This window comes from Beta vulgaris, chromosome 6 (genome assembly GCF_026745355.1).
Source record: "Beta vulgaris subsp. vulgaris cultivar EL10 chromosome 6, EL10.2, whole genome shotgun sequence".
Classification (NCBI taxonomy): domain Eukaryota; kingdom Viridiplantae; phylum Streptophyta; class Magnoliopsida; order Caryophyllales; family Amaranthaceae; genus Beta; species Beta vulgaris.
In genome coordinates this window covers 67,959,829-68,031,917 of record NC_079207.1, presented here as the reverse complement: position 1 = coordinate 68,031,917, position 72,089 = coordinate 67,959,829, and the positions used below count along the sequence as shown (strand labels likewise).

The window sequence follows — 72,089 nt, the reverse complement described above, 5'->3', positions numbered from 1 at the left end:
TGATAAATTATGTTGGGTGCACAATGAAAATCAGAATGAATTGAGCAATCCTTTGATGAAGGAAAAAAAAAGGAAATTAAGAATATACTCAAACTGTGAGAAACAAGTACCTTGGCTTCTAGGAATTTATATCTGATGAACAATGATTGTTTTCCTGCATCGTTCTCATTTGTTTTGCCTACCGACAATGCGTAATGAGCCTACAGAATAATTTTGTTTGGCGACATTCATGGTTAGTTGATCAATTTAATACGAAGTGGTTGTTTGGCTGAACATAAGAACTATGCAGTTCCATTTCCTAGGAACTAGGAAGTGAGAATCTTTGGTAGATCATTAAGAAGTAAATCCCTTTTTTTTATGTCAGCTAAACATGCAATAAGTTTTCTGTATTTCTAGGTTAAAGCAAACACATATATATCACGATATATGCATGCAACTAGATTCTTGATCTCTACCTGAGTGAAGAAGGTGAGCTGCTCACATGCTAACCTCCTCTTTACTGATAATGTGGCTTTCTGGTTTTCAATAGCCAAACCCAACTGCAATTCTGTTCCCTGGAATCACTTCTAAGGATTAGTATTTTCTTAACGGCGTTGTACACTTAGACTATAACAAACAATAAGATCATTTTTGCAAATTCATTGCTAATTGCAAGCCATAAAGCAAGTTGTTTAAAGCAATACCTCAATTTTATATGCGAGAATTACCTAGCAAAAATTAGCCCTAAATCCATATATTTTTTGGCAAGTTTGGAATCAATTCTAAAAAGATGCCATATATGGTATACCAACATCTTGACAAATTTGTTATTTACAAGATTATAATTTTAGTTGATAGTATTATTAATATTTGTAAGATTTCGAGAGGCAGAAGTGAAGGAATTTTCTTTTTTTCCATTCAACATTATCTGAAGTTTGCAGAAGATAAAGTACCTGGCCAAGTGCTTGAAGAGAAAGAGCCTCTAAAGCACGTTCATGCATGTCTTTGTGCAACTTGTTCCTGGTGGGATGATCTTATGTATAATAAAAACTGCTAGTATGAAAGATTATCTTAGCAGTTTGTAAAGTAATATGTAAATGCATCACATACTTTATCTCTGGGCCTAACCGAGGTAGAATGCTCTTCACACAAAACTCTATATACCCTGATGCTTTTAATAACAAATCAACTGCATCTCTCTGGCAATCTGTCATAATTTACAACCATGATCAAGCTAAAGTAACTATTATTTGCTCAAAAGCTCAACATTTGACTCAGCTATCACAAGAGAGGTGTACCTGTAGAAACTATCCTATCAGAAGAACCAGTGTACTGCTGAGGAACAAGCAACATGTTGGCTTCAACCAATGTCAAAACCGCCAGCATGTAAACCACAGATAACACTTCATACCATGAATTCGATACACAAATCTCCTGCTCGACAAAATAAATGATTCCATATCACTAAATCACAAATGAAATCACCAAATAAACCAACACTATGAAAAGAAATTACTATCAGAATTTAGTAATAATTAACACTTAACATAATCCTAGTTACGCCTCTTCTTCTTTAATCATTTTCAAACTCTGAGGTCGTTTGGTTTACCTCAAATTCCACTGGAATTTGGATTTCCTAGAAAGTACAAAATAGTGTAGTTGTTTGGTATCCAGGAAATAGAGAATTAATGGGAAATAGAATTTCAAAGAAATTCCTATGAAGTGTAGAAAATAAATCACCAAACCCCCCCCCCCCCCCGGTGGAGCTTGGATTGGCGTCTCATAGTGAGATGTCAAAATGACATCTCACAAATTTTTGATACTAAAGTTATGTAGAATCGGTACCAAAATAGAGTCATTGTGATACCAATACCAAAAGTGTAAGTTTGGTACCAAAATTTTTGTGAGATGTCATATTGGTATCTCACTATGAGTTACCAACACTTTCTCCCTTGGTGATTAGAAATTCCTGTGTCAATTACAAATTTTTGTGCTCAACCAAAACACTTAAAGCCACTTCCTAGGAAATAGACAAGGGAATTTACTTCCCATGAAATAAGACTTCCCATAGGAATTAAGTTCCAATGGTAACCAAACAGAATCCTCCGTATAGTTCCTTAAAATTGAGAAGATCTTCGCAAAATAATCCAGCGTGGCTTATAATTTCTTAAATAGGTTTTTATAAAGGTGGGGATGGTCAAAAAAAGGAGTGAAAGATAGAGAAAAGTTAAATTCGTATCAAGAAAAAAAGAAGAAATTCTGTTACATGTTTAACAAGTTATAAAGTCATAAAGAACTGCTTTGGAAAACACACTCAGATTTGGGACTATTCCAAGTTAAAGTTAATCAAAAGTTGGACTCTTTTTTAAATAGGGGCATGATTGAGTGTGTTAATGTCAAATTTTCTTCAGTTTTGTGTTATGTTCTTACTTGTCTTCCATCATCCATAGTTCTCCATTTGAATTGCACTGCTTCTACTGCACCATATTCTGTAACAAAGAACAATAGGAATTCAATATAACAGTATAAAACATACCAACAAAAGTATTAACATAACATAGATCATATCAGCAAAAACCTTTTTTAGTGAGTCCAATCAAGACAGGCAAATACTCCTCAAGAGCCTGCTTAATCTCCGGTATCGCCGATACATCTACATAACAAACATGATACAAAGGTGTTTATATCACTAATGTATAGTTCCAAATTCTAATCAAAATGAAGAACCTACACTATGATACTATCAGAAGTATAACACACCAGTGTCTTCAGAGAGTAAAATAACCCGATTTCGAAGCATAATAAGGCGATCAATAATATCCTTTGAAATCAACCCTTTAAGCCCTTTCTGAAGTTCAGATTGCACAGGAATTTGCATAGTTGGTACAAAAACAACCAACTCTGGAATTCCCATCTTTTTCTTTCTTCCCCCAGTTTGAAGCATTGATGAAGTGCACCCCATCAAATTACTCCTTTTTCAAAAGGGGGCACCTGTATTAAAACACATAACATCCCACATTTAATTTACTTAATCTGATAAAAGTATAATCCAAAAACATCACAATCATATCATATACTAATGTTTTTATGAAACTTTCTAAATTCTAAACTTCACTAATGGGATGAGATTAGTTAAACAAAGCAATAAATTAATTATCAAGAAATTCTCCATAACAGATGGCAGAATAACACACAACATGTAGACGTATGCAAGATTTTCATAATCTAGTCAAACAAACATGACCCAGATAGATAAAAATTATTACTTTAAAAAACAAAAAGTACCCATTTAACAAAATGGCAAGATTAAAATTACCCAGATAGATGAAAGTTACTACTTTAATAAACAAAAAGTTCCCAATTTTAACAAAATGGCAAGAAAAAAAAATTACCCAGATAGTTAAAATTATTACTTAAAAAACAAAAAGTGCCCATTTAACAAAATGGCAAAATTAAAATTACCCAGATAGATGAAAGTTATTACTTTAATAAACAAAAAGTTCCCATTTAACAAAATGGCAAGAAAAAAATTACCCAGATAATTAAAAATTATTACTTTAGCAAACAAAAAGTACCCATTTAACAAAATGACGAGAAGAAACTTACAGGGTTTTAAGTTAAGCCAAAGGAGGAAGAAAGCAAAGAGTATGAGAAGATTCTAGGACAGTTATTTGATGGTATTGACTCCATGGAAGAGAGAGAATCATAAAAATAGTGTGGAAAAGAGGGGCTCAGTGATCGAGACAGATTTCACATGGCAAATGCGTAGGAAATCGAAGAATTAGATCAAGAAAACTTCAGTGAATGATTGATTTTTAGAGGGTTTTTGATTATTTTTAGGATCCAAATAAACTGGCAATTTTCAATTGCAAGCTGTTAAAAGAAAATGTTGAGTTGCACATGATAATTATTGGTTCATTTGCATAAATATAGGATTTTACTAATAAAAGGTACATATTTACATGAGAAATTGTGTTTTTTGTCACTTTATTTTAGTATTGAATATTGATGCTTGACTAATTAATTAACATCTAGCCACCCCCATTAAGTAGAACTCTGTAGAAGTAACATTTTAAGAATGGATTTTAGTTGATCTATGTCCCAAGTGTGTGATGAAGCTTGGTCAGAGACCATTTTCTTTACAAAAAATCACTTTCATTATTGCTCCTATTGTCAAGGGCAACTAGGCCGACTTTTGGAGTATTTATCATATCATTGATTTTTGTCAATCAATTTAACAAATTCCACACCGACCTCCCTCTATTGGAGGTAATGTAAATATTGGACACACCTAAGACCCTGTTTTTTTATTCCGATATATTGAATGGAGAGAAAATAACTTCAGATAAGAGAGAAATTGAACATAAGAGAGAAATTAAATTGAATTGAACTAAAAATATATTCGAAAGAAGAACATGGCCTAAATTTCATCTTAAATTCATCATTGACCCTTATTTTAATCTCTCTTTCTAGTAATACCTAGCATATGCCCTAATAAGAGCGGATATGTGGTTATGACTTTGGTGGATAGTGGACGGTGTGAAAGTCAAAAGTTATATTTGTCATGACTAGTGAATAGGTGGTGGATTTGATAGCTTATTTGTCCCATATACGCCTGTACCTGCATCTATCCACCCCTACATGCACATGCCCAACCTTAAAATATAATTTTTTTTCCAAGTCTAACTATGATATGTATAAATATCAGCTGAAAATTAATAAACTCAATTCCAAAGATCCAATTGGTAAGTACTTTTATGTTGTCATATTTTATTTTGTTATATTTAGAGCATTTGGCATATGGATTTGAGGCGGGTGGTGGACGGGTATAGGTGGATAGGGGATATCTAATTGAATGGTAAGATTGATGTGAATTTAGATTTGTACTAGCATACGCGAATATGAATGTTAGATTTGTCTCTGACATAGATAGTGGTCTAGTGAGTAGGTGGTGAATAAATTCTATACTCACCAATCACATGTAGTGATTGGAGAGTACAAAATTTTAGGTGGGTATGAAATAGGCGAGGGGTGTATACATTCGATCCGCTTGATTCGCATCCCTATTCGATTTAATGGTCAAGTCGTGTCGAATGATCATTTACAAAGGTCATTTGCTTTCACTCTGTTTTCTACTCATTGAACCTTTTTCCGTTTGTCTTTAAATTAATTTATCCAAGTTATTTTTATCTTGCACAGGGTGCTTCTAAAATCTCCAACATCTCAACTTTTACCTTCCCTAACTGGAGTATAATTTTGTTCAACTTCATCCAATCCGATCATTGCATTCAAAGTAATGAAATTATTTCTTTTTTGAGACAAGAAAGTAATGGAATTATCTTAAGTTTGCTTTCCAGGATACTTTAACTATTGGTAGAGTGGGGTTTCACATGATATTTGCTGGACTTAAATAGTTAAATGTCATTTAATTTGTATGGTTAGATTTTACTACGAATGATTATGCTTATCATGAGTTCATAACTTGCTATTTGTATCATAGAATTTAGTACTCCCTCCGTCCCAAAATATAGTTCTTATTTTCATTTTCGGTGTCCCAAAATATAGTTCCCATTTCTATATTTAGTTTCACATTTTTCCATAATTTGTCTAGAAAAACCGTGTCCAATCATTTATTTGTTTCTTGAATTTTGTTTTTTCCTTTGTTTATTCAAGCAAAATGTTACAATTAATGCTCTTTCACCAATTATTCTTCATTCTCTCTCCTGAAATCATTTTTTCCCATACAACATTTATATAAATAAACAAAAAATATTTACTATCCTCTTAGATTCTACTTGCATAAATTACCGTGAAAAAAGAGAAATGGGAACTATATATTGGGACGGAGGAAGTAATTGCTAAGACATGGTCAATTGGTCATAGATCACACCCAGAAATATATACTTAGGCTATGTTCAGTTCACCTTATTTTTGCTTATTTCAGATCTAATAAGATCAGATCAAATCAGAAAAAATAAGTTCAGATCAGATCATGCTTATATTTAAAAACTCATTATTATTAAAAAATATCTTTCATTACATATTAGTAAAAATTATAATAATTGAATATTAATAAAGTACTCATTGAGACGAATCAAATAAGACCCCACATGACTATATTTTTTCTTATTTATTGAGAAAAATCTAAAAGATTCTCTCTAATTGTGAATAGTGTCAAGATTCTAAGTGAGAAAGAAAAAAAAATACAAAGGGAGTATTATTATTTACTAATACATTTGTTCAAAAGAATTATTATTGTTGTTGTCGTTGTACTTATTAATTATTAATATTGGTAATTATTATTAATCTTGTTGTTACTATTATAAATGTCATTGTTATCCTTATATTAAGTTATTTTGTTGTTATTAAATAATAGAAAATTAAAAGTCACGTGTTAAGAACATAAGATTGACGCAAAAATAAGAAAATATAAAATATGATATCTCAAATTCATGACAACGAAACTACTAAGTTCGGATTTCATTTCAAAATAAGCTAAGTGTGAGATACAAATTATTAATTTAGATTCGGTATACCTCTTCCTACTGAATTCCAAATCTCTCTAGCTATTTGAAGTTGCAAGATATTTATTTCTTTTTTGCTCAAGTCATAGTTGTTTGTATATCTTATTTTATTTTATATGGAAAAAAAGAGTTGAGTTTGCCGACTTCTCAAGTGTGAAACATTCTTTTTAAGGGAAAGTGTGAAACATTGTATAAGTGCTCTTATAAATTAATGATTTGAGTTATATAATTATTTTTAGTAATAATAATATTATGATTATAATTATTATTGTTGTTCTTATAATAATGATAATAATAATTATTATTATTATTAATAATAAAAGTTGTGTAAAAGTTGTAATAGAAATAAAATGATAATAATAGTAATACTATAAAGAAGATCTTATAATGTATTGCATAATAATGATTTACAAAGTAATAATATAATAGTATATTATTTATAAAAGATAAGATCTTGTAAATCAGATCAGTTTAGATCGTCAGATCGGTTCAGATAAGATCAGAAGATCAGATCAGATCAGATCAGAAAAAATAAGTTCAGATCAGATCTGATCAGAAAAAATAAGTTCAGATCAGATCAGATAAGTTCAGATCAGAAAATTTCAGGTGAACTAAACATGGCCTTAATTAGCGTGTTAGAATCCTTTGATCCCTTAGGTCAACCCAAATTCAAACGTTTTGGGTCTTAAACAAGTATCAACCAAAGTCTATATATTTAACTCAAAATGATCCAAAATTTGAAATCACCAAACTTAAATTTAATTATCTGACCCATATATTGACAAGTTTATTCAACAATTAGTGTGTGTAGAGTTCTTCAATATAAGCATAATTGATATGAATAATCTCAATTTTTACACGTTTTCTCAAAATAATCTCAACTTCTCAAGTATGGATTATTACAAAATAATTTTAATTTTTTAGGGGACTTTCTCAAAATAAGCCAAACTATCTTTTTTTTTCATACACTAATTCATTTTAGGTCTATAATATGTTGAAGATCAATAGTTCAGAATATTTTGAGAAAGTATCATCTAAAATTGGGATTATTCTAAAATAATTTAAGATTGAGATCATTTTGAGAAAACTGGTGAAAGTTAAATTATTTATGTCAATTTTTCCTTCAATCTCTCTTATATAAGCCAAGGGAGGAGGTTTGGTGTCCTCTTTTGAAGTGACTAAAATACCCTTAATGATCTAATTAATGGAATGAAAAAAATTACAAAAGCAAATCATTAAAAAATTCTCATTCCAACTTGCCATTTAAAACAGGTTTAAAATGGTATATGCATCAAATACTTCAATCAAAAATTAAATGGACAAAATATTTATACCTTATAAAAAAAAATGGCATACATAACGTGCACATGAAAAGTCTGAACATTCACTACCTTTGATACTCTTTAATTCTTTAATTCAGTTAAACCAACTCATTATTTTTGTTCTTTCTGTTCAATATTCATTCACAAAAAATTAGTGTTAACAATCACTCACAACCTTTTTATTTTTTTACATTAGCGAATTAATATATCTAAATTCATCTAACTGTTGAATTTTTCACATTTAAGTTTAATCATAAATAAAGTACAAATGAAGTATCTAATAGAATAACAAATTTTGAAATTAACGCACGCATCGCGTGCATATGAAGGCTAGTATATGATATATCAACCTTCCAAACTCCAATAAATCATCTATATATCACACTTTTCCATATTTATTCTTTTCTAATTTCCGCTATATCCTACAAAAGAGAGGACCTTTATCACACTTTTCCTATATTCTATATCAATTTTCAAGATAATTTCCGCTATATCCTACCAAAGAGAATATATCCTTCTCTATATTTCAAGATCTGCACATCCTTGACCATGAACTTCACCATTTCAAAAACGATCCTTCAAATATATCAGCAGTAGAATATTAGATATCATAGAGAACCAATGAGATTTTGTTGATCCCAATAAGATGCAAAGAATGCTTGTTAGTTCCCAGCCTAGACTCGCATACAAAGAAATGTATAAGTATTATTTCACGTGACCTCAATAATCTAAAAAGAAAAAAGCATGAAGACTACAAGTTTCGACCATGTATGTAACTTCTTCTTTGGACATTAATAATGTAACCTTTTATCTAAATGTGAGACTGTGATTCCCTTTAGGTAGGTAAGAGGAATGATCTCAAGTTGGAATCTTTTATCTTTGAATCGGATTGGATTAAATCCTAATGCAAACCATACACCGAACTTTTACCCCTAATAGTGCTTCTATGTTTTTATCTAAATGTGATTTTTTTTTTGTTTATGTATGTTTTTACTTAATATATATAATTGATGTATTTAAGATATTTTAAATTGTCATAAATGATTTTCAGAATTTTATTTAGACTTGTCAATCGGACCAATCGGATCGGATTCGGACCGGATCAATTCAGATCGGACCGTTTTCGGATTAAGTTATATTCGGACCGGGTTCCGACCGGACCGAGCCATTTCGGATCGGACCAAAATTCGGATTATGTTTCGGATCATCATCGGATTGTGATGCTTTTCGGATCAGACGGTTGTGGATCGGATGGTGGATTGTCTCACCTTTATTATGTATGGAGTTGTTACTCCTTTGGTCTCATGGTTTCTTTGACTATGAGCTTTTGTTATGTATATATGGAACTCCCACTCTTTGTGCTTTCTAAAGGTATAGATAACTAATTTGCATAGTCAGAACTTGTGCTAAAGAGTACTTGTGATAATCGTTTTTTTGAAACGAGTCAATTTCGGGTACTTCGAATCAAAGGCTAATGGAAGCCAATAATTTCTTATTGCTTTGAGATCGAGTTACCTTTGAATCAGATTGATTTCGGATCGGGCAAGATCATATCGGATCATTCGGATTTCGGATGAGTTTCAGATCAAGATTATTTCGGACCCGATTCAGACTGGACTATTTCGGATTCGGACCAAGGTTCGGACCCAGATCGGACCACGGATCAGATATTTCGGATCAAGACTAACTTTGTCAGGTCTGATTTTATTCCATGTATTTATCCTAAAAATATACTTTAGTAAAAGAAAATTGGTTAAATATACAAATAAGTGTGTAATCTCACATTTGTGTGAAGTTATAGGAATTAATCACCACAAGTGAAACTCGAAGGGCTTAATCTCATTTTTTATCAAACCTAAGGGGCCTAATCACCACTTTGCCAGTAAAGTTATATGTTCTACTTTCAGATAGAGTGTTATAAACGACGTTATACGGAAAGGAAAAAAAAACTAAGAATATTCCTCAATCATCAATTTCTACAGTTTTAGTTTGCAATTTTTTTCATAAGACCATAAGATGATTATTGTTATCCTATATGTTTTTAAAAAAGTGTCCAATTCATCAACAAGTTGAAAGGATAAGAATTACTCCTTACTTATACTAATGTCTAAAAACATTTGGTCCTACTAAAACCTCACATTTGTTCGAAGATAAATTTCCACTACAAGTTTACAAACAAATCACATCAAAGGACTCACTTGCATCCCTTTAGTAAATCGGTTATCAATTTCATTATTATCCCCTTGTGTAGAAGAATGGAGGAGAGATAAGGAGTAAAAATCCCATTAATACTAATTAGCATAGCCCAAGTTACCTTAAACTATTATTATTCTTCCTACTTGCAATGTAATCTAATATTAAAGAAGGTAAACAGGTAAATTAATGAAAATAACTTAAATATCGGTAAGAGGAATGAGTTGGGAACGCGGTGCTATATATACAAATATATTAAAGATGTTCCTATTAAGGAACGATGTCATATGACAATCTTCTCAAGCTTCTAAACTCATGTTTATGATCTCATTTAAGAATCGAACACATGGCGTACCTTTAGAATGAAATGTAAGATTTTAACCACCAATCCACTACAATTCAAATGTTTAATGTTTCAAAATAAAACATAATAAAATCTTGTGAAAGTATTGGGTCAGACCGTCTGACCAATGCTTACTGTCAGACGGGCTGAGCCCAAAACTCAAACTTTTTTTAAAAGCGATAGAGGATGAGGAGAAGCTTTTCCCTATCGTAGTTTCCGCCACGGAAGCACCATAACCATCTCTCGGAGGATTGAAGCAAAGTGACAGATAGTCTTCATGGTTACACACAAACCTGCTCCTACCAAAGTGCTTTACTAGTTTCTCACATCCCTGCAAATATTAATTCAAATTCAGTTTTACAATAAAGTTTGCTGAGATTGTAACTCTAAACAAGTTGCAAGTGTCAATTTATCACAATAATTAAGCATATACGATTCCCACTTAAAAAACAAAGCCAATACATAAGGGAGTTAACAAACTTGTATATATGTTCGAACGAGTCCAATTGCAGCAGAACCTTGCTTCACTGCTTCCATGGCGTATTCTACCTAAAACGATATCGTACTGGTTTCTGAACATCTTCCACAACTTTGATTTTTTTTTCCAGTTAATGCTTATAATGTTTCAGTTGATGTCTTTCACTTGTTTTTTACAGTTTCAGTTAATTGATGTATTATTTCAGCTCATTGGTCTATTCTTTCAGTTGGTTGATTTATCCTTTCATTTGATGTTGTTTTTCTTTCATTTAGACATTTCTACCTTTCATTTGGTATTTTTGATTTTGTTTTTCTTTGATTTTTTGATGTTTTCAATTGATTATTGTATTCTTTGAGTTGAAACCAACTGAAAAAAATTGAAACCAACTGAAAAAAAATTGAAACCAACTGAACAAAAATTGAAACCAACTGAACAAAAATTTGAAACCAACTGAAAAAAAATTGAAACCAACTGAAAGTCGTCCGACCAAATATTATGGTCAGACACGTCTGACCCAATACCTTCTCTAAAATCTTATATAATTATATGTACTATAAAAACATAGACAAGTTTTTTCGACCTATAATACTTTTCTTAAGGTATAACATTATCTTTCCCAATTCCAATTAAATTGTTAATTCCTCAATTACTTAAAAGTTTTTTTTTAAGAAAAAACAAACTCATCATGTAATTACATTCATTTTCCAATTATGCACTAAATTAAAAATTACAAAAAATTAATAAAATCAATTATAATATTTATTAATAATAATATATTTAATAATTATAACTACTCGAATAAAATACTAATTGCAAAGAAAAGGAGAGGGAAGAACTATAAGTTTTTTGCTTCATCTTTTAATGTGGGATAAAATATATTCACACTTGCTCTTAACAATTTTTTTGAGGGGACACTTAACACTTTTTTTAAACAATCCAAAAGAGCGCCTATCTATATATATATTTAAAGTAGAATCCTTGAGGCCACGTGTCGTTCTGTTAGCGATTTCAATCCCACGTGGCATGACGTGGCATGCTCCTTTGATCAGTATTTTTTTGAAGCTCATTTAGACTGTCCACGTGTCACACGGTTCAAAGATTGTGAAATTGACGTCAATTAAGGATTTTAATTGATACGTAATCTACATAATTAAGGAAACGTTTATTCCCATAATCATGTTTAAATTTGTTTAAATTTGGCCGAAAAATTTTGGAGATTCACTCCATATGGAAATAAGCAATTACAATCTTCAATCATGTACAAGTTGATCACCTAAATCAAAATCATTCCTAATTTGAATGACGTAATTTTAGGGATTGATTCAATCAAGCTTTAATATGGAAATTCGTGATTTAATGGTATTTTATTAAAATTTTCTTTAGAAAATCGTGTTTAGGAAGACAACCTTTAGTTTTGCACTATAAATACCCTAATCATATTTGCATTGCACTACAACATCAAAATTCAAAAATCCCAAACACGTTTTCATACATTATTTGAGGAAAAAAAATTATGTTCAGCTTCATTCACGGTTTGCAACAACATCCAATTTTCTGTAGAAGGTGAATTCGTCACAACATCAAATGGGAATATCAATTCGTTATTCATGGCTTGCGTGAATGAAATAGTGTATCATATCTCACGTGGTTGTTTAACATTTTTGCATGGGATTGCATTAAAGTAGTTTGCAACAATGTTTAACATTAGAGTTTTTCGTAACACTGTTTAACATTATTTGTCATCTTTATTTTTGTCGTGATTGTAATAAAATTTGTCATTAGTTTCATTAGTTTCCTTTGTATCATTCTTTTTTTTTGTATATAATATATTATGGTCATATAAAAAAAATTTAAGAAGTACTACTACGTATAAAACTCAAAAGTTAGGAGATACACAATGTAGAACTTTCCGGAAAAATTGGTTCATACTATTAATTATAGATTTTTTTCACGTCTTTTTTCGAAATTTTTGGACACAAGTGCCTCAAGTTGATGATGTTGACCAATACAATTAAGTGACATAAATTGTTTGGTATAGATTTTGCATTGTAGTTCAATTCCATATGCTGTCACGAATGGTCCTCAACACTAAAATCCATTACAATTGCGGTCCTTAGACCTTAACTACCATTAACAAGCCATTAATGATTTAATTCATATTCTCTAGACTCCAATTTGTAAGGCATGGAACGCAACAAATATACATACCAACACAATCAGATTATTAGGGCTCCGCGAAGCAAGATCAGGACCGCAAACACCATTTACTAATCATATATAGTTTATATCTCACTAATCTTTATTTATAGAAACTATAACTGTATGAGTTAGTCATGGACTTTATTTAATCATGATATAATATATTTTGCAAATATATTACATATAGTGATTTCCTTCCGTAAGTAGATTTTAGGTAGGACGCCAATAATATTTGCTTTGAAAAAAATCCGTTATTTGTGGTTATAACTACAAAAAACGGAATATTTACACATTATAATTTCCGTGATTTCTGCCAATAATATGAATCAGTTATGTGTGGTTAAAACATATATAAGTAAAGTTGTTTATAATATATAATATATTATGATAGTATAGATTAAGGAAATTATATTTACCCGAATCAAATCTTATGAAAATTGAATGATTGTACATTAAATCGTTTCACTTGAATTCGAGCTTATGTTGTTTTATATAAATTCGGCATATATAACACGTGTTGTGTATAAATTAGTTATTTGTACATCTTAAATCACTTGAAATTTTATAAAGGAAAACATTTAAAGATAATTCTTAATATGGAGCTTGAAACTCGAAAAATATGTCTATTAGAACACCTTCCTAAAGAAATTGTTATTGACATTATTTCACGCGTTGGAGCTTTTTCTATTGCCGATTTGTTTAGGTGCAAAATAAGGTACGATACATGTTCAACAAAATATTCATATGTTCTAAAGTTTTTTGTATAAAGCAATAAGGTTTTGCTTAGGTGTCATAAGCAAGTTAATTTGCTGACTTGGCAGGCTTTTATTAAACAATTCCTTTTTCTCTCTCCATTACAAAATTAGCTTCAACATCCCTTAAAAAAATTGTCTTCCACAATTGCACTAATTATGCATGGTAGCTTTTGGAAATCATTTGAATTAATTTGAAAGACATTACAAGGTAAACTTACGAATTCCCCTAAAAAAAAAGGTAAACTTACAAATGAATTGATTATCCTTCAATCGCGACAATGATTTGCTTAAGCTTGCATATAATATTAGTCACTAATTAAGGAAACAATTGAACAATCAATCTCTAGAATCACGGCTACTATATCATGTAGAATAATTACTATATGCATTGTTTGCAATTCATATATTTGGCAGTGATTGACAAAAAATGTAAGCGGATGAAATCAATTATGATTTAGGTGCTAAATGAGGTAATTATACAACTATCACTTCTTTATAAATCCTACAAGCGTATGTGCTCATCAGAGGATAGAGAATTGGGGATTGGAGGTCTCCACAAACTTTCAATTAACCAATTAGGAATTTAGTAAGAGTGCATAATTTATCCATGCATGAAATTTAGACTGACTATCAATTTGAAAATTGTCATCTCATTGTTGCAAGTTAATTTTGTTAAATATAATTTTCTATTTAATTTTGTTATACGTACTACAAAGTTATTGTTTTTCCTTAATTTCAATTACGTTTTAATTTGTACCAATGTCAAAGTTTCTAACTAGATGTCCCAAATCTTGACCATAATTTCCCAAGGGGTAAGCGAATCTTAAAATACTCACTTCATTTTCAAAAGTTCTTCCTACACTGACCAATTTCATCTCACAAAAAGATTTTAAATAGGAACAATAATAGCAAACGAAGGGAGTATAAGTTAAGATTTTATATTAAACAATTAAATATAGAATATTCATTTTTAATATATTGCAATATAATGCTACCAACTTATAACTATATGCAATCGGATTTATGTAACTCAAGTTTACCTTCTATTTTTGAAATAAAATCATGTAACTGTCTTTATATCTTTACAAGATTAGCTACAATTTATGCCAATGTGAATGCTTCTGATTTGATGCATGGAATAGTGATCTTATAATTTAAAAAAACATTTGAAAGTAAAATATATATATATATATATATATATATATATATATATATATTATATATTATATATATATATATATAAATATATATATATAATATAATATATTATAAATATTAATAATATATATATAATAATATAATATAATATATATATATATATATGAATACATTGTTAATTATTTAAGATAAGTCCAACTTTTTTTTAAGGATAGGCTTTTATTCAAGTGAGCAATTATCATAGAATATACTTAGTTTATCTTAATTCGTTAATTTTTGAAGCATTGAAGTATAAGTATTATGTTAAATAAAAAAAAAGTTCCTCCATGCATTTTGCACTGGTAAGTCATATAACTTCATGCCATAATATATAAAGAATAAATGGGGAAAAAAATTAGGAAATTAATTTTGTCGGCAAAAAAATTGCAGTTGAAGTGACATGTGATTTTGTTGGTGTAAATTTTAGTAGTAAAATACAGATTGTGATATTCCCGTGCATTAATGATTTAACACAAGATATCATCAAACACGAAAAATAACCTTCAGAATTAATTAAGTATTACTTGATATTGTATTATTAAAACTCAAACATATTGGCAACTTCAAAATCATGGCTAAGTGGGCAGTGCTAGATGTGTGCATTTATGGTTTAAGACGGCAAAGAGAGATAGAGAGTAAGACTGCAGGAAGCAGATGCATGGCTTAGTGTCGATTGTGGTGCTAATTGTGATTCTATTTGAGCCTATAAGGAAAGTAGTAGATGTAGCAAACACTTTTTCAATTTGAATTTTTTAAAATTTTAATGATGGATTACTTAATCCACCATGACATTAACTACATCAGCCACTGAACACACGTATCATAAGTCAATTTTACAATAATCTCAATACATGATTCCAAAATTTCAAATAAGAAGTTAATATTCACACCATGATTTTAGGAGATACTTCCTAAAAATCTTCAATGTACAAAACAATAAAATTCTCATGCAATTGCACGAGTCCAAAGCTATCACATATATACAATAATGAAAAGAATTGACAAAATTAATACAATTAAATGGCGTATGATTTGATGTACATAAATTAAGGCATATAGTTTTGGTAACAAAACTATCCATTTCCATAATTGTGTATTTCAATTATAGTGCTATATTATTACCTAAAATTTAGGACAAAATTTGTGACAATACTATCACTATATACAATAATGTATGCACATTTATCAACTATCACGATCCTAATTTAGGATTGATTAATCTTCTGCTACAAGTTAACATGCTATATATATATGGGGTTGAGAGACAGAGAAAGTTTAAAGACATTTTGGTGATTCAAGTTTACATAGTATCGTGTTATGTATTCCTATAAAATTTATATAAATGTCATTCATTCTTCTAAAGATAATTCTATCAAAGGAACAACGACCCGACGATTTTTTTTTTTTTTTTTGGAAATTAATTGAGATAGATGACTACAGATTTCTTAATAAATGTGGAGATCTCCCGATTCATCAATTATAATACCTCTATCGCATAATCTCTTCACACTTCCTTAATATGGATGCCTGAAATTATTTATCACATACTCCCTCCATTTACAAATAATTGTTACACTTCACTTTGGTGGAGAACCAAGACAATTCTGAAAAAAGCATGAAAGAAGTACAACAAAAGCATATCTAATTTTTGGAACAATATAAAAGAACCATTAAAATATTGGAGACAGAAAATGATGTAGGTGAGAAAGATTCAATAAACGATAAAAGCACACGAATAATAATGCTATAAGACAATAAATTAAAACCAAGTATATATAACAAAACTATTATAAGACTTTTATCACATGTTATTAAAGAATCTTATTTATGTGCAATCACTCCCTTATTTGTAGTTACTGCCAAAATTTTCTATATAGATAACGTCTGCCAAAATAGCCAACGATACAGAACATCGGTGGTGCAAGACAATAAGAGAGAACTGAATGCACAAGTTAAAATCATAATATAATTTTTGTAAGAGATAACTTTTAGGTTGTTATGTATAATTAATAATCAAGTTTTTAAATTTGATATTTTTGCATGTGTTTTTTCAGATATTTCTAATTTCTTTATGAGTATTTGCGTTTACTCATATTGTAACAGTTATTAAATAACGATCATTTTAAAATTTGGGATAAGCGTAATGTGAGTCAACTCTATTGCAAGTAAATCTATTGAATTCTTTTCTATTGATTTGGGACAAAAATAGATGCAAGTAAGTGTATATAACCAGTTAAGCAAAAGGTATATAACTATATGAGAATCTTGACAAGAAAATTACATAGTGGTATTTCAAGTTCAACAAGTACATGCCAATCATAAAATTTTGACGAAGGTTCTTATTAATCTTAATGTAAGATCTATAGCTTTGTTTTGTTAATTTATTTATTTTATATAGTTGTTGTTAAATCGTTTCAATCATATATATTAAGGATAAACATATTAGTCTATATAGTGTAATTGTTTGCCATAATGTAGAAGGCATAATCAAATTCTAATAGGAAGTAACAACAAAAGCGATTTTTTTGGTGTGATTTTTAGTAGAATAATTTAAATTGTGATATAAATAATATCTACAACTTTATAGAATATAACACCAACTACAAAAAGACACTAGATGTAATTAAGTATACAGTAAAATACTATAAATACTCAAGCATATCGGAATATTAAAGTTTTGTATGCAACCTACACTGGAGTATAGCAATATGTTCAAAAGAATATATTTTTTCAACAAAGTAATAACAAACTTTAAAAATAATTTTGGTTAAAATACCACTCCCTCTATTTTCTTTTGTAATCGAAAAAGCCAATATAACTTTAAAAATGGGAAAGCTTTTATTATTTTAAATAAAATGATATGAACTAAAATAAAGAATATAAGAATTTGAGTTAATCTGACAGGCAACCAATAACACAAAAGTTTGAGAGGTAAAAGATGAAGTATTTATCATTAGTGTGAACAAATTTGTTGGAGTTTAAAATCAATGGAGATTTAAGTCATAAAATCAATGGAGAACGCACCCTAAATTTTAAAATCTTTATGATATGGTGAATCATATGATACATTATCAATCACGAAAATCATGAAAAATATCATGAAAGATGACCATAAATTTTTGGGGTGAGAGTTCATGTTGCAGAGAGAAAACACTTGGAAAGTGTATTATGTATATTATACATATACCTATTTTCATGGGTAAAAATATAATTATGTCTTACAATTATAAATCCAGAAAATATTATATGTTAATTAATCTTCAAAAAAAAGAAATGAATATATTAAATGTTCATATAATAAAATTGGGTTAAATCGTATTGAGCATTGAATAAAATGTTTGTGTGGGGTGTTGAGGGGGTGGGATGTTAATCTACTCTGACTAAAATTTCGGATCTAAGTTGCATAATTTGTAAAAGAGGGAGAGCTTATAACTTGCCTATGAAAGATTGTCGTTAAATTTGTTTGGTGAAAGTTAACATTATGATAGCGAAAAAATGTTGGAATGTAAGTATGCATATTTTTTGTAGGTAAAGGTATAGTTATATGTAATACAATTATTATTATTTTTTTCTTATTTTTTGTAGGTAAAGTCCATAGACAACTTATTTTCACTTTCATTATAATTGATCACATTTATAAATATAATAGATTATTGTGTTAAATTTCCTTTATCTACTCATAATTTTGAAAATCGTGATTGTTGGTTGAAATGGATGTTAATAATGACTATCAAAATTTATTAAATTTGTACACAACATTAAATAAAGTATGTATTTAATTTTTTTTTGAATTATATATCTCTATATCTAAAACAAAATCCTTGAAGCCACATGGTATGAAGTTAGAGAATTTTTCAATGAAGCTAAAAAATTGAGTCATCAAACAAAATGGTAGATATCACTTGGTGAAGGAACACAAAAGATTATGAAGATAATTTTAGTCAAAAAAACAAAAAAGATCAAAGGAAAGTTCAGTTGATAACATCATAACATTATGGTTCAGATTTAAGGAATTCTTTAGATCTCAATGGAAGAAAATAGAATAACTATTTGATAACTTAAATAAAGTTGTAGATGATTAGGAGATTTCATTTATGCAATTATGATATATTAAAGAAGGAAGAAAGTTAGAAAACTCTTTATATCTCAATAAATAATGTTAAGATTATAACATAATTAAAATTAGTTTCATCATAAGTGGAGTATAATCACCTAGAACTAATGCATAACCAAGATCGAACTAGATCTATTCTATCACATGAAATTTTCAAATGTAAAGAAATGGGTTGGTTATTTTATTGAAACACTTATCGAATCGTATTAATCATACTATAAGTTTAAATATTGACAAATCCAAACTTGGCGTGTTAAATTTATTTAACACCTATATATTCATATCATGATTTTTATAGTGGAACTAAAAATGTCTATAATACCCCTTTGTTCTAGAGATAACGATAGGTGATGTCAAGTATAAATTGAAGTCAATATTTTTGTTCAATTTGAAGTTTATTGTATGATTAGTGGGGTGGCTATGGGAATAAAATTAAAGGGATGAGGGTGGTTTCTTATTTAAGGTGGTTTACATTAGTAGGGCAAAACAATATGAAAAATAGTATATGCTAAATTCTAATTTTACTAAGTTGCATAATAGAGGTGTGGTTTGTGTGCATTTTGGTCGAGTAGGACCACTTTCTATTAGTAATTATGATAGTTATGGTAATCATAATTCTTTATGTTATTCTCTTATAATTCTTTAAAGAAAAACCATAATTTTGTTTTAGTAAAATTAATGACTTTAAATAACATGGATTATACAAATAATGACATCAACGTGATGTATTTATCTCATGCCGTTTGAGTTTTTTTATTGCACGGGCTATCTCATCCCGTGCATTTTTATTAAACGTAAATTATGAATTATTTAATTTTCTAACAAACATATTATTTTCTACCAATGGGTAGCGTATTTCTTACTTCTACTAAATTTGGTTAATTGTGGTACATGGATAATCGAACATTCATATTCGAGGTCATAGACATGTTCAAGCTAAGGGGCTCCAAATAAAAGGAGACTACACTACTAAAATGAGAATAAAAAAAGATGAAAAACAACCAATCAGGCGGTGGTAAGGACACGGGGTGGTCAGGAGCCAGCAACAAGAAAATCAATCACGTTACTTTTTTAGCTGGGGAAAGGGAAATGATCCTATATCAACTATATATAGTAGAAAACATAATTTGGTATTTTCTAGAGAATCATTTAAAGGGGGTCTGAGTATGTCAAGGAAAGGGGAGTAGTATGGTATTTATACCCCGTATGACACTCATTCTGTCAAATGGAAAAAATTTCCCTTGAATTGTGTTTTGCAATGATTATAAATAAAAGTCAAATATATCCCTATCACATATGGGTTTGTATCCCCAAGTTCGGTTTTCAGCCATAGCCAATTTTATGTGGTCATTTTTAAAGTCACGGGTAGAAAGTGTATAATAATACTGATTAGTGAGAAAGAACATGATATGTCTAATATTACAGCTAATGACATATATAATTAAGTCTTCTACAACCTAAGATTGTCATGTATTTGCAAAACAACTTATAATTAACATAAAGGAGCATTTTTGTCTTTCTGTGTAAAGTGCATCATTGATGCTTTGTTTTTGGTTAAATATGTATAGGATTATTCTGTATTTCAATACATCGTTCAAAGTTTATTAATTTAATATGGTATAGAGGTTAAACTCATTTGAGTTTCGAGCAATACATAAGCTTATATTAAATCGAGTAGACGTAGAGAATCTTTTATATGCTTTTACTGTAGTTGGTATATAAATACGCTTATTAAACAAAAAAGTTCCCGTGCATTTTTGCACGGGTCCAAAAGCTAGTTTTGTGAATATAGTATTGTTGTTGATTGCAATTTGCATGGCATCAAAGATGGCGACTTGTGTTAATTTAGATGAAGAATTTCTATATTCTTTTTTAGGCCATGCTTAACTAATTTTTCTTATTTCCCACTTTCTCTTACTACTATTCCTCTCTTTACTCAGTTATAACTACTTAAAATTTGGGCCCTGTTAAAAATTAAATAGACAAAAACTTTGCTCAATATATAAGTAAATACATTATCATGTGGAATCTTATTTGATTCGTCTAAATAATTATTTTATAGTATTAATTTTTTATAACTTTTAACTAATACATAAATACTTATATTAATAGTAAAAAATGTATATTAATAAATGTTCAAGTCAAAGTAAAAACATTAGAAAAAAACAAGTGATGGAATGGAATGTATTATATCATACTATATGATATAACCACTTTCCGTAATCTACCTTCAAGAGTTGAAGAAAGCAGAAATGAAAGATATTTGTGGGTGCAAGTGAAGAAAAAAATCTATTAGAAACATCGAAAGCAAACTGATATCGAATTCGAAGCTCATCACTCATCAGTGTTAAGTGAATATATGTCTAATAACATCCTTAATGTTGTGCCTTTTAATATCCTTAACATGCAAGTCTTACGCAAGTTCAAGGGACCACCATGTGATTTTGGGCAACTGGTAATCTTGTCTTTGGATTACGTGTCTACGTGCAATTAATTGGGCTGTGGGGATAGATGAAGCAGTGGACCACCAGTGGCTAATAGTTGTGTGAAGTAGGGATGGTAATGGGGCAGCTCTAGGTCGGGTCTACCTGGATCCATACTCAGACCCGCTCAGATGCGTTGGAACTAGATTTTTCAAACCCAGATTCGCTGGGTCTAGCGGATCCAGGGGTTCTTATTGGGTCTTAAATGGGTCCTTCTTAGTTCTAAGTTTTCATCACATTTTTGAATATATGTAATTAAAAAATTTCGCCCTAATCTCTATTATATAAGAGAAGGAGGAGCAATGGTGTCCTCTTTTGAAATGCCTTTTTTGCCCCCCTTCCCTTTCTAAATTACAAAAGAAATGTCAAAATCAAAATCGACACTCAAAGAAAACTAACGCAAATTAATTTATAACATCATTTACTTACAAATTACTTAAAAGAATAAACTTTACAAATCACTCATACAATTGAGAAAATCACGTTATGAAAATCACACAAATCACTCAAATAATCAAGAAATTTTATTAAAACTTAAAATTAACATACAAACCAAAACTAATAACCTAGAACATGAATGCATACAAAAACATTTACAAAAATTTACTTACAAATCACTATCATCAAGAACCATTCACAATTAATGGTGGACCATGATAAAAAAAAAAGAGAACGTATTGTGTCGGACTCGTCCGACCATAATCTTTGGTCGGACGACTTTCAGATGGTTTCAATTTTTTTCAGTTAGTCTTAATTTTTTTCAGTTAGTCTTAATTTTTTTTCAGTTAGTCTTCATTTTTTTTCGATTAGTCTTAATTTATTTTCAGTTAATCTTCATTTTTTTCAGTTAGTCTAAATGAAAGTAAGTTACCTCTAAATGAAAGTAACTTAGGTCTAAATGAAAGTAACTTAGGTCTAAATGAAAGTAACTTAGGTCTAACTGAAAGTAATTTAGGTCTAAATGAAAGTAACTTAGGTCTAATTGAAAGTAACTTAGGTCTAACTGAAAGTAACTTAGGTCTAAATGAAAGTAACTTACCTGTTAATATTTCTAAAAAAAGGCTTTATGAAGAAAACTTCGCTGTAAAAATTTGATCAAGTCAAAGAATCGACCAGAATTCGAGTATGCCTTTATTCGATTAAACCCGAAATAATGATAATTGAATCTAACCTAAAATAAAACCAACAAATGAGTTGACTTGATTGAGAGCTTCGTTTTTTCTCTCTCCTCTGCACTCTTTGTTGTTTGTTGATCTCATCTCTTTCTTTTTCTTCGGAGAAGTCCGGGCATGATTGATGACTTGATGAATCAAAACCATCTACAGAAGTGGGAATTGATGGTGGAAATTGTTTGTGTTTTCCTCACTCAAAGCCACATTTTTTGATCGCATCTCTTCCTTTTTCTTCTGAGAAGACCGACCATTTGCACTCTTTGAAGTATGGCATGAAGATGTTGGTGTTTTTCCCGTTCAAAGCCACGTTTTTTTTCATTTGGGTCAGCCCGTCTGACAGTAAGTATTTGGTCAGACGGTCTGACCCAATACTTTCACTAAAAAAAATAGAGGTGTATTTGTAGTGAAATAAGAATTTAGAGGTTAGACAAGGAAAAAAAAATTATTACTTCTTTACAGTGTTTCCTATATATAATAAAACTTTTACATATATTTGGACCTATCTTTTTCTATTATATAATAGCGATTAATTATCAAGGTAAAAAGGTTTATTTAAAACATCATTTAAGAATTAAAGTACAACATATCTCTATTATATAAGGGAAGGGGGGAACTATGGTGTCCCTGAATGAAGAGACTACGTTACCCCCTTCCCATTCTAAATTACAAATTTACTTACAAATCAAAGGTGGCTTCAAACAAAAATACCAAAAATATAATTATAACAATCACTCACAAACTACAACCTATGAAAAAATTGACTTGAAATCAAAGTGTCCACTTTCTTTACAATTTATGAAGTACTATACTTAATTCAAAAATCAACTAAAATATTATAATATTAGAAATCAAAAATACATTCAATAAAATGTCTGTTTTGTTAATAGAATTTAACTTTGAAAAGTTAAAAAAAAAAAAAAGAATGGTGAGAGACTTAAGTGACAGAAACTAAACCAATCAAATTTTGCAACCAAAAACAATTATACTTCGTATGTCTAATGTTCAAATTTTGACTCTCTTGCCGAAAAAAATCGAGTTTCTGTTTTGAAAAAAAAATTCAAGCACGCATCGCGTGCAAAAAATTCTAGTATATATAGGTTCTTGTATCCATAGTTAAAGCATTCTCTAAATAAAATATTAAGAATTAACTCATAAAATATTAAAATGTTACAACTTACAAAGTTACATGTCTTAGTGGAGTTACAACACTAACAAGTTCACAAAATCGCAACTCATAAAATTTTAGAGTTTAGGTAAAAAAAAATCTATAATATGTAAATGGGTCCCGGGGGGGGGTCTGGGTCTAGCATATGTGAACCCGGACCCGACCCATGATATTCGGGACTCAGACCCGACCCGGACTCGTTGAGTCTAAAATTTCTGGCCCCAGACCCTTACAAATGGGTCGAGTCCTGGACCCATTGCCATCCCTAGTGTGAAGTACTCTATCGGTCTCAATTTAGTTGGATCCTGTTTGATTCGTCACAATTTGTACTTTTCAAATACTTCCTCCGTTCCATTTTAAATGAAACGTTTGCTTTTTCACGCAACCCAACGCGCTTCTTTAGTCATTAATATCTTTAGTTGTGTAAACGTAAAAAATATAAAAAAGTTATAATTTGATAGTATACATCGAGACGAATCTAACAAGATCCCACTTGACTATGTTTTTCTTTATATAATAGCGATAAATTGGAGTTAAAATTGATTAGTGAATAGTGTCATTTCATCCAATGTTTCATTTAAAACAGAACGGAGGAAGTATATAATTTTTTCATATATGTAACTCAAGATATTGAATTTTGAATTTGCATCTCGTAAACTGTGATAAAGCAAATGTAGCAACTAAATTGGGACGGAAAGAGTATATATTTGGGACCCAAACTATTGAATTTTTCACCGTTTAAGATTCAAAAGCACATTCATACGTTAAATTTTAACCCTAATTAAACAATAAGACCCTTACATATTATATTAACTCTACAAAAAAAAAAATCTCTCTTTTACTCTACAATCCTCTTTGTTATTCTTCTCTCAAAACAAAAAACTTTGCACTTCAATCAACTTCATTAATCTCTTTTCCTCATTTATTAGATCAATTCAATAGCTTGATATATTTGTATTTTGTACACACATACAAAAAAAAAAAAAAAAAAAAAAAACTCCTTTGAAGCATCTTGATCGACATCACAAAGGTTGGAATTGGTATCGGTTTGTACGAAATTGATTTTCGTCATTGACAATATCACTACTAGCAAAGTCAATTGAAGTGCTGACAATCTTATTAATTTAGTATCACTATTCACTTCATCTTCAAAACGGCCCGAATCTCTACCCGAACCTAAACCTAGACCCAACCCGAGCAAAATGGCAGCGGGTTAGAGCAGGAGCTTTATATGTGGCTCCATGGGTTGGATGACTAAGGACCCGCCAATTAACCCATTAAGAATTTCTTTGATTCTTTTGAGTTTAACCCTTTTAGGTCCTTCCCTCCTGCCCTTTCAAACCTAGTTACCTGCAATTGTAATTTTTTTTGTGTGTTTATAAGAAGAATTATTAGGAGCTTAATTTTTTTTTGTTTTGTTTATAATTTTGGTAATTTTGTATGTGGGTTTTGGATATTAGTGATTAATTGTTGATTCTCTATACAATTTTGTTTTCTAAGTGTATGATTTTTTTAGATTTGGTGTTTGATTCTAAATTGCGGTGCACAACTTTTATTTATTTATTTTCAATTGATCAAGTTTTTGAATTTGTTGCAAAGTTGATAATTATTCAAGGTTGATGAACTTTGGTAACTAATTGTTGATTTATCCTAATATAAATTGTGTTCTAGGTATCTCTCATCTTTACCTATTCAAATGCAAGAAATCATAATTAAATGGACACTTTATTTCACTTAATTTATCCGTAACGATGAACTTATATAAACTTATTTTTAATTGTGGAGCATACATATATATTGTCATTATTGTTAATGTACAGAAATCAGAGTAGCTGATGTTAGCATGTCTAAGAACGGTTCTCCTCAATTTATTTTCAATTCAATTCAGTTGCACTCGGTTCAATTCGATTCAGTTGCAATCAGCTCGGTTCAATTTAGTTGCAATCAAATCAATTCAGTTCAGTTGCAATCAATTTAGTTTAGTTATTTTATATTGAAGAGAACAAACCCTAAGTATCTCAATACCAGCATAAGCAAGTGGCCGGATGGATATGGAATCACCATAGAATTTTGCATATCCTATGACCCAAAAAACTATTTCGATTAGAGTAACACGGGTGATTTCGTGTTAATTGACCCAAGATAATACAACTCTGGAAATATAAAGAGATTCAGAAAATTATAAACAGCAATGTCATTCTCATTCAACTCGTGAAACAATCGTCTCGTAATAGCATTACCAGCAAAAATTGGAGATGAGATAATATGTCAATTTGATAGAAAATGGTGGAGAGAAGAAAATACTCAAAGCATACATCTTACATCTATGGTTACTGCTTCACAAGGAAAATAAATATATACACACTACGTCAGCATAGTTACAGAGTACAGGATGAAGATCGCAATGAGACCGATCGATCAGGTGCCGGTTCCTTCATCAGGAGTTTTACTCGCCTTCACAAATCGACCCTTCACTCGCTGTCTAATATCAGAGCGCAATGAGGCCGATTAATCAGAAGCCACTTCCTTCATCAGGGGTGTCACTCGCCTTCACAAATCGACCCTTCACTCGCTGTCTAATATCAGCTCTAGCCTTCCTTGATTCATATCGAATGTGTTTATCATATCTGTTCATGTTTTATGTCAGCATTCCAAGTATCAAAAGAAGTAATGTAGTAAGAAAGGGAATGTAATCACCAAGTAATTAGAAATCACTGGATATAATTACCTTCTAGTTTTCTTCTTTTCCTTGTAGCGTAGCATAGCTTTTCCTCGGTTCTCTGCTAGTTGTTCCATGTCGGTGTTACCCAATGGCTTTCTCCAGTAAGGCCATTCCATAACCTGGAAATTCTGCTCGCCATCAATAGCCTCGGGTTTTATCATTTCGGCATCAGATGATAGTCCTATAGAAGGTACACTGCAGTTCTCTAATGTTACAAAAATATCGTTGTCCACTGTCTGATTTCCGCCATCCTGCAAGTTTTTGAAGCCGATTTGTTAATCAACTATTGTTAATTCTTATTTCTATATATTAAGGAACAATTGAGATAGACAATGATATAAACTAAATTTTGATGTGTCAACTAGCTAAGGAGACCAAAAAAATCCCCCCCTTTGCCTCACACAACTTCAAGATACCGAGCCAGATAGAAGCCCATGTGATGAGGAGCGAGCTACGAATTTGTGCTCGTGATGGGGAGTAACAGACAGATAGAAGTGAAAATTAATGACCAAAAAGGAATGTTAATCTTACTTCAAAACCAACCAAAAAGCAAAGCGACAGACACAGCAACCTCAGGGTTTGAAGGAAAATGTGACTATATCTCGATCATGGTCTCCAGGGAACACAAGCTATGACTCCATGGGTTACAACCTCTCATGTTTCTAATTTATGAAAAAATAAATCTAACTTTAGGCAATCCCTCCCATAAGCACAATTACCATATTCTTTTCCTGGGAAGGCCCAACTCAGATGATTTAAGATGCATAGATTTCTCACTAACGGATGGTTTTTGGAAGTCTAGGAAGAAATTAAGACTATGATTTCTGTTTCCCATCAGCTTCTTTACAGAACAATGCACTATGGCCCATTTGATAGGCGGACTTAGATTGCAGTGATTGTAATGAATTTACATATAAGCTTGCAAAGTTAGTCTCATGTCAATGTCTATGATAATCCAACTCCGACCTTAAACATGTGGCTTTCTTCATAGAGTTCTATTACCAGTACCACTTGATATTATCCTCTAGAATGGTAAAGGATGCTAGGGAAATTTAGTGAAGAAAAAGATAAATTAAGAGGTGGACAAGCATTGTTATGGTCTTATGGACATCAGTATGGGACTTTCCTTGCAAGTTTACAAATAAGTATAGTCCAAATTTCCAACACTGTCATTTATAACTGCCAACTAAACTAAGTGTTCAGAAATGGAAGGCGGAAAGTTGCGAAGAAAAAAGCAGCTCATCATACGTTATCACAATTTCTCTAGAAGGAACTCAAATGTAACAGATTATGTAAAAGGTTCTATTCAGACTCTTCAATGAGAAACAGTTTGAATACAATTCTAGCAGTATTCGATTCACTTACATCTCTCGACTCAGAGCCTTCAAGAATATTTGAGCATTGCATTTCACAAACATCTCCTGATACCCTGGGTGATGCACATGAAGATTCTTCAAGATCAAGATCAAATGGTCTTCCACACTGACCATCCCACTCCTAAAAAACACATTAACAAAATTAAAATAGCATTAGTAAGAGTGTTCAGCATTGGTCCATCATATAACACTTTAAGCTAAGTTACTTTATGGACCTAACAGCAACGATCACATCCCTGAAGGCATACGATTGATGAAAACAAAACTTCCTTTAAATTCACCACTACAGAAGAGAGGGTATCAGGACATAAAGACGAATTATTCTTAAAAGAAAAAGAAAAAAAAAGAACTCTTCTCAACTAAGTGAAGCATAAAAGATGTTGCAGACAAGAAAGCAATAAAGTAAGATGATACTATTAGATTTGAACTATGCATGCTTAGCTAGTTGAAATTTTGAAATATACAATTAGATGAGAATAGGTAGTTGAACTTTTTGGTACAATTCATTGACATCACAGAACAAGTAGATCATAGAATAAAAGACCAGATCAACTAATTGATTTAAGAGATAGAAACATCCATTATTGTAATTGTACCACATGTTGACAACTTGACACTTTCTTTATCGAAATCAACTCAACATAGTTATCTTCTACCCATACTAAACAAACCATAGCCATCGCTATCTACAATGAACTTTTTACTGCTCTTTCGCTTTCTGGAATAAGCATTTTCCCATACATACTAACAAGATTCTAGTGCCTCGGTATAGTAGGAATACATTAGCAAATATAGCTAATCATTCTTTGCAGAATCAATACTACACGATCACGATAGGCACACCAGGATCCTGAAAGCATCTTATAAACTCATCTGATCACTTTGTAGCTAACCGAAATGAAAATGTAATACTACATGACGCTTCCATTACACTCAGAACAGCGTGGTATCAATTTAAGTTCGGTTTTGACAAATTTAGAATCCAAAGCACAAAGTAATCGCGTCCTTCAGTTCTCGAATCCAAGAAAAACTCGATTTCCTAAACAAGAGCTTTCAAGACATTTTTCATAATACTTCGTACTTTCTGGTGTGTTTGGTTGGAAGGAAAATCAATTTCCAATTTCCCATTATTCCTCTTTTGGTTCATAAAGAGTAGAAAACAACTTTCTTAGGTAAAAAAACAATTTTCCCAAAAATCAAGATATTTTTTCCTTAGCTTTGTTAGTAAGGAACCCAATAAGAGAAAAAAAAGTTTGGACTTACTTTCCATTACACCAAAAACAGCCTTGAATTAACAAACAACTTCAATCAACAACAATAATACCAAAATTAATTACTCCTCCTGCCCCTTTAACATATTTCCCATTTCTCCAATACACGTTTCGTATTAATCTATAATTACATACTAGTAAAAATTATAAAACTTAAATTGGAAATTTCTTTTGAGGATTTTCTTTACCTATGAACACTACCCAAATCAGAAATTAGAAATGGAAAATATGTTAACAAATTGAATCAAATATTAAATATTATAAATAATAACAGCAAATTGAATCAAATTCAACAAAAAAGACAACATTAAACAGATTACCAAAAAAAAAAAACTATGACCCAAGATCACAATCAAATATTATACATAATAACAGCAAATTGAGTCAAATTCAACAAAAAAGACAACATTAAACAAATTACAAAAAAAAAAAAAAAAAAAAAAACTATGACCAAGATCACAACTTTATCTTCATTAAAAAATTAATTATTATAAATAATAACATCAAATTGAATCAAATTCAACAAAAAAGACAACAGTAGAAAAAAAAAACTATATTATCAAGATACCCAAAAGCAATAATTAAACTAAAAAGCTCATTTAGTCGGTACCATATACTAATTAAAAATCTCCAAGAACAATAAAATGGAATATAGATCAGATCAAATAATTAAAAAAAAAACCTGAGGTGGTTGATAATCAGCATCAAAATCCCACATAAAATCTCTATCTTCAACAGAAACAGTTTCACCTTCTTTCATCAACAAAGAAGTAAAATTTGTATTTTGAAACAATAATTCCGAACCATCACCTTCACCTGCATCTAGGCTCGGAGTTCCCGGACCAATTTCCGAACTATATTCTCTCTCCTCTAAATCCCACTTACTTAATTTCACTAGTTGTTGAATAACCGCATCTTTTTCATCATCACCCAAACAAGGCACAACTAAATCATTAATTCCCCAAAAGGGTGCAAGCTCTGAAGCAGATGGACATCCATCAATGGCGGATTTAGGTTCGGAATTAGGGTTAGAGATTCCGAACCTAGGGATTCTAATATGTTTAAGAGAGAGAGAATTAGCTGAATGAATATCTCTGTCACAGAGTAAACAAAGATTTGCTGAATCTGCTTCACAGTATAAAACGGCGGCGTTTTTGCAGCAGTAATCGCATTCTAGCTTCATTTTTGTGTTTTTTTAGAGAGAGAAAGAAATGGAGGAAGGAAGAGAGAGAAAGAGAAAGGTAGGTGATGAGATGAAGAAGGAAAGGTGATTGATAAAGGAGGGTGAGATAGTTTTCAATGAAGAGACGTGACTATTAGAAATGGAAAAGTGACATTTTTGTGGGGTCTACTGATTTTTGTTAAATTATTTGCACTTTTTGCCACTCTGGCATGTGAAAACTGAAAAGTGCATTATATATCTGTTAATCCACTGTAATCTTTAAATATTAGTGACGGTTGACTATGAAATTAATCACTCTCTTTTTCAGATTTATTTTTAGTTCAATTCAGTTCATATCATATTCGTTCAGCTCTGAATAATACTTCTACTCTCACATATCACTATTCATTTCAGTTCAGCTATTCTATGTCGAGGAGAATATGTCCTTATTTTCAATTCAATTCATTTCAATTTAGTTCAATTCAATTAAATTACTTTATTTAATTTTTCTTAATTTATTTTAATTCACTTCTAATTAGTTTCTCTCATTTCAAAATAATAGGGTCCTAGTGTAATAAAAAAAAAAAACATGTACTCCCTCTTTTATTTTTTCAATTGCTATGTTTTTGTTATACAGTTGTTTCTTTTTAATTGCTACATCGTTTAAACTTTTCTTATTTGGGGTATTTGGCCTATCAAAAAGTAATACAGTTATGTTTGTTTTTCTCTTTTCTAGCAAAAAGTGAGTATTTTTTCACTTTTCTTTATTATTTTACATTAAATAGAACAAACAGTACCTCCAAAAAGGTTGAAAGTGACATTGCCTAACTCTTGTGCATGACATTATGTAACAATTTAAAAAAACGGAGGAAATTTTTTATTATAATTATATAAGTTTATGTTGAATATATTTTTAAAAAAAAGCTTTTTGAGGAGAAAAGATTTTCCTAAAACAAATGATCATGCTATTGGGTGTCATGGGGCGGCAGAGCACTAGATAAGTAACTTGTTTTTAACATAAAAGTCGTTTAAAACATTATTTTGAAAGAATAATATATAAATATAAGTTATTAATCTAGCTCCAAGAGCATATACTTCCTCCGTTTCTAAATAAGTGCAACATTTTTTGTTTTTACGTTTGCCAATGCATTATTTTAACCAGTAATATCTTCAATTATCAATAAGTAAAAATTATAAAAAGTTGATATTTAAAAAATTCACATTTAGACGAATCTAACAAGATCCCACATGACTATGTTTTTCCTAAAATGCAAATCACTAAAGCTAATTGAAGTTTAAACTGTGAATAGTAAACACTATGCAAATGTTGCACTTATTTAGAAATGGAGGAAGTATATGTTAAGATTTGCCTGATCTAAAACATCTCAAAAAAGAATATTGTATAGTTATTAAGAAAATAGAGTTGCTACTTTACTACTTGTGCTTTTTTATGTGGAGAGAATAGATATTTTTGGTGCTTACTTTTGTTTGGAGAGAACCATAGAATAGAGATATTTTTGTTTGGAGAGTAGAGAGATATTTTATCAAGGTCACAATCGAGTAAGATAATTGATATCTATGTATGCAAATGGAAGAATATCCCACCTAACAACTGAACAAGTGTCTTGGCCTCCTTTATTTATATTTTTGAAAACGAAGTTATTACTACTGTAGAACTGAGATATTTTTCTAAGGTAATTGAGGAGGACCATAAAGTTTCAATTCTCAAGGCATAAGATAAAGAGTATGTCGTCGCAACAAGTGCAATTCATAAGAGTCTTTACATTTTTAATGAAGCATGTTCAATTTAAGACATAATAGGACATTTCTTCTTTTGAAGGGTGGTATGCTACGAATATCATCACATCAAAACAATCAGATTTCCAAACAGTTTTCATGTAGTTGAACCAAGCTTGTTTTGGATAGTTGGTTAGGGATTCGCCTTGTAGTTTTAAAGTTATAAGGTCTAATTCTCCTAACCGCGTTACTTGGGGGTAGGAATTCTCCTTGCCTTTCCTCACTTACCGTCAAGTGTCTGGCTTGCAAATTACTCATCAATATCACCATTTTCGTTACGAGAAAGAAGTCCATCCCTTTCTTTTGAGTGAAGGCTCTAATGGGACATCTTGCCTTAAACATTTAGGCCCGGCCCTGAGGGCTGTTTGAAGGGGGTAAAGGCTAAGAGCCCAAGGCTAAAAGGGGCTCAATCCTCTAGGTCTTAAAATAGAACTAGGAAAAAAAACAACTAATTAATCGGGCTTGTTGATCTCACACGTGTTTCAATTCTTCACTAAACTGAGAAAGAAAATTCTCGACTCCTCGTCTTCTACTCTTCTTCGGTTCTTCAATCAATCATCTCTCTCTCTCTCTCTCTCTCTCTCTTTCCAAGATCCACTTTAAAATTTCCTCTAACCTCCATTAAACTGATTGAGATTTTCAATATTTCCCAAAAAATTAGTTGTTAAATTTCCTTAAATATGGTAACAGGAATTTTTTCTACAATTTAAAAAGAGAAGAATTGGATTTTTATAATGCAATACTCATTAGATTTAGTCTCAATCATGTGAAATTATTAAGATATTATGAAGTTAAGAATTTGAGTAAGGTTTTTGGGAATTTTTTCGATTTTGATTTACCCGAGTTTCGAGTGCTTTGTTGGGGTAACTCAATTGCCGGATTGCTCTGCAACCTGCTGTCGGTGGTTGTCGTCTGCTGGAGCCCATCGCAATTCGCTTCATCGCTTGCTGAATGCTGAGTTGATGTGCTGCAATTCGCGTTGCGCCTGCCGTAGTATCGTTGCCGCCTGCCGTTGTCGAATTATCTTAGCAATTCACTTGTTCGAGGTGTTGTTATGCCATCTCTATTCTTTGTGATATGATGTATTTCTGTCATTCTAAATTTGTGTGTTTGATTTATTTTATTTGCAAATTACAATATTTTTTATGATATTTTATTATCATGTATTAGATGATGGCATATGAGTTGCTTGAACAACTTCTTTTTTGGTAAATTTATTTGCAAATTTGTATTAGCTTGAACAACGGATTTATTTTAGAGAACTACTATAAAATGTTTTTATTTTGTTCTATTATAAATTGTATTTATTAAAGGGGTCCCAATCTGCTATTTTGCCTTGGGCCCCAAAAAGATATTGATCGGGGATGTAAACATTTCAATGAAATCATTCAACTTGTGTTTTTTTTTTTTTTTGTTAAAACACCATTTGCAACTAATCTTGAGTATGGTTAGACATGATTGGATTCAACCGACTTTTTGATTGTTTCTTTTGGAAGACTACCATCTACGGATATCATGATTTAGGTCTTCTCTTTTTTTTTTTCTTTCATGAAGAAGGATGCCACATCGCCATACTAAACATCTAGGTCAAAATCTTTAACGATGAATATGTTATGAAGTTTGAGCTAATGGAGGACTCTACTCCAAGCCTTGTAGATTTTTACTCCTTCTAAGTTCACTATGTTCAAAGTTATATTTTAGTTAAAATGGAGCATCTTTTTAAAACGAAGAGAATTTTTTTTTCACAATCGTATAATCATGGTGTATATGAATGTTCAAATAGTATAGAAAGTAGTGTATATTTCTAATCGTATGCAATATTTGCATAATTTGTAATTTTGATCATTACTATAGGATTTTTGAAGGAATTACTATATCACTAAAAATAGTCAAACTTTATATTATCTTTTTTTTTAGAAGGAAGTATAATAGTTAAATAAAAATATATAAGTCTTGTATGACACAGTCATATGGTTGTGAGTGTGTGTGAGAGTCAAATAGATTCAACAAGGATTCACCATTTGACGTCTCTTTTCAAAAGTCAAGTGTCCCTAATTTTTTTAGGAGACTACATATGTCAAATATGGAGCAATTGAAATTCTTAATAATCAACATAAAATCTTTCTGTAATATTGATTTTGGATAATTTTTGTATTACTTGGTAACTTTTCAATTATTTTATGTAAATTTTTATATAATTTCTTCAGCAAAATAATATAGTTGTTACTTAATAAATCTCAAACGTATAAGACATTAGTCATAAGTGTAGTGACTAAGATAATTGTTCGTGTTAGACGATAATTTTTCCTTCAAAGAAAGTACATGCTCAAAAAATTTAATATCTCTACATTTACATGTGTGATAATACTTAAATACATGAACCTATAAACAACACTATTCTTGCCCAAAGGGAAATAATATGCAAAGATATTCAATGGAAAATAGGTACCGGCACAAAAGATATTCTTGCCCAAAGATATTCATTGATAAAGTAGGGAAGTTTGTACACACCCATCAGATAAGTAGGAATATCCTGAATTACAAACTTAAGAAGGTTATTAGTAGGGCGATGAGTTTAGTGGGAGAATACCAATCTTAGGCTAACCAGGAACTGGTTAATACCAATTACCAGTGGAGCACCCAAGAAGATTTTTCGATGGAAACCACCGGGCTATCGGATTTTCAAACTTAACTCTGATGCTACAGTGTTTGATAATGGTATGGTGGGGCTTGGAGGGGTGATGCGTGATGATGTTGGGGATGTAATAGAGGCTGTAGGTGAGGGGGTTCATGGTGGACTGGATGTAAGTGAAGCCGAGGCGCTGGCGGCTCGCCTGACGCTATCTATTGCCATTGATGTGGGGCTGCGTGATGTGGTGCTCGAGAGTGACTGTCAAAAATTAATCACCCAGCTGAAGAATGGGAGTGAAGACCAGACAAGTTTCGGGTTTATTTGCAGGGATATCTTGGAGCTGGCGAAATCCTGCCGTAGTATTTCCTTTGCTTTTGTTGGTAGAGAGGGAAACAAAGTAGCACACAACATTGCTCATATAAGTTGTAATCTGGGAGAGCTACGAGTGTGGATGGAAGAAGTGCCTATAGAGGCACATAGATTTGTACTCTCTGATTTGGAGTTTTTGAATGAATAAATCACTAATATTTCCTGTCAAAAAAAAAGAAGGCTCTCTTTCCCAGCACGAGATAACAACTTTTCTTTCCATCCTTGTAATTTCTTCCAGATTCTATCCATTAGAGTTGTAAACATAACTTTTTTGGATCTCCTTGTCATAGTAGGTTAACCCAAATATTTGCCATGCCTGTCAATTTGTCTCATGTTCAAAACACCCATTAATTCTTCTTGTTGTTCTGCACTGACCCCTCCTCTAAAAGACACCTCCGACTTTTCATAATTAATTTTCAGTCCAGATGCTGCTTCATACTGGTTGAGAATATCTACTATAATTCTGCATTCCTGTCGGTTTGCCCTTGCAAAGAGAAGACTACCATCAGCAAAAAGAAGATGAGATATTTCTAGACCATTTCGACTAGCCTTAGCTCCATGAATTTTTCTTTCATGAACCTTTTTCTTTAACATATGAGGAAAAGCATCAGCTACAAGGATAAACAAGTAAGGAGAAAAAGGATCTCCCTGCCTAAGACCCCGAGAAGGAGTCACATCACCATACTCTGCCATTCAGGATGAAAGAGTATGATATGAAGAAACACACGCCATCAGCAAGTTAACCCATCTTATGTCAAAGCCCATAGTAAGCAGCAGTTTCCTGAGAAGCCTCATTCAACTCTATCATATGTCTTGCTCATATCCAGCTTAAGAGCAATGGTTCCTCTTCTCCCTTTACTTCTTTTCTTCATAGTATGGAACATTTCAAGAGCAATAATGGCATTATCAGTTATCAAAAGCCACGGAACAAAAGCACTCTGATTTTCGGTCACAACATGAGGGAGTATAGTTTTCAGACGCATCACTAGAGTTTTTGTAACTAGTTTATACAAGACATTGCACAAACTAATAGGTCTAAATTCAATCAGGGAGGATGGATTTTTTTACTTTAGGAATAAGAGCGATGTTAAATCTATTAACATGACTAGGGGAAAGCACACCATGTAAAATATCACTAACAAACTTAGTAAGATCATTCCCTACAATATGCCAAAATGCTGGTAGAAAATAACATGCATACCATCTGGTCACAGGACCTTACATGGGTGCATCTGAAGCAACATAGTGTGAATCTCCTCTTTCGTATACAACTTCATAAAGCTTTCATTATATATTTGCAGTAATGGACGACCCTACATGAGATAGAACTTCATCCAACTAAACTGAACTCGGTGATGTCGAAGAAAAAAGGGTCGAGTAGTACTTCCCTGTCACATCTTCCAATACCTCATCCTCCATCTGTCATACATTATTCACATCATGTAAACCCTTTATTCAGTTTTCTTTTCTTCCTTTGGGGTGCTTTATGGTAAAGTAGCTTGTATTTCGATCTCCATCCTTCACTTCAAGAACTCTAGATCTAAGGTACCAATAAGCTTCGTACTTCCGATTCAAATCATCAAACAAAACCTCAAGCTTCTCGCATTCCTCACAACTCTCATGCGAAATGTCTTTTTGCTTCGCCATTTTCAAGGCCTTTTAGGCTTTTTCAATCTACAACCCCAAGCTATCAAAGTGCTTCTTGCTCCAAACCTTCAGTTTACAACCCACCGTGTCCAATTTCCCTACCATTATGTCACCATCACTCTCCCTCCACGCCTCCCGAACCACTTGTTCACACGATTCGTCAAAAAGTCAAGCCATTTCAAACTTAAAGGCTTTGGTTTTTCGGATAGAAAGCCTTGAAACACGTTGCAATTTAATCAAAATGGGGGTATGGTCCCAATTGTAACGCAACAAATGTTCAACTATGACATCTAGATAAGTTGAGCCCATGATGGTGAAGCTAAATACCTGTAAAGTCTTTCACGCACTCTATTATCAACCGACTTTCCTCGTTCCCAAGTCCACCATTGTCCCACAAAACCAAGATCTCTTAAGGCACAACGATCCATAATCACTCTGAAATTGTCCATCTCTTTTCACCTTGAGAAAGAATTTCACTAATCTCCTCCCAGTAAAATCTCAATGGTGTCATCTGCACAAAGATGATGGATTAAATCCAAGTTCGATGCTTGCTACTCGTGTCCGCCCAACCATGAATACCAATAAATCTCCAAAGTGAACCACCCTTGGTAACATCGCCACAGATATGATGACTCGAAAAAGAAAGTAACTCAATTTTTTACTCTATCCTCCTGCCAAAATAAACATAAACCACCCAATCTTCTAGAATTAGCTACTCCTACAACATTAGAGTAGCTAATATGTTCCTTCACATTTTCAGCAGCAGCTTTACTGATAATAGTTTCGGAGATAAAAACTAGATTAGGGGCATAAATGTTACTCCAACTACGGAGCCTCCGAACTGACCAGGGGTTGCCCATACCCCTGCAGTTCCAGCATATTAGATTCATAATGCCCGGCAGGGCTGGTCCTCACCAACCTCCGCCTCGACATAAACATCATTGCCATCAAGAAAGTCATACAAGATTTTGTTATTTTTATTCCCACATTCGAATCAATCGAATAATCAATCAACACATCATCTGCTTGTTTTCTTTTCAGTCCTGAGTTGTTATGAATGTCCTTGTTTAAGCAACAATCCTCCACTTGCACGAAAAGTTTAACTACATTACTTTTCTTACGTGATGTAATTTTTATTTTTCGAGCTTTTTGGGAGAATAGTTCCAGCATTAAAAGCATGAGGTGTGGCACTTACATTAATTATTGCTGAGGTTGTCAAAGTTTGTGGACCACAGTCCACCTGCACCTCATTTATACGTGTCTGTCCCATATTTTCGGATCTTCTCTCCTCCACTACACTTAATGCTTCAGTGCTTTATCCTCAATTCCTCACAAGCCTTCACTCCTTCCTTAGCAGGTTCTGCAACCATGGAAGAGAATTGTAGCGTCATCTCATAACTCTCAAAGTTCTTAACCTCCTCCTCCATCTTCAGGCGTCCTTGACGTGGTGAAGCTCGGAGCCACGAGCCCTACAACGTCTCCTCCGCTTTTTCCTCCAAAATATTCAAGCAATCTCGTTCTTTGTGTCCATTCCACAAGCATAACAAAAATTTGGTAGTGTAACACCCCCAAATTACTCACTTTTAAATAAATAATTTAATAAATAATATTTGAGTAATTTAGGAGTATTACTGCCACGTGACTAACACGCTTTCGGCAACCAACTACTAACTAACCAAAATAACTTGCAGCGGAAGACTTTAACCAAAAATAATAATACTTCTTTATTAATAAAAGTAAATATTGTCTCAATACTCAAAATAAATGAAACACTCTAATCTAGGTGAAGATCCCCTTCCTAGTATGCTCCTATGCACATCCAAAATTCACCTGCAAATCTACTTACCAAAAAGGTAAACAGGGCAAAGCCAAATAGGAAAAAGAAAATACGTGTCAGTATAAAACTGAGTATGAAATGTACTAGATAAGTAACACATTTGTTAGTTCGTAACAATTTTTCATTTCGAAAACTTCATTACCAATAATTCAAGAATAACTCTTTAAGAATAAACTATTTTCAAACACTTAATAATAATTCCAAGAATAACATTTTAAGAACAAACTCTTTCCAAAACTTGAATAATAATTCAAGAACAACCTTTTAAGAACAAACTCTTTCCAAACACTTGAATAATAATTCAAGAATAACTTTTAAGAATAAACTCTTTCCAAACAATTGGATTAAAAATAATCCTGAAAAATTCTCTCTTCTTATCTCCCTTCTATTTTGCTAAGTGTGCACACCCCCAAGCTAGTCATCCCATCACGGAGCTATATCAAGGGTAACTATAATTGCCAACAAGTGGACTTTGAATCTCTTGATATTAATCAAGCGAAATAATAATAATATGACTTGTAAGTCATGAATAAACCTCCTTTCCTCATAAACACTTTTTGAACATTCAAAGTTCATAAAAACCAATCAACCTTTCCTTGTAAAAATAATTTAATTTTCCAAAAAGGACAACAAAACTTCTATATAAAATGATTGATAAAATCATTCATTCTTTTCACTTTCAAGAGTGAATAATAAAAATTGTAACCATTTTAAACCAAATTTCTAAACAATCCAACCAATAAAATCAATAAACAACTTTATCATATAAACCACATTTTAAAAGACTAGCTACATAACGTACCTTGATCTTGCACAAAAGTATACTAGTATCTCCACTTAGTCTTAATCTTGAACGACTCCTAAAAACCAATATAAAATCTAATAAGTAATTATCACATGAACTAATCATGAATATAACATGAATATATCATGAGCATAATATTTTTGAGTAAGAAACATGAAAATCTTTTTTTTTCTTAACCCAAAGAAAATTAGAACTTGAATAAGAAATATAAAACTAGAATAGATAAGTAGAGAAAGAAGAAACTTGAAGTATGGATTCTCCAAAGTTTTTGTGTGGAAAAGATGGCTAAAGATGTAGGGTATAAATAGGAGTAGAATAGGTAGTATCTAATTTTCAAAATTAAAGAGTTTGTAACCTTCACCATAAATTAGGAGATTAAACCAAGATTTGTAACCTTCATCATAAATTTGGAAAACAAAACTCCCCCATTAACTTCACAATCCCGTCAAAAATAATGGCCTAAATTTTTTTTTTCTTTTGGTTTTTTGAATAATTTTGACTAGGATTTAAAACCAAAAGTTTAACAAATCCAATTTTGGCGCCATCTTCCTCCAAAATAATTTAAAACGAGTGAAATTGCTAACATACCCTTTGCTTAAAGTATTTATTTTAGAAAATAAATATTTTAATTAATAAATAAATACTTGAAAATATGGGGTATTACAGGTAGCCTCTCGTATTTCACATCAATCGTCACAACATTACCATCCTTGCTTCAGAGCTGTCGAATGTGTCTTAGTGGTTTAGTCACATCAAAATAATATCGTGAGCCTCGCGGATTTATCCCATACGATACCATCGAAATCCACATCCAACTCTGTACCTAATCCTCCTCGCTCCAATCACTCGGATACGACGTTTAGTTCTGCTATCCATGGGAAAATAATTAAAGCCTTACCCAAAAAAGGCAAAGATTCAAGGAGATGTTTGATGGTTGTGCACTGCCTTCAATTTCATTAAGAAGAACAAGGCTTTGATCAAAGGTCCATGGCCTCGCTGCCATGACCTTGTTTTTGTCTTAAATATTTGTGAATTGCACTACAAAAGATCGTTCCCAATCGAATGAAAGAGTGCACCCTTCGAAATCGACCAGATTTTGTTCAACGTGCGCTTCATTGCATCAAAATTATAGGATCGAACATTCAAAACCTTGCCTACTAATGATATATAGGTTTAGGTTCGCAACATCACTTTCTTCCGTTTCATCATCAAAAAATACAATATTTTGTCTCTGTAATTCGTGGTCGTGCACAGTTAAGGGCTAAATCATTAATCATGAGGCTGACAAAGATCCCAGTAGGAATTAGAGACTTGCGAAGGAGTCTTTCGGTCAGATTCCCAAAACTATTTTCTCAAATCCCAATAGCCTTAGGGAGGGGACTCAACCGTATTCGTTTAGGTTGTTTATTCATAATAAAACTCTACTTTGAGTTGTCTATTTATACTCAAACTCCAATTTGTTCTTTTATCCAAAATTCTATAGACAAAAGTTTATAGGTCTAAATTCTAAAACACTTAGGCCCTGTTTGACACTAGCGTTTAAGGTAGCGGTTAGCGGTTTGACAAGATTAGAACGCTACTTAAGAAAGTTATGAGTGTTTGGTAAGATAGCGGTTGTAATAGCGGGTAGCAATTGGAGTAGATTATGAGTAGTGGGTTGTGGAACGTTAGTACAAGTAGCGTTTGAGATTTAGAGGTAGCGGTCTAGCAAATAAACACTATATACTAGTATAAGGTAGAATTATTAACCAATAATTTTTATTTCTTTTTTCTTTTATTGTTTATTAATTGTTTATTTCATGGAAACTCAATGCTTATATTACAATAGCAGAGATGTAATTTAAATATTTATGTTAAAGATTAGATATTTTACAAGTATTTTAGTAAAATTGGTAATATAAATTTTTCGAGATTTGAATATTTTCTTAGATTTATACATTTCTTTGATCAGCTAAAAAGTTGTATATTCCTTTTTGTGCAACTTCTTTGACAAATTAAATATTAAATTTAACTATTGAACGAACATGTGAAAATGTTGTAGTTCATTTCATATTATAATAAATGTTATTTATTGTCTTTCACAATTTCAACCGCTACTTTTGCCAAACACTTCTAATTAAACAACTAATTTAATCACTGACAGCTACTAGCAGACAGCTAGCGGCTACCCCCAACAGCTACGGCAACCGCTAACCGCTAACCGCTACTGGAACCTTTAGTTTTACCAACATGCTCAAAAACTCAATATATTTTACTCTAGTTATTCTGGGATTAGAATTGTTTTGGAAGAGTAATTAGTTGATTTATAGAGCGATTGACGTTGAATTTTAGGTGTGCACACACAGACAAACAAACTCAACCCACTCAGGTCTCAGCGAAAGCATCAATGGCGAACCGAATTTTCCACGCTTTACTCTTCATTTCTTTCTCTCTCCTCCTCTTCTTCGTCTCCTCTGCAATCGCTTCGTCCGACGCTCCCTTCATCGTGGCTCACAAAAAGGCCACTCTCAAGCGCCTCAAATCTGGCGCCGAACGCGTTCTTGTTTCAATCGATATCTATAACGAAGGATCTGCGTAATCTTCTTATCTTTAACACATTGTTTTTCTTTGCTTTTTTGCTCTTTAATTTAGATTCTAGTTTTGGATCTGTACTTGTTTGATTTAGCTTCAGCTTTTGTTCTATCTCTTGTGTTTCGTTGACTTAGTGTTTTGATTTGTTTTGTGGTTTTGCTTCGATTGTTAGGGTTTTTGATTGAAATTCGTAGTATTGGATTATCGTTAATGCAACATTGTTTATGTTGTGCTTCTAGTCGTTGTTTGTTGTAGAATGAAATTAAGTTGTATTGGTAAATGTTGATGTTTTGAACCTGCAATTCAATAGATGGATGTCGTAGAGTGTAATTGTTGTTGTGATGTTAAAATACGTGGGATGAGGGTGAGATCTAATGAGAAAGGGAGAGGTTAAGAGGACGACTAATTCGATATTTATCGGAAATATACAGCTCAAATGTTTACCTAATGACACGGTTTAATGCTTGAGCGATTGTGTATTTGAACCAAATGTGCCTTACAAGATCATATTCTGACATCTTTTATTAGAGAGTTACACAAAGAGAGTGGTGTTGGCACAAGTGTTCAGTGTTTATTTATATTCCATATCCAGAATGTGATCGCGTGCTAATTTTAATATGAATTTGGAGCTCCTATGAAGGAGATTAGAGTTAGTCTATGTTGGCTTTAGGTACAATTGTAGAGGGATTTTGTAAGAGAGATTGAACCTTAAAGGCGTGTAAAGTTTTTTGTGTGGCGTTATGGATGTGTTTTATGGTATCGATCACTATGCATGTTGTAGAGAATTTTTGTAATCAAGGTGCAAGAAAGAGTTTGGCAAATGATTATGTAGCCACTACTTTACATTGCTATCTTATAGGTTTCAGGCTAATCTTTGATCATTCATGCTTCATTTCTTTTGTTTTCTTTTGTTCTCTAACTGAATTTCTCTCTCCCTATTCTGTGTGATTCTTCTATTCTCTTTTCTTCTATCTTTCTAATTCTGCCCTTTTCATAAGGTGAGCTTCAGCTACCTTAACATTGATAGTCGCTATTTGATCAACCTGGATCCAATCTTGGGAAAATTTGCTGATCAACAGAATCTCTATTCAATTACGCTTAACTCAGATCCTCAAAATTTTTGGTTTAGTGGAAGCGTAATTGAATCTAGATTCTATTGATCAGCAAATTTCCCAAGATTGGATCCAGATTGATCAAATATCGACTCTGATACCAATGTTAAGGGAGTGGTAGCTCACCTTAAGAAATGGCAGAATTAGAGAAATAGGAAAAGTGAGAATCAGGCAGAATAGAGAGAGATAGAAATTCAGGTAGAGAGAGAACTTAGGTAGAGAGAGATTGTATTTTCATTAATGATTGGAATTTTTATTACAGAGATTGTATCTCTATTTATACACTGTCTTCTAAACCTCCTGTAATAGTTTTTTTATGCTGATATGATATACTTTTATTGTTTACCTGTATGATTTTTTATTTCCGGTGTGTATTCAGGACGGCATATGATGTAAGTCTAACTGATGATACGTGGCCTCAAGATACTTTTGATCTCATCGAAGGCAAAACATCAAATTCATGGGAGAGGCTTGATGTGTTAGTTACCAATCATCAATTCTAATTTTCTACTCTTATAGAAAGTTCAATAGTTCATGGGCTAATCCCATTCTTTTATTATTGTCAGTGGTGCTCTTGTTACAATCTCTTTTGAGTTAGAAGCCAAAGTGAAAGGAAAGTTTCATGGTGCTCCGGCTACCATCAAATACCGTATTCCAACCAAAGCTGCTCTTCAGGTTTGTAATTGTAATAGTATCATTGTCACAATTGTTCTTTTCTTCAAATCCTCTCTTTTTTTTATATATTTTAGGATGACAATCTAAAATGTTATGTGCAAATTTCACTGATAAGTGATAATTAAGTTAGTGTTTGGTATATTATTGCCTAATCTATGCCTATACAAGGGATGAAAAAAGATTCGTTTGTAATGGGTCACTACTTAGAGTAAAAGCACTAAGAGGATAAAAGAACGTAGGCTTGTAACACTTATAATCAAGTCCGAATGTGAATGATGTACTCTGTAATGCTCTCCACGTGTCTTTACAACCTCCAATACTCCTTTTTACATTATTATGAGCTTTTTAGCTAATTTTACATGATGACAAATGGCTATCTCTAGCAGAGGATGCTGTGGACAACCCTAGAATTGAAGTTGTGGGTGATTTCCATGCATTAAAGCAGGACTGGGCATATCTCAAAGATGAACCCTTTGCCTAGTGTTAGGGAGACGTATGGTGAGTTAGGAGACAACTTTTTATGGAGCTCAAAATACACATAACTTGAAGACTCGTGACTAACATCCATCTCAAATGCCCATAAGCTTAATATTGAAACAGACCCAAATAGGAATTATTCTCTTGACCAATATAAATTGCATGTCGTCTTGTTCCATTTCCTTGAAACTCATGGAGTTCAAATTGTACTGTGTACTTGTAGGAAGCATATTCCACGCCATTATTTCCTTTGGACATCCTTGAGGACAGGCCCCCAGAGGCTAAGTTCGATTGGGTGAGTGTCTTGTGCATTTTTTCTCTCTTTTATCATTGTAAATATCTATCACGATCACTAATGATTCTTATTTTCTCTTGTGGGTTGAAATCCGATGGTGCCATGCTTCTTTCAGGCTAAGGTATGAGTTTATCCTTACCATAAGTTGTTCCTTTGGCAACTCTTATTCTTTTTTTGGATAAAATACTCATACCCTGTATTTACTGGAATTGCAGAGACTGTTGGCTAAATATGGTTCTCCGTTTCAGTTCTTTCCATAGTCGGTCTCTTTGTGTTCCTTGTTGCAAGCCCGTCAAGTGCTGCCAAAGCAAACAAGAAGAAGCGTTAGTTTCAGTCATCAGATTACCGAACGGCTTCATTTACAGTTTCCCTTTTGTAGTTTCACGAGTTTAGTGTTTAACAAAATTTCACAATTGAGAATCAGGACCAAAAACTTTTGTAATTGATATATCTTATGTAGGCAGAGAGTTATTTTGGAAATGGTGGCCTTGTAGTTTGGTTTATTTGCTATTTTGTATTTTCCACCGCAATTTGGTTAGACGAGTTGAGATATACATCCCCAATTCTCACAAGGACGTTCTCATATACTCTTGAGCACGTTACTACTTCCCCATATGGTAACATAATAGGAATTTCAACATCCCTAGGGTTTTCTAAGCCATATTTTGAAACAACTAACTTTGAAACAAATGAACGCTCGGCTCCTGAATCAAATAAAGCTTTAACAAAAGTGGAATTAATAGAAACATAATCCGTAACTACGTCCTTAGACGTCTCAGCTTCTCTAGCACTTATGACATTTAATCTTGCCACTGCATGCACACTAGGGCCAGCTCCACTCGAAATGGTCTTATTTTTTCCATTTTGCTTGTTCCCACCTTGATAGTTGTTGCCTCCTGAGTGGTTTCGATTTCCCTGACCAAACTGGTTTCCGCTCTTGCTTTTGTCAGTCTTCAACTCAGGGTTCTTGGAGAAGCACTCATACTCTTGGTGACCCAATTTGTGGCAGTAGTTACACTCCACTAGCTTTCCTTCATAATCCTTTCCAGGATGATTGTAGGGACACTTCTTGCAGAAATACACTCGTTCGTCTCCTTTCCTTCCCTTATTAGGACCATTTCCACCCTTTTGTTGTTGATACTGGCCTCCATTGCTTTGGCCATTAGATTGTCCTCCTTGGTGAAAGTTATTTACTTATTTTGAGGCTTGAACTTCTTATCATTCCTCTGGAAATTCTGACTAGAATTCTCCTTTCTCTTGTTGTTTGAGCTCTCAACTCCAGCTTGTTTCAAATAGGAACCTAAATGAGCAGCTCTATCATACACTTCCTCTAAGGTGCTGAAAGTTGAACCTCCTAGCCCAAGCTTCACCCCAAGACTAAGTCCAGTCTCAAACCTAATAGCCTTTCTTTCCTCAGTGGGTACTAACTCTGGAGCAAACTTCATCAATCCTACAAACTTCTCATAGTACTGCTCCACAGTCATGTCACCTTGCTTCAACTCATCAAACTCAGTGGCCTTTTGCCTCCTCAAGAAATTGGGATAAAATTTCTCCTTCATAGCTACTCCAAAAGCCTTCCAATCAAAGTCGGGCCTCGCCATTAATGTCTTCTTATGTTAGGACCACCAAAAGTCGGCTTCCTCCTTGAGGTAATACGCAACTATAGCTACCTTCCTATTATCTGGACATTGGATAGCATCGAATAACTTCTCAAAATCTCTAAACCAATTCTCAAGCTTGACAGGATCACCTTTCCCATCATAAGAAGGCGGTTTACTATCACTAACCCTCTTAAACCAATCAACAGACTTCTTCTTCGAAGGACCTCTTCTAGCTAAATTCGTAGTCACTTGGACCAAATTCCTCAGCTGAGCATCAACTTTAGCGTTTCTATCGACCATTGATTTGCCCAAGAAAAAAATTCGACTTAAAAATCGCTTATTGACCCTCAATATAGGTCAAAACTACTAAGCAAATGCCACGCTGACATTTAATGCTCACTTTCCTTTCTAAGGAACTTTTATACTCACTCTCTTACTAGAGTAGTAGATTAGAGCAAAACTAGCACTACTTTGTAGTCATACTACACCTTTCAGTCCAAACTGGACTCCATGCAAGTAGAAAATGTCAATCACGTTGCAATCAAGCACTTAATCACATAAAGCACAACAAAAATGCTAATAGATCTTAGAACACTTACTAATCTAAGGCACATAAGACTTAGTGACTAATGCGATGCAATGTACATATGCATATGCGATTCCCTTCCCTTTTTGTAATTCGACTTTGAAATACTTTTAAGTTTGAAAACTTTTGTAGATAAATGTAATATAACCCTTGGAGCTGTTATACCACTTTGTAACACCCCACGACTCCTCCTTATATATACTAGGAGAAATTGCGGGAGTTGTTATGCCACGCATGATAATACGTAAGGCTAATCAGAGAATACAGCGGAAGTCTTTTAAAATAAATTTGAAATACTTTAATACAACTGAAATAAGAAAGTATGCAAATGAGTTACAAACTCGAAGACTATCCCATACTAGTCTCATCTTCAAAACAAATCAAAACCTTGACCCCAATGGTCAAGTAAATTCAAACATAAAATTCAAAATAGCTTTATTAAGAAAGTACTCATGTACTAGAATTCCCCTCCGGATGCTTATGATTCTCATGCACATCAAGAACTTGTACCTGAAACTTCTCCTCTCAGCTCCGCTCGCTAAATGGGTCATCACAGGGTCGTTGAGGAAAAACAACAACCAAAAGAAAATAAAGAAACACATACATCAGCAACGCTGAGTACATAACACAACTAACTGATGCAAATAAAAATGCATGCAATCCTCAACAACTTCGGCTTGCTCTTCTTATGACTCTACATGCGACAAGCACATAACTGAACTTACTAAATACTTTCTTTTAATATTATTTGAAAATGAACGGGCACCGTCCCCCTCTTGGAATCATACGGGCTACTATTCCTTGTGTAAGAGATCCCACACTTCTTACTAAAGTTCCATGAACTTTAAATGACTTGACTTGAGAAATATAAGTTTGTTAGTAATGAAAGAGGGTGAGAGTGAGCCTCTAGACTCAACATCTCAGAGATAAAGAATAAGACTGACACCTAGTCCACTCAAAGATCTTGACAATTGAAATTTCATAAACTTGCTCAATAAAATAAAAGCATTAGCATATTCATGCTAAGCTATATGCAGGAGTGTAGTTTCACACTAACTCCCCCTTATGTTCAATACTCATGGGGGGTCAATCCCAAGGGTTTTATTGCCACAATCCATTATGTGAGACACGATCACAATAATAATACATCTAACAAATAAATTAATTTCTTATCTTTCTTTAACAAGTGAATGCAACAAACACTATAAATAACTCAATTCTAAATTCTTTGAGACCTTGCTCATCTTATTACTTTAATGACTCCATGAGTCCTTGTTACTTTCTTAAGGATCCATGATCCAATCAATTGAGTCCTTGCTTAATGATTCAACTACTTGTGAGACTTTACTCAATAACTTTAGACTCGTGAGACCTTGCTCAACAACTTTAAAACTTGTGAGACCTCGCTCAACAAAATATAATTTCTAGTGAGACCTTGCTCAATAAAATAAATAACTTCTAATGAGACCTTGCTCAATAAAATATATAACTTCTCTTGAGACCTTGCTCAATAAAATATATAACTTCAAATGAGACCTTGCTCAATAAAATATATACTCCTAATTAATGAGACATTGTTAAATAAAATAAATATCTTCTAATGAGACCATGCTCAATAAAATATTCTCAGGAAAGCCCTAGCTTTGAGAATAACTTTAATAACTTTAATCATGTTCAAAAGCAATAATCATCAATCACATGCTTTCCAAATATAGGAATGACTCAAAAGTTTCATTTCTAATCTCCTTTCTAAGTTCTCAACATGTACTCAAACAATTATAAGGCATTAGCCTCTCCTTACTCCTCGTGCTAAATAAATAACCTTTAATATACTAAAGTCAAAGGTCAAAGTCAAGTGTATGTACCTTGATAACACACAAAATCAACAGTCAAAAGTTTGACTTGCTTTTACTATGCTTAAAACCGACCAAGAATAAAGTACTATCAATTAGTACTTACCAACAACAATTCATGGCTACTAATAAATAAAAATCAGCACTTTTAAATTAATAATAAAGCTGATTTTCTTTTAAAAAGACTTTAAAAACAATTTTTGGGTCATAAACTTGAAAACTCCTACTATTAGGCAAAACCCACTTAAACTAATACTTAAATCTTCATAAAAATTACTAAATTATTGCTGCAAATTATTAATAATAACAAATTTTTTTTTTTACAAGTGGTTCGAAAACTACAGATCTGAAAACACCATAACCACCGGCGCCACCACGCACCGCCTGCACTACCACCGACGCCGCAGTGGGCAGGGCGGCACTCATCGGCCCAGTTCCTGCCACCACTGTTGTTGCGGCAGTGGCCCTGCCTTCTCGTTGAGGCTTGCCCGCGAAACACCACCGTGGTGGCCGAAATTCGCAAGCAAAGAGGGCGAAAAGGAGAGAGAAAAATAAGGGAAGAAAAACCCCAAAATTTCAGAAAAAAAAAATTAACCTTTTGCTTCCCTTTGATATTTGCAAGATTTTTCCTACAATTTTCAAACGAAAACTAGATTAGAACTTGAATTTTTGAAGAAATTACTTGAAGAAACTAGAGTTTGAGAGAGAAAAGGAAACCCATCCTTACTCCTTTTGAAGAAAGTGGCTAGTAGAATGATGGAGAATGATGGCCTTTTTATAGTGGTAGTCAATTTGGTCAAAAGACTAAAATACCCTTACTCATCAAATTGCCAAAATACATTTAATGATCAATTTCCAAAATAATATTCCTACTAATATTAATAAAATACTTTCTTAAAAATACTAAAATACTTCTTTGTGGAAATACTCGAATACTCTTTTGATAAAATGACCAAAATACCCTTCCGCTGTCAAATACTAAAATTAAATAGCTTAAATAATTCAAAAATGATTAAAACTAATTAATTAATTAAATATCTTAAAAATATGGGGGATTACACCCGGGACCTTACGTGGGTGCATCTGAAGCAACACAGCGTGAATCTCCTCTTTCGTGTACGGCTTCATCAAGCTTTCATTATATGTCGCAGTAATGAACGAGCCTAAACGAGATAGGACTTCATCCAACTAAACCGAACTTGGTGATGTCGAAGAAAAAGGGCCGAGTAGTACTTCTCTATCACATCTTCCAACACCTCATCCTCCGTCTGCCATACATTATTCACATCACGTAAACCGTCTATTCTGTTTCTTTTCTTCTTTTGGGATGCTTTGTGGGGAAAGTAGCTTTTATTTCGATCTCCCTCCTTCACTTCAAGAACTCTAGATCTGAGGTACCAATAAGCTTCGTGCTTTCGATTCAATTCATCAAGCAAATCCTCAAGCTTTCCTCACAACTCTCATGCGAAATGTCTTTTTGCTGCGCATTTTCAAGGCCTTTTCAACTTTTTCGATCTGCAACCCCAAGCTATCAAAGTGCTTCTTGCTCTAAACCTTCAGTTTACCACCCGCCATGTCTAATTTACCTACCACCGTGTCACCTTCACTCTCCCTCCATGCCTCCCGAACCACTTGTTCACACGATTTGTAAAAAAGCCAAGCCGTTTCAAACTTAAAGGATTTGGTTTTTCGGATAGAAAGCCTCGAATCACGCTGCAATTTAATCAAAATGGGGGTATGGTCCAAATTATAACACAACAAATATTCAACTCTGGCATCTGGAGAAAGTTGAGTCCATGATGGTGAAGCTAAATACCTATCAAGTCTTTCATGCACTATATTATCATCCGACTTTCCTCGTTCCCAAGTCCACCATTGTTCCACAAAATCAAGATCTCTTAAGGCACAACGATCCATAATCACTATGAAATTATCCATCTGCCTCCTAATCTCCCTTTTCGAGCCACCCTCTTTTTCACATTGAGAAAGAATTTTATTAAAATCTCCTCCCAATAAAATCGGAATGGTGACATATGCACAAAGATAATGGATTAAATCCCAAGTCCAATTCTTGCTACTCGTGTCCGCCCAACATAAATACCAACAAATCTCCAAACTGAACCACCCTTGGTAACATCGCCACAGATATGATGACTTGAAAAAGAGAGTAACTCAAATTTTACTCTATCCTCCTGCCAATATAAACACAAACCATCCGATGTTCCAGAGTCCACCCGCACCTCATTGATACGTGCCTGTCCCATATCTTCGGATCTTCTCTCCTCCACTACATTTAATGCTTCAATGCTTTTATCTTCACAAGCCTCACTCCTTCCTTAGCAGGACCTGTAGCCATGGAAGAGAACTGCAGCGTCCACGCATAACTTTTAAAGTTCTTAACCTCCTCCTCGATCTTCATGCGCTCTCGATGTGGTGAAGCTCGCTCGGAGCCACGAGCCCTACAACTTCTCCTCCGCTTTTCCTCCAAAATATTCAAGCAATCTCGTTCTATGTATCCCAACATTCCACAAGCATAGAAAAAATTGGGTAGCCTCTCTTATTTCACATCAATAGTTACAACATTACCATCCTTGCTTCGAAGTTGCTGAATGTCTTTTAGTGGTTTAGTCACATCCAACAATATCTTGAGCCTCGTGGATTTATCCCATACGATACCATCGAAATCCACATCCAGCATCGTACCTAATCCTCTTCCAATCACTCTGATACGACGTTCAGTTCTGCTATTCTTGGGTAAATCATAAAACCTTACCCAAAAAGGGCAAAGATTCAAGGAGATGTTTGATGGATGTGCACTGCCTTCAATTTCATTAAGAAGAATAAGGCTCTGATCAAAGGTCCATGGCCTCACTGCCATGACCTTGTTTTTGTCCCGAATATTTGCGAATTGCACGACAAAAAGATCGTTCTCAATCGATCGAAAGACTTCACCCTTCGTAATCGATCAAATTTGGTTCAACGTGCGCTTCACCACATCAAAATTATAGGATTGGACATTCAAAACCTTGCCTACTAATGATAGGTTTAGGTTCGCATCATCACTTTCTTCCCATTCTGTTATAACGGACGTGAGAGAGAAACAAATATTGAATGCAAAAGCAATAAAAACAGACAACAGATTTACGTGGTTCACCAATTTGGCTACATCCACGGCAGAGAGAGGGAGAATATTTTATTATGTGAGGAAAACCAGATTACAGAGAGAATTTAGGCTAATTCGTAGTCTAAAACCCTAAGATATAAATACATATTTATACCCCCGTTTAGAAAACGCGTTTCCGCGTTACCCGGTCAGCCGCCCGATCGGGTGAGACCCGCCCGATCGGGTGGTTAACGCTCGAAGAATTTTGCTCCCGGGCCCGATCAGGCAACAAACGCCCGTGTCGTAATTCGGCCTGTCGCCCGATCGGGCAAGATGGCCCGATGCCATCGGGGGAGCCACAAACACACGCTGCCCAACAAACCGTTGCGGGCCCGATCGGGCTCCCTCGCCCAACCCGATCGGGCGAGACCTAAAACAGCTATAACTTCTGCGTTTCTTATCGGAATCGGGCATATGACCTATCGTTGGAAAGCTCTCGGAACAAGCTATCACCTCCACTTTGAATCACCTCAAAATCATTTATAGATTGAGAGATATGTCCATTCAAAGTTACCCTTATGTCATTCATTCTTCACGCATTCTACCAAACACCTTCAAGGCACCATTCAAGTCACTATTCTTACAAATCTCCACCTTGACTTGAATCCTCTCACAATAAGCCAGAAAACAGATGCATTGATCACAATGCCAGAATCTCCCTACACCAGATATGTCCCAACAGACAACCAGACCAGATTAGTCCCTAAGGACCCCAGAATTGCCCCAAGAGGGCAACTAACAATCACGAACAGCTTGTAAGTCCAAGCAACCTTGGAACTTACCTTGTGGAATCAGATTCGAACAGATGTGTTTCTTATACTCTTTCCTAGCACAAGTAACACCTTCCTTGGACAGCCCAAAAATATTCACCTCTCCGACATACAGTGCAAAACCCACCATGTCTTCACAACCGTCCCTTTGGGGAGAGTTCCCAAAGATTTCATGCTGACCAGGAGTCAAGTTTGACTGACCCAACTTTGATGACGAAGAACACGGAATTTCAATTCAGATTGTGAGTGTTGACAGATTTCTCCCTGACGTGAACCACCACTCCAACCTAGAGTGCCTCTGTGCTCCACCTGTTTCTCAACACTATCACAAACAGCCAATGTAGCAACCCCAGACTCAGATAACGTAGACCCTTGCAACACATACAATGTCTCCCGTTTAACCCCTTTCAGAATCATCTTCGAACCCCTGTAGACATACAACCCTCCACCTCACCTTTGAAACTGAACCCTTTCTTGTCTAACAGACTAAGTGAAATCAGATTCTTTGTGACCTGTGGAACATGCCTAACATCATTCAAAGTACAAACTTTGCCATCACATGTCCTAATTCTGATGGACCCTATACCAACTGTCTTACAGACCTCACTGTTGGCCATAGTAACACTTCCATCAACCTGTTTATAGTTCATAAACCACTCCCTGCGCGAACACATATGACAAGAGCCCCAAATCAAGAACCCACACATCCTGACAATGTGACTGACTATTAGCTACTAGGGCCAGATTTCCTCAGAATCACCTCCAGTTTCTGCCAAAGCAGCAGAACCTTCATTCTTGTCCTCTCTGTTCTTTTTCTTAGGACACTCCCTTTTCCAATGCCCCGTTTCCTTACAGTAATTACAGACATCACTAGATTTAGGACCTCTAGAAAACGGTTTCCTGGATTTTTTCCCCGAATTCTCCTGTCCATTACTACTGGCTACTAATCCAGCAGCCTGATCGCCTGTACCTGTACCAGACGCCTTATGACGAATCTCTCTAGTATGCAGAGCAGATCTTACTTCTTCTAACGACAGACTATCTTTACCAACAATAAAGGAATCCACAAAATTCTCATATGATATAGGCAAAGATACCAACAATATTAAAGCAGCATCCTCATCATCTACTTTAACATCAATATTTCTCAGATCTAGCAAGATAGTATTCAGTTTATCTAGATGATCCCTTAGAGACGTACCTTCCTGCATACGCAGGCTGAACAGACGTTGTTTCATCATCAACTTGTTGGTTAGAGATTTTGTCATGTACAAACTCTCTAATTTCAACCACAGACCAGATGCGGTTTCCTCCTCCGCGACTTCAGTGATTATGTCATCTTCCAGACACACATAATCGTTGAATGAGCCTTCTCCTCCAGAACGGCCATCTCAGCGGTGACTGAATCCGTTGCTTTCTTTGCCAACGGTGCCCACAACCCTTGTTGCTTCAGTAAATCCCGCATCTTGATCTGTCACAGACTAAAACTATTCCTCCCAGAAAATTTATCGATTTTGACATTCACCCAGACATCTTTCTCACACAGATCGAACACCAAAGCTCTTGATACCAATTTGTTATAACGGACGTGAGAGAGAAACAAATTATGAATGCAAAAAGCAATAAAAACAGACAACAGATATACGTGGTTCACCAATTTGGCTACATCCACGGCAGAAAGAGGGAGAATATTTTATTATGTGAGGAAAACCAGATTACAGAGAGAATTTAGGCTAATTCGTAGTCTAAAATCCTAAGATATAAATACATATTTATACCCCCGTTCAGAAAACGCGTTTCCGCGTTACCCGGTCAGCCGCCCGATCGGGCGCTTAACGCTCGAAGAATTTTGCTCCGGGCTCGATCGGGCAACAAACGCCTGTGTCGTAATTCGGCCTGCCGCCCGATCAGGCAAGATGGCCCGATGCCATCGGGCGAGCCACAAACACACGCTGCCCAGCAAACCGTTGTGGGCCCGATCGGGCGAGACTTAAAACAGCTATAACTTCTGTGTTTCTTATCGGAATCGGGCATATGACCTATCGTTGGAAAGGTCTCGGAACAAGCTATCACCTCCACTTTGAATCACCTCAAAATCATTTATAGGTTGAGAGATATGTCCATTCAAAATTACCCTTATGTCATTCCTTCTTCACGCATTCTACCAAACACCTTCAAGTCACCATTCAAGTCACTATTCTTACACATTCATCATCAAATGATACTACAATATTCTCTTCCTCTATAATACATAGTCGTGCACAGTTAAGGGCTAAATGATCAGCCACGGGGCTGACAAAGATCCCAGTAGGGATTAAAGACTCGCGAAGGAGACTTTCGGTCGGATTCCCATAACTATTTTCTCAACCCACTCAGGTCTCAGCTAAAGCATCAATGGCGAACCGAGTTTTCCACGCTTTACTCTTCATCTCTTTCTCTCTCCTCCTCTTCTTCGTCTCCTCTGCAATCGCTTCTTCCGACGCTCCTTTCATCGTCGCTCACAAGAAGGCCACTCTCAAGCGCCTCAAATCTGGCGCCGAACGCGTTCTTGTTTCAATCGATATCTATAACGAAGGATCTGCGTAATCTTCTTCTCTTTAACACTTTGTTTTTCTTTGCTTTTTTCTCTTTAATTTAGATTCTAGTTTTTGATCTGTACTTGTTTGATTTAGCTTCAGCTTTTGTTCAATCTCTTGTGTTTCGCTGACTTAGTGTTTTGATTTGATGGTTAGGGTTTTGATTGAAATTCGTAGTATTTGATTATCGTTAATGCAATAGTGTTTGTGTTGTACTTCTTGTCGTTGTTTGTTGTAGAATGAAATTAAGTAGTGTAATTGTTGTTGTGTTGTCAAAATACGTGGGGTGAGGGTGAGATCTAATGAGAAAGGGAGAGGTTAAGAGGACCACTAATTCGAGATTTATCGGAAATATACAGCTCAAATGTTTACCTAACGACACGGATTAATGCTTGAGCAATTGTGTATTTTTACCAAATGTACCTTACAAGATCATATTCTGACATCTTGTGTTAGATAGTTACACAAAGAGAATGGTGTTGGCATAAGTGTCGAGTGTTTATTTATGTTCCATATCTAGAATGTGATCGCGTGCTAATTTTAATATGAATTTGGAGCTCCTATGAAGGATGTTAGAGTTAGTCTATATTGGCTTTAGGTACAATTGTAGAGGGATTTTGTAAGAGAGATTGAACCTTAAAGGCGTGTAAAGTTTTTTGTGTGGCGTTATGGATGTGTTTTATGGTAATCGATCACTATGCATTTTGTAGAGAATTTTTGTAATCAAGGTGCAAGAAAAAGTTTGGCAAATGATTATGTAGCCACTATTTTACATTGTTATCTTATAGGTTTGAGGCTAATCTTTGATCATTCATGCTTCATTTCTTTTGTTTTCTTTTGTTCTCTAACTGAATTTCTCTCTCCCTATTCTGTGTGTCTTCTATTCTCTTTTCTTCTATCTTTCTAATTCTGCCCTTTTCATAAGGTGAGCTTCAGCTACCTTAACATTGATAGTCGCTATTTGATCAACCTGGATCCAATCTTGGAAATTTGCTGATCAACAGAATCTCTATTCAATTACGCTTAACTCAGATCCTCAAAATTTTTGGTTTAGTGGAAGCGTAATGGAATCTAGATTCTATTGATCAGCAAATTTCCCAAGATTGGATCCAGATTGATCAAATATCGACTCTGATACCAATGTTAAGGGAGTGGTAGCTCACCTTAAGAAAATGGCAGAATTAGAGAAATAGGAAGAAGTGAGAATCAGGCAGAATAGAGAGAGATAGAAATTCAGGTAGAGAGAGAACTTAGGTAGAGAGAGATTGTATTTTCATTAATGATTGGAATTTTTATTACAGAGATTGTATCTCTATTTATACACTGTCTTCTAAACCTCCTGTAATAGTTTTATTTCCGGTGTGTATTCAGGACGGCATATGATGTAAGTCTAACTGATGATACGTGGCCTCAAGATACTTTTGATCTCATCGAAGGCAAAACATCAAATTCATGGGAGAGGCTTGATGTGTTAGTTACCAATCATCAATTCTAATTTTTCTACTCTTATAGAAAGTTCAATAGTTCATGGGCTAATCCCATTCTTTTATTATTGTCAGTGGTGCTCTTGTTACAATCTCTTTTGAGTTAGAAGCCAAAGTGAAAGGAAAGTTTCATGGTGCTCCGGCTACCATCAAATACCGTATTCCAACCAAAGCTGCTCTTCAGGTTTGTAATTGTAATAGTATCATTGTCACAATTGTTCTTTTCTTCAAATCCTCTCTTTTTTTTATATATTTTAGGATGACAATCTAAAATGTTATGTGCAAATTTCACTGATAAGTGATAATTAAGTTAGTGTTTGGTATATTGATTGCCTAATCTATGCCTATACAAGGGATGAAAAAAGATTCGTTTGTAATGGGTCACTACTTTAGAGTAAAAGCACTAAGAGGATAAAAGAACGTAGGCTTGTAACACTTATAATCAAGTCCGAATGTGAATGATGTACTCTGTAATGCTCTCCACGTGTCTTTACAACCTCCAATACCTCCTTTTTACATTATTATGAGCTTTTTAGCTAATTTTACATGATGACAAATGGCTACATCTCTAGCAGAGGATGCTGTGGACAACCCTAGAATTGAAGTTGTGGGTGATTTCCATGCATTAAAGCAGGACATGGGCATATCTCAAAGATGAACCCTTTGCCTAGTGTTAGGGAGACGTATGGTGAGTTAGGAGACAACTTTTTATGGAGCTCAAAATACACATAACTTGAAGACTCGTGACTAACATCCATCTCAAATGCCCATAAGCTTAATATTGAAACAGACCCAAATAGGAATTATTCTCTTGACCAATATAAATTGCATGTCGTCTTGTTCCATTTCCTTGAAACTCATGGAGTTCAAATTGTACTGTGTACTTGTAGGAAGCATATTCCACGCCATTATTTCCTTTGGACATCCTTGAGGACAGGCCCCCAGAGGCTAAGTTCGATTGGGTGAGTGTCTTGTGCATTTTTTCTCTTTTTATCATTGTAAATATCTATCACGATCACTAATGATTCTTATTTTCTCTTGTGGGTTGAAATCCGATGGTGCCATGCTTCTTTCAGGCTAAGGTATGAGTTTATCCTTACCATAAGTTGTTCCTTTGGCAATTCTTATTCTTTTTTTGGATAAAAATACTCATACCCTGTATTTACTGGAATTGCAGAGACTGTTGGCTAAATATGGTTCTCCAGTTTCAGTTCTTTCCATAGTCGGTCTCTTTGTGTTCCTTGTTGCAAGCCCGTCAAGTGCTGCCAAAGCAAACAAGAAGAAGCGTTAGTTTCAGTCATCAGATTACCGAACGGCTTCATTTACAGTTTCCCTTTTGTAGTTTCACGAGTTTAGTGTTTAACAAAATTTCACAATTGAGAATCAGGACCAAAAACTTTTGTAATTGATACATCATATGTAAGCAGAGAGTTATTTTGGTTAACGAGTTGAGATACACTACAGCCCGTAGCATATCATATATGGAAGGAAGCATGCGCAGGTTTTTAACAAAAGTCTCCATTAATGTGAATATTATGTTACTGGTAGATCCTAAGTTTTAGATCCCTTTGCCACGTAAATAAGACTTTGGTCTCATGACCTCAAGTCATGGGATTAAACTATTAAAGTATTAAACTCTATCATGGGCTATTTGAGTTTGAGATTTACCTTATTATTCCCTTTAAGGTATGTTTTGTTTAATTTATTTTAACTTAGGTAAGTTAAAATAAGATTAATATAAGATAAAATAAGATCAGATAAGATCTTTTTGTTTCTTATTAGAACTTGATGAAAATTATTATGAGTGATTTATGACAATGATACTTATATATATTGATCTTATCAGATCTTGTAAGCTTGCTCCCATATATTGATACTCGTACCTCTTCCTACTCTCCACCGAAGATCTTCTAGCAAAACAGCTTTGGAACCCCACAAACTCCTCCAAGAATAGCCGGGGTCAAAGCCCCTTCTAACTTAGAGATGGCAGTGGGGCGGGTCAAGTAAGAGACCCGCTCCATCCCCGCCCAAGTGGGACAGAGATGGGTCTAGGTTTGGTGGGGATGGGGCGGGGATTAAAATTCTACCTGCAATGGGTAGTGGAGCGGGTATGAATTGTTTGCTATCCCCACCCCCGCCCGCCCCGCCCCATCCCCGCCCAACCTGCCCCACCTCTGCCCGCCCCACATATATATGATTAAAATTCTATTGATATATACTTATATTATTAATTATTTTATCTTGCAAAATATAAATATGTGGGTATGACGTAGGTACGAAGCGGGTGCGGATACTCATGTGGGTGGTAAGGATGGGGATGAAGTGGGTACGACGCGGATATAAAGCGGGTGCGGGTACCCATGCGGGGTGGTGTGGCGGGGATGAGTATAAATACGTACCTGGTGGGGCGGGGATGGGTCTGAAATTTCCCCCCACAATGGATAGTGGGGCGGGGATGGGGATTGGAATTTTATGCGGGTGTGGAGGTACCATCCTCCGCACCCTCCCCGCTCAATTGTCATCCCTATTCTAGCCTCAAGCACCGAATCATTTTTGAAGTATCGTGCCTCCAAGATTGTGTGGAGGAAAGTAGAATTATCAGCATATAATCTCTACATTTGCTTTGCTAACAAAGCTTGATTAAAGACTTTGAGATCTCTAAAGCCCATCCACTCATAGCCTTTGGTTTACACAACGACCCCATGACTCCCAATGCATTTTTCGACCCTCATTATTCGATCCCCACCAAAATCGTGCAATAATGGACTTGATCTCATCTAACAAGCCATTCAGCATTTTGAAAATACTAATCATGTAGGTGGGAATAGCTTGTGCAACAACCTTGATCAACACTTCTTTTTCGGGTCTCGATAGCAACTTCTCTTTCCACCCTTGTAACTTTTTAAAAATCCTCTCCTTAAGTGATGCACAGATTGCCTTTTTTGATCTTCCGATAATAGTAGGCAACCCAATATTTCTCATGTCTCTCCACTTGAGACACTCCCAAAATTGTCACAATTTCTTGTCTCGATTACTCTCAACACATTTGCTAAAAATAAGACATTGCCAAATATTTACCAATCAAAATTGATTTAACGTATTAAAAAATTTTTTTACTAATGAAAATTGATATTTGCTCTTTCTTTTTTTTCTTTTGTTCGTTTTACAATTGGAATTTGGAACATATTTTTACCAAATACGCCCTCCGATTTTAATTATATGCTCTATTTTAACTTTTGAATTCTTTATAGAATCTACTTCGACTAATTTTATTTTTTACTTTTGTATTTATATTTATAAAAATTATCTTTAGCTACGTATTTATAAAAATTATAATGAAGTTATATTATAAAATACATATTGAGATCGATCAATTTAACAAGATCCTATATGAATTTTTATTAAAATATATCAATAAAAATATATGATTAAAGTTTTAAAGTTTGACCACAAAAAATAAAACCGAAATTAAAATTTACAATTTACACGGTGGGAGTATTTGCTATTGGTTGCTTACCCATGCTTCAAAAGCTTTCCCCACATAAGTTGTCACCATTTTGGATACAGATTGGCAAACACTGTTCTAAAGCTGTTGACAAATCCAGAAGTTTTTCTTTAAAAAATTATTTCCACAAATTCATTTCCTTGAGTGTGCATTTGAACCAAAAAATAATCATTCAATCTTAAGAAACACACAACACAAAGAAAAACCGGAGCAAAAGAAAGAGAGAAACACAACTATGAGCTACCAACGATTTCCTCAAGACTACCCTCCTCCAGGTAATTAAACCCTGAATAAATCTTCATCTGGGTTTTATTTAATTTTGATTTCCCTACTTAAGTTTGTATAAAAGATTTCCCCTTTTTTAATTTTTAGGTTGAATTTTGATGATAATGAATATTAATGATGATGAATATTAATGATGATGATATATTGATATGATGATCTAGGGTATGGTACACAATATCCACCACCAACAGCACCACCACCACCAGGGTACCCTCCACCCCCAGGGTATGAAGGGTACCCTCCACCACCAGGGTATGAAGGGTACCCTCACCACCCTCCACCACCAGGGTACGGTGGCTACCCTCACAATCACCAGCACAGACCTGGTGGTTATCAGGGTTACTTTAATGATGGGTATCCTCCTCCACCACCTCCGCCGCAACCGTATCCTCCTACACAGGTCTACCACTGTGAGCATTATAATCAGCATGAGGATGGTTGTTTCTCCTTTTTGAAGGGATGGTATGATTTCATCTTTTCACCCTAAAAATCATCTTTTTTGTTTGGAAATTTAATTTTGTACTCCTATCATAGTTGATGTGGTTCTGGAGTTTCTTGCTTGGTTGGAAGTTGGATGATTTGGGACTTTTTGGTGTAATTTGATGCATTGACTTCACTTAATGGATCACATTGGTTCAAGAGAATGAGTTTGTCTATAGGAGGAATAGGTACTCTTTTTATGTGCTAGTGTGGATTGTAAATTTCCCCTTCTATTTGTTCAGTCTTTAGTCCCCCTATTTGGTAGTATGGGATGGATCTGGTTTGTGATGCTGTTGAGTTTTATGGTTTGTTATATCTGTTTATGTTGATCATTACTATTGCTATATGCGGCTTATGCGCTAGTCATGAGTTTGCTAGACGCGTCACTCTGCCAAAATGTCTGTATGTCAGAGTAGAGGTTAATTTGGTCAACTGCAAGAATGGCACAATGGCATGTTTTGTTGGTGCTATAGTTGGTTGATACTTAGTGGAGTCATAAGTAGAAAGGGGTGGGCAAGCGTACAATGGAGAAACAAGAGGTTAGTAGGTGAGGGTAGGGGAATCTGACATGACCATGAATGGTTATGGTTTCAACCCATTGTGGGAATTGTCAACTTTGAATTTTAGAGAGCCAGAATTTTCTGAAGCACCATTTCTTATTGTGAAGTCTTGTTCGATGAATGATGAGCCTCCCTGCTGGTCATTGTACTTAGTTCTACCTATCCTCATATCTCATAATCCCTTAAAGTGATCCTCCTAAATAGCATAATGCCGTGTATCCTCTTACATGCTCTACCATCTTCTCGTTACTCACTCTCAACTTATTTCGGTGTAATCTAGAAGTCGTCAATCTTATCTTGCTGTGTTCACCTGATTCTTTTTTTTTTTTTTTTCCCTTTCCTGTTATGGTCTTATCCGACAAAGCACCATCAATTATTCTGGTCATTTGCTTATTCTTGTCTTGCAAAACCATTGAGTGCTTGTCCACATCTGCCGCTACACAATATCCAATGTCCTCTCTCCTCTTACATCCCTTTTAATTGATTTCTTACAATTTAACTTCAAGTTGTTAGCATTCTTGTCATCAATAAAGTTGAAAACCATGAATTGTCTTACTTTCCAGTCCTTGCATTAGACATAATCAATTATTTATTTTAGAAACATAATATATTTTATAGGTGTTAGGTGTTCACTTTTAGCTTCCCCATGGATATTTCAGGTGGTATATGTTTATGGAAAAACTTATATGGATAGTCCAAACTAAAACTGATTTTCTCAAAATAGTCCCATGGATTATTCCATAATAATACCAACTATGGATGGTGTCTTTTCAAATGATATAAGACCTGATTTTCGAGTCACTTTCGAGTCGGGTAGGTTTGATTCGAGTTATCTTCGGGTAAAGTCATATTCTGGTCTTCGGGTCGGGTTATTTCAGGTTTCGGTCCTATTTTTGGGTGGTTACTTTCGTGTGAAACGGGTCTCATGTCGGGTAAAAGGGTATGGTCTGTTTTGCCTGCTTGGTTTTGAATCTCTCCAGCTTGTATGCCTAGTGGAATTTTGATGTGGTATGGAGCCCCGTCAAGTATAGGAGCATGTGAAGGGGTCATTGTTGGAGCGCACTCGGCACCCCCTATTGTTGGGATAATTCTAGAATGATCCATAGTTGGGACTAATATGGGAAGACCACTCAAAATTTGGATTATTCTTGTGAGTTTTCCTATGTTTATTTGGTTTGGGGATTTTCCTTAGAAGGTTCAATTATGATTTTTGTTGTCAAGGTCTTTTTCCGTTTATATCGTGTTAAATATTGCTCATCTTGATATTAGGAGAAACATTTTCTTATGAACAATTCTCAATTTTGAATGCAAGGGAGTATTTGCTTTTCCTCAGATTTTTAGTTTTGCATAATGTAGATGTATGGTTCTATTGCACAATCTGGAATATCACTCTATGAACTGCTTTTTCGGTCAGTACACCATTTTGGTGTTTTTGGCTAGTCGGTCTGGTGGGCCCAATTACTTGTAAAAATGTTATCTAGCTTTGTCTCCTGATTTTAAAACACATTAGGATATATATTCTCATAAAAAATTACATATAGGGCACATTAATCGACCATAGGATTACAGGACTTCGGAGTTCCTAGAAAATAGTAAAACCTGAACATCCTGCATAATTCTTTCGGTAAACTCTGTTGTTGCATATTTGCTGGATTCGCTGCAAGAGCATACAAACTGGCAGTTGGGACTCTTTAGTGAGATTCGACGCATAGGATTTTACCACTGGGGGCTGCTCATAGTAAGCAGTATACAGTCAGGATAAGGAGTGACTGACTTGTGTAATAATGGCGCACTTTTGATGGACAATCTCCTCTCTCTATCACTGAATGTCATCCATACAAGCTATTTTCGCAGTCTTATTAGGGTTGGGTGAAAGTCCTGACTGGGTTGCTCAAGACGATGTCATGACGTGAAAATGGTGGCGTGCTGTGCAGTGAATGCTAGAATAGCGGAAGTGGTGATGCTATGGAGGGTAATGTATGTCTTAAATATTATTATGATGCCACAACAGAAGTCTGCATCTGAAGAATGTATGTTTGAATGACGTACCTTTTTGGTAAATTGTTGCTCAGAGATTCATGAAATGGGCTCTTCAAGGACGGTAAAAGTTCTACCCTCTCGAGCTTGGGAAATTGGTGCTTGTTTATAGGCCCTTCGAGGCTCTCGTTTCAAAGGGTTGAGAATTTACTTCAGGTGGATAAGTTCAGATTAGTCCTGATAAAGGCTATGAGAGTGAAATTCACAGTTATAATTACTGCCAAGTCCTTGAAGTGAAGAAAGACAGACCCTTAGTAAGATAATAGATTAGGGGATATAAGCTATATAGTCATGATAGTTTTCCATAGGATTTTTTTGATCTCTTACCACAATATCTATCCTGCTAGCACAACTTGTTTGACAGCATATAAAACTCACATACAAGTTTCAAATTGTGGCTTTCAAATTGGGCTGATCACATGGAAATAGATTTAATATCAATTTAGTACAGTTCTCGAGTGATTAATCCGAGCAGCGAAAAAAATGGATGTCATTATTTTCTGTGTTATTGTGATGTCTCGATGGTTACAGAGAATTAAGATATGCGCTGATAATTACGATTCATCATTATAGGAAATCATTGATTTAATCATTTTCTAGGTGACTCAGATTTTTTTTTCAGAGGCTTAGTAGACAAGTTAGACAGATTAGGCATGGCCACGTGGGAAGATTAATAGGCTGGTTTTTTTTAGTTGGTCGCGTATGTTGAATCGGAGTAGAGCTTTTTGGGGAGGGTTTTTGTGAATTAAGGCTAGTTATAGGTCTGACCAGTAAGGCTCATCCCTTACTCTGAAGAGGTGCTAGTGTAGTATCTTGTAGTTCGATCGAGCAGAAATTATAATTCATTGTCTGGCTTTTAACTTCTCACAGCATTTCTGATATTTGGCTGAAGACCACATCGTCCACATGTAGACTAACGAACACATGTGACCTAGGCAAATCTACCCTACTTGATGACACTGTACAGAACGCAGAACCCATTTGCTTCAACTTTATTATATCCCTAGGGCCTAGTGGCTCATCAAAAGGGTGCTGGCCAAAATCCATTCCTTATAACAGTCTTATATTTCTCCATCCTATGTGGTTACTCAACTTTTTCTGAAACATTGGTTTAGCTGCTTTAGTGCAATCAACTTCAAAGTACTTGTCACATTTTATGTACCCCTCTCACAATTTCTTCCCTGAAGTATTTAGGTGAATATACTTTTATAAATCGTGAAGGAGTGAATGGTGTAAGTTGGAGAATACCCTGTATGTGATTTAACTGATGTTTTGAGAACACCTTTATTCTGATCTTCCAGTTGAAGTACCGTCATGGCTGCAATGACAAACTTGATTCTGCTTGATGCTTCACCAATGTTGCATATCAAGAACCTTGCATAAGTTTCTCATACTCATTACCAAGTTGTGACGAGCTGACGACTTAGTTGAATTGACCACCACTCTTTAGAACTCTCTGTGAAAAGAATTGAATTGAACAGGGAGAAGAATTTGTGGAATCAGGAGGAGAGAACTGGTTTTAGTCATCTGCTGGATCCTGAAGATGAGACTAGGACATCCTTCTGTTATTATACTGTTATACATGAAATAACTCTCTTTTGTAACAAAAATTAATCGATTCTATCCACAATTATGTAGTTTCTACTACATATCTCAGTCCGTAACTCCGTACGACAGTTATGCAACTGATTTCTTTTTTTGGTTCTTTTTGCAGTTTGGCTGCCCTCTGTTGCTGCTGTGTGCTGGAAGAATGCTGTTTCTAGTTGCCAAACTCTCCTTGGTTCTAGCTAATACGATGTCTTCCTCTTGGATTTATGTCCAATATGCGCATTTTCACCTGTAAAGCTTGACCAGTTGTTTTTATGCTAAATCTGATGTCTCTATACAGTGAACAGAACATTCTTAGTCATGGGATCAACATTTGTAATATTGTGTAAATTGATACCTGAAGTTTGTGCAAGTAGTTTATAGAACTATGTGAGATTTGTTTGAATAACTATGGCGTATCTGTTTATTATGGTACCTTTCGGCGCCAGATCATGTTATATCTGCACATTAGCAATGGAGCTGTTTGATTATTATGGGGGGTGAAGTCTTTTGTTCATTTTCTTTTTACCTCCCCTCATATGTTAGGTTCCATTTTCAACCTAATTAGGTCAAGTATGACTTGTGAGTTGTGAGAGACCTTACCTAATAGGGGGCTCACCATCATCCCTTTTTTGACAAAGAAATTATACAATAAAGTCACTATATACACATCAAAACTTGTATTTCCCTACTAGGGGAACTTTAAGAGAGGGATTTTCCTTACCATCTTCCTACTTTCAAATTGTATGTCCGCAATCTTAGGCCGGGTTAACCTACGAGAGGTTTCGGTCTGACAGGACCTTTCATCTTATCATGGGATCCCCGATAGGGGCTCCAAAAAAAATTAAAAACTTATATAAAAAATGTATTGTATACATCTGTTTCATCATACCAAGTTACAACGGAAAAGAACTCATTTGCAAAATCGACTTTATGTGATTTAGCGTGACTAAGAATAAAATGAGTAAGATTGTAAATAATTACCCTACAACCTCCGAAGCCTACACTCCAAGCAGAAAAACATCATATGAATATCCAACCATTCTATATCCTACACGAGATAATCAATTATCGATTTTCCTAACCTATGCACCTAGTACATAGATTTACCTATTTGTTTTCAACTTTATTTAACAAAATTAATACAAATGACAGTTAATTAATAACTTATTCTCATAATTATGTGTTTTTAGCTATTTTTTATAAATAAAGCGAAAAACAAATAGCTAAACCTATACACTAGTACATAGGTTAAAAATACCCGAAATAAAGATATTTTCGTAAATTGAAGTATGAAACATGCATGATATTCCTTCATTGCCCTTTTAACTCAGAATTACCCACCTCTAAAACATGAAATCTATCCTAAACAGACAGCTTCTTGGCTATATTATCAGTGACACTGTAGAATCATATAGTAGACGACAGAAAAATATTAGACTTTCCATCAAAATGGGGAAAGTAATTCACCATCATTCTACATGTCTCATAAACCAGTTTTCCTAAAGTACAAAAAAAAGAAAAATAGGCAGTACAACAACAGCTTGAAAAAATAAAAATCCTTACTAAAGATACAAACTACAAGGTCCATACAAACTCTGGTGCATCTTTCCTGGGCCCAGCCAAAGTTCGATACAGATACATCTTGTCTACTTTCTGTCTCTCATCATCGAGATAGGTTTCCCCTAGCCCATTCTCATCGATGATCTCCACGTTCAACCGAGGCATCTTCCTCGCGAGCAACTTGCAAGCCCCTACGGTCACTTCACAGGACGACATCCAAAGGGATCGCATTGTTTCATACTTCCCGATGTCCGTTAGAAGTGCCAAATTTCCGAATGGGCAATCCCGGATTTCCAATTTCCGGATCTTCTCACACCCATTTAACACGTTAATCATCGCGCTATCACTATCCCCAGCAAATGCAACAGAAAGCATCTCTAATTGCTTAGCATACATACCAATGTACAGGAAAACCTGGTCAGTCAGGAGTCCGGATATAGATAACCGCCTCAAGCGCTTACACGATTGAACAATCGCCCCGAAACCTTCATCCAATGGTTCCCCAGTAACGGGGTCAGGTTTTATTGGGTCTAAGATACATAACCTGAACCGGATGAAATTTGGGCAGTTTTTGGCCACAGTTATTAGCCCGGCATTGGTCATTTGGTGGCAGAAGTACAGTACAGAGTTAAGCTTCGGACAGCCACTTGATATTGCTACAAGCCCTTCCTCAGTGACGGCAGCATCCCCAGGAGCATATGGGTCAGAAGGGAAAACTCTTAGCTCTTCCAATTCTTTGCATGTATCTGCTACAATCGCAAGTCCCTTGTCTCCAATACAGTCTAATATCTGCAAGAAACAAAGCGCTACAATTAGACAGCTTTTCAAATGAAAAATGACAAATTTCAAGTACAATATTATTCCAATTTTCCTCCAGATTAGGTTTAACATTTTCAGTTGAGTAACAAGGTCATTTATATTTTTCCCTCTCATGAATCTCAACCAAAGGAATTAGCAAAAATATGGACACCAAAAAAGTATTTTCGAGTTCATTTTTGCCAGTTTTTAAAATAACATGATTAGGGTAAGTATGACTAATTTCAAGTCCAATATGCAACAATATGTGACTTCTGAATCCTTAAATATATAAACTAGGAACTGGTAGAGATGCCAAACAAACATTTGGGATATGTTTCAACCGACTAAAATGAGCCATGGACCACGCAAAATTTAACTTGGACAAGGAACATACCCACAGACGTTGGAGTTTCTTGCAATGGAGAATCAACTGTGTAAGCTCGGAACCACCTATTCCAGGAGCATAACTGAGATTCAAAGAAGTCAAGTTCGAGCAAATTGGATAGATTGCAGGAAGGCAGCGAGCAGCAACCTCCAAGAATCCCGACAAGCTCCTAATTGATTCACACTTAGAAATGGCACTCGTTAGCTTATTGTAGGTCTCAGACTTTGGATCATGGACAAAGGATCCGGTGCCCAGGTCCGTCAGTTGAGGTGCCTTAACAAGTATCTTCTGAAGTGTCTCAAAAGGAACAGCAAGATTTAGCCTGAGACTTCTAAGATTTGGGCTCCTGGCTACCAGCCTTTCAAGGGCAGCTAAGTTGACTTCACCCTTGAGGCATGCAAAATTGAGAGATATAAGAGATGTGCAACCCTCGGGAAAGCAACTTAGCCAGTGTCCCTTCCGATCATCTACCTCATTCTCCTGCAAGTCCAGCTCTCTCAGGTACCTAGTATAATGAAGAAGCATAGGTGAGCTTAACTATAACCTCAGCATCTTTAAATACCATAAAAGGTTGAATTAGATCAACTTCAGCAAACAAAATAAGCGAATGCAAAAATACCATTTCATCTCAAAAGAGTAAGCTTAAGTAATAGTCTAGCTAGATGAATAAGTAGTTCTCCATCTAACACCCAGTGTATTGACATAAGTTGGGTTACTTACACAAGTGATTTCGTCAATGCATAGGGGGTTAGACAGGGAACTAGTTAGCCATTTATACGCTTTCTTAGCCTAACAATAAATTATAAATCTTAGGTCAATCTGCAGATATAATATACAACACATTCACTTCTAACAATCGTATTTGACAAGCATTACTGTAAGAACTCCCAAAAATTTTATGTGAACTACCAATATCGAGTCATGAACACGAAAGAATAACAATCATATAACCAGCTGCTATAAAATTATTCACTCAAATCTACCTTCAACCAAGCAAAACACCCACCCGAGTATAATATCCAAGAAAGACTACAAGTCATATGCATCTCACTACAGTATGACTATGAAGGCATATTCCACCTACAAAAGAATCCAACAGAAAATCTCAATGAAAAGTTCAGACTTTACTATCAAAAGAATGTCCCACTCCATTGGATTATCTCACCCAAGAACAAAAGGACCCAACTTTGGTTCCAAAAGTTACTTTCAGCATCCAACAACCAGAATTAAATAAGGTATAAATCAACATATACCCTTAATTGCTAATTACACAAGTTAATTAATTTTTACCAAGATTCCCAAATCAACACAACAAACTAAGAATACATACTTGATACTTCTAAAAATTAATCCAATCCCAGATGCCAAAGCATATTTAAACAAATACCATCTAAAAAGTCAAACTCCCCAAATTTCAACTTCCATCTTCCTTCTACAAACACATTCTTAGATCTTCATTTCCTGATTTACCCTTTTACTAAAAACCACTTCCCACCAACCAAAACAACCAATTTCCAACTTTTTTCACATTTCAACTCAAATTTGACAAAAAACAAATCAAATTTCACAGCTTAAAATGTACATCTTTTCACACAATTCACTAAATACCAAGTAAATAAATTCAAAAAAAATACAAAAAAAAAAGATGGGTAGGAAAATATACCTGCAATTGGAGGCAATAGCAGCAAGTCCATCAGTAGTAAAGCCTTCACAACTGACTAAAATCAAAGACTTAAAATGAAGAAAAGACTTAGACAAAAGCTCAAGACTTTCATCAGAAACAACCATTCTTTTCAACCTAAGTTCTTCAAGTGAAGGACAACCTTTAGCAAGTGCCTTAATCCAAGGGTACACATACCCTCCCCAATCATGAGGTACCAAATTAAAATCTGCAAAATGAGGCTTTCCTTTTAAAGTAAGTGCCCTTAATCTAGGAAACCTTCCTATTAATCTTTCTGGACTAATTGCATAGCAGTTTCCTATAAACACTTGAGATCTGCTTTCTCTCTCTACTTTAAACCATGTTTTACACACTAATGAAACTGAGTTTCTATCTTGATTTGTTGTAACAAAGTCGAAGATATGCTCTAATACTTCTTCTGGGAAATAATTCATCATTTTTGCTCAAAACCCAGAACAATATAAACTTCAACAGATCTAAAAATGCAAAGTTTGAAAGATTAAAAACCTTAAAAAGAGAGAAAAATTGAATCTTTCTTTGATTTTCTTGGGTTAAAAAGTGAAATTTTTTTTTTAGCTCATCATCATTTTTTTTTTTTTGCAAATCAAAAGGTGATGATTGCAGAAAATAGGGTAAAAATTACATAAATCTTAAAAAAGATCTAATCTTTCTACAAATGTAAAAAGAAAAAAAAAAACCCACAAAAAAAAAATTATTCCTCTCTCAAAAAAACATAAAAATAAAAACAGGGTGTATTGTAGAAAGAAATGCAAATGAACAAAAAAAAAAGCTTTCTCTCTCTTAAAACTTTCTCTCTCTACTGTGAGAGTAGGAGAGTGATAAGAGACAAGAGATACAGAGTAAGAAAGGAAGGAGACGAAGGTTAACCTTAACCATGAAAAACTAACCATGGTTAAAAAGTTTAGTTAACCATAGGTGAGAGTGATCGGACGGTAAAGCGTGGAGAGCGTGGAAATTGTTGAATCAATCTCAACCGTTGATTTAAGTAAAGTCCAAATGCGTAACATGCATGTGTCCTTATCACTTATTTCGATGAGAGAGCTCTTCTTCTCTGCAAAATCAAAAATTCAATTCTAAAAAATAAAAGTACTTTTTTCCATATTTACCCTTAAACTTTGTGAGAATTTACTAGTTTTTTTACCCTTTATAGTGTAACGTACAAAGGGTATTTTGGGAAACACACACCTCGATGTAAACCTGGCCATGTGAGGGGCATCTTTGGGTCCCACTTACTTTTGTTTACTCCTATCAGTGTTGAGAAAGCGAGGGAGGGATTATTTATATTTAATATTATTATATTTTTTATTTTTTAAGAACTAATTTTTAAAAAAAAAAAAATTTCGGTCTCATAATATAGTGTCTACTTTATTTTTGGTGGATCAAATTTTAAAATTTTTGATCGAATATTCTCATTTGTATATATAAAAAAATATATTTATGTGGGATCTTGTTAGATTTGTCTCAATGTGTAGTTTTATAAAATAAACTTTATATATTTTTTATTAATACAAAATTAAAAATATTAAAGATCAAAGTTACGTTTTGGAGACTGTATACAAAAGAAATAAGCACTGTATTATAATAAGACGGAGGAAGTAATATTTTCATTTTTTTTTTTCCATTTTTTATGAATATTAATTTTTTGAGTTATTGATAAAGATATGATGTCGATATGATACCCTGTGGTTTTTGTCAGTGAATTTTTCTTTGATCAAAGTAAATATATATTTATTTTACTATAATTATGAATATTTATCTTTATTTGAAAAGTAATAGATATAGGTTATTTATGTGATGATGAGCTATGACTGAGGCATCATTGGCTACTTTAATTATTTGGGAAATTCGAGTAAGAAAAAGTAAGAAGGAAATGATTTGGACAAATCTATTAAAGTCTAAGACTTTGCTTCTTCTAATTACGTCTCATTCTACGATTGCTTGAGTTCTTGTACTTACTCTTTCGTTACACAAGTGCCAAACTTTTACCTAATCTATGTAAAGGGTTTAGATTATTATGGACTATAATTGGGAATTTTAGAGGATTTTCGTTTGAAATTACTCAAAGTTCAAACTTCAAAGGTTGAACTGTGAAGTGACAATTACTCAATTAGGTTTGTAACTTTGTATCAATCAAACTCGCATATACCAAATTGGTTAACACCTATTATCGTGTTTCAAATTGTATCAAATGTATTATCGCTTCTAAATTCGATTTTTCCTAAAAAGTAAATAAATATGCGGGCCTTTAGATACCATTTGGTGACAAATTCAAAAGAAATAGGAGAAATATAGTAAAGAACATTTGGGTGTAAATGACGCTCTTCTTGATCTATTAATATCGCTTCTTGATCTAAATGACGCTCAAATTTCCCACAATTGACGGATCACAGATGTATTGAATTTGGCAAATGAAGAGTGAACCGGATGGAGCGCTTCAATGCTCATCATAGATACAAGTACAAATGATGATCTACTCGATTTG

General features: G+C 34.1%; 6 protein-coding genes across 7 annotated transcripts in view; 3 read left to right on the top strand and 3 right to left on the bottom strand.

Annotated features, from left to right (window-relative positions):
• LOC104897746 (hypothetical protein) overlaps window positions 1-4,002 on the bottom strand; it is a 4,944-nt gene extending 942 nt beyond the window's left edge. Inside the window, exons 1-9 of the mRNA XM_010684691.4 lie at window positions 3,586-4,002; window positions 2,740-2,970; window positions 2,558-2,632; window positions 2,410-2,468; window positions 1,278-1,413; window positions 1,090-1,186; window positions 933-999; window positions 456-554; window positions 111-200 (exon numbers count right to left, since the gene is read on the bottom strand). Of these exons, the coding sequence (XP_010682993.2) occupies window positions 111-200; window positions 456-554; window positions 933-999; window positions 1,090-1,186; window positions 1,278-1,413; window positions 2,410-2,468; window positions 2,558-2,632; window positions 2,740-2,941 (825 nt within the window). The 5' untranslated portion in view covers window positions 2,942-2,970; window positions 3,586-4,002. The remainder of the gene's footprint in view (window positions 1-110; window positions 201-455; window positions 555-932; window positions 1,000-1,089; window positions 1,187-1,277; window positions 1,414-2,409; window positions 2,469-2,557; window positions 2,633-2,739; window positions 2,971-3,585) is intronic.
• Window positions 4,003-26,136: 22,134 nt separating this feature from the next.
• LOC104897745 (zinc finger protein CONSTANS-LIKE 14) lies at window positions 26,137-30,593 on the bottom strand. 2 transcript variants are annotated; one of them, XM_019250497.3, is made up of 4 exons: window positions 29,976-30,593; window positions 28,012-28,143; window positions 26,653-26,918; window positions 26,137-26,551 (listed from the first exon to the last, which is right to left on the bottom strand). In XM_019250497.3, exons 1-4 carry the CDS (start codon window positions 30,474-30,476, stop codon window positions 26,437-26,439), a joined length of 1,014 nt encoding a protein of 337 aa, XP_019106042.1. In that variant the 5' UTR covers window positions 30,477-30,593; the 3' UTR covers window positions 26,137-26,436. The 2 variants fall into 2 exon arrangements, with proteins under 2 accessions (XP_019106042.1, XP_010682991.1); XM_010684689.4 differs by having other exon boundaries at window positions 26,653-26,897; window positions 29,976-30,591.
• Window positions 30,594-41,833: 11,240 nt separating this feature from the next.
• On the top strand, window positions 41,834-45,244 carry LOC104897744 (uncharacterized). Its single transcript, XM_057395474.1, has 5 exons — window positions 41,834-42,116; window positions 43,605-43,703; window positions 43,792-43,900; window positions 44,601-44,793; window positions 44,888-45,244. The coding sequence occupies exons 1-4, from the start codon at window positions 41,929-41,931 to the stop codon at window positions 44,790-44,792; spliced, it is 588 nt and encodes a 195-aa protein (XP_057251457.1). The 5' UTR covers window positions 41,834-41,928; the 3' UTR covers window position 44,793; window positions 44,888-45,244.
• Window positions 45,245-54,849: 9,605 nt separating this feature from the next.
• Window positions 54,850-58,145, top strand: LOC104897743 (uncharacterized). Its single transcript, XM_057395473.1, has 5 exons — window positions 54,850-55,227; window positions 56,593-56,691; window positions 56,781-56,889; window positions 57,596-57,787; window positions 57,883-58,145. Exons 1-4 carry the CDS (start codon window positions 55,040-55,042, stop codon window positions 57,725-57,727), a joined length of 528 nt encoding a protein of 175 aa, XP_057251456.1. The 5' UTR covers window positions 54,850-55,039; the 3' UTR covers window positions 57,728-57,787; window positions 57,883-58,145.
• Window positions 58,146-60,229: 2,084 nt separating this feature from the next.
• LOC104897742 (cysteine-rich and transmembrane domain-containing protein WIH2) lies at window positions 60,230-65,653 on the top strand. Its single transcript, XM_010684685.3, has 3 exons — window positions 60,230-60,485; window positions 60,657-60,957; window positions 65,287-65,653. Exons 1-3 carry the CDS (start codon window positions 60,446-60,448, stop codon window positions 65,333-65,335), a joined length of 390 nt encoding a protein of 129 aa, XP_010682987.2. The 5' UTR covers window positions 60,230-60,445; the 3' UTR covers window positions 65,336-65,653.
• Window positions 65,654-66,574: 921 nt separating this feature from the next.
• On the bottom strand, window positions 66,575-70,442 carry LOC104897741 (protein AUXIN SIGNALING F-BOX 2). Its single transcript, XM_010684684.4, has 3 exons — window positions 69,569-70,442; window positions 67,915-68,410; window positions 66,575-67,511 (listed from the first exon to the last, which is right to left on the bottom strand). The coding sequence occupies exons 1-3, from the start codon at window positions 70,021-70,023 to the stop codon at window positions 66,738-66,740; spliced, it is 1,725 nt and encodes a 574-aa protein (XP_010682986.2). The 5' UTR covers window positions 70,024-70,442; the 3' UTR covers window positions 66,575-66,737.
• Between the last annotated feature and the right edge of the window lie 1,647 nt (window positions 70,443-72,089).

Coding starts and splice junctions, on each gene's coding strand:
- LOC104897745 (XM_019250497.3), bottom strand. CDS start 30,476: ATGAAGCTAGAATGCGATTACTGCTGCAAAAACGCCGCCGTTTTATAC. Junction 28,144..29,975: donor CTGATTATCAACCACCTCAG/GTTTTTTTTTTA, acceptor TGTGTTTTTTAG/GAGTGGGATGGTCAGTGTGG. Junction 26,552..26,652: donor GAAAAGAAGAAAACTAGAAG/GTAATTATATCC, acceptor AAACATGAACAG/ATATGATAAACACATTCGAT.
- LOC104897744 (XM_057395474.1), top strand. CDS start 41,929: ATGGCGAACCGAATTTTCCACGCTTTACTCTTCATTTCTTTCTCTCTC. Junction 42,117..43,604: donor ATCTATAACGAAGGATCTGC/GTAATCTTCTTA, acceptor GTGTGTATTCAG/GACGGCATATGATGTAAGTC. Junction 43,901..44,600: donor CAACCAAAGCTGCTCTTCAG/GTTTGTAATTGT, acceptor GTGTACTTGTAG/GAAGCATATTCCACGCCATT.
- LOC104897743 (XM_057395473.1), top strand. CDS start 55,040: ATGGCGAACCGAGTTTTCCACGCTTTACTCTTCATCTCTTTCTCTCTC. Junction 56,692..56,780: donor TCATGGGAGAGGCTTGATGT/GTTAGTTACCAA, acceptor TATTATTGTCAG/TGGTGCTCTTGTTACAATCT. Junction 56,890..57,595: donor CAACCAAAGCTGCTCTTCAG/GTTTGTAATTGT, acceptor GTGTACTTGTAG/GAAGCATATTCCACGCCATT.
- LOC104897742 (XM_010684685.3), top strand. CDS start 60,446: ATGAGCTACCAACGATTTCCTCAAGACTACCCTCCTCCAG. Junction 60,486..60,656: donor TCAAGACTACCCTCCTCCAG/GTAATTAAACCC, acceptor ATGATGATCTAG/GGTATGGTACACAATATCCA. Junction 60,958..65,286: donor TTCTCCTTTTTGAAGGGATG/GTATGATTTCAT, acceptor TTCTTTTTGCAG/TTTGGCTGCCCTCTGTTGCT.
- LOC104897741 (XM_010684684.4), bottom strand. CDS start 70,023: ATGATGAATTATTTCCCAGAAGAAGTATTAGAGCATATCTTCGACTTT. Junction 68,411..69,568: donor GCTATTGCCTCCAATTGCAG/GTATATTTTCCT, acceptor TCATTATACTAG/GTACCTGAGAGAGCTGGACT. Junction 67,512..67,914: donor AGAAACTCCAACGTCTGTGG/GTATGTTCCTTG, acceptor TGTTTCTTGCAG/ATATTAGACTGTATTGGAGA.